At 41.2% G+C, this 72,089-nt stretch overlaps 2 protein-coding genes across 3 annotated transcripts; both read left to right on the top strand.

Moving 5' to 3' along the window:
- Positions 1-17,774: 17,774 nt before the first annotated feature.
- Positions 17,775-30,159, top strand: LOC134571658 (growth/differentiation factor 8-like). 2 transcript variants are annotated; one of them, XM_063430145.1, is made up of 3 exons: positions 17,775-18,552; positions 28,172-28,536; positions 28,925-30,159. In XM_063430145.1, the coding sequence occupies exons 1-3, from the start codon at positions 18,192-18,194 to the stop codon at positions 29,303-29,305; spliced, it is 1,107 nt and encodes a 368-aa protein (XP_063286215.1). In that variant the 5' UTR covers positions 17,775-18,191; the 3' UTR covers positions 29,306-30,159. The 2 variants fall into 2 exon arrangements, with proteins under 2 accessions (XP_063286215.1, XP_063286213.1); XM_063430143.1 differs by having other exon boundaries at positions 17,776-18,552; positions 28,169-28,536; positions 28,925-30,158.
- Positions 30,160-39,640: 9,481 nt separating this feature from the next.
- LOC134571657 (growth/differentiation factor 8-like) lies at positions 39,641-61,002 on the top strand. Its single transcript, XM_063430142.1, has 3 exons — positions 39,641-40,119; positions 44,273-44,637; positions 57,410-61,002. The coding sequence occupies exons 1-3, from the start codon at positions 39,756-39,758 to the stop codon at positions 57,788-57,790; spliced, it is 1,110 nt and encodes a 369-aa protein (XP_063286212.1). The 5' UTR covers positions 39,641-39,755; the 3' UTR covers positions 57,791-61,002.
- Positions 61,003-72,089: the final 11,087 nt, after the last annotated feature.

Raw genomic sequence — 72,089 nt, 5'->3', positions numbered from 1 at the left:
AATCAAGCAGCCATTAAAGCATTAGAGGATAGAGCCCGTGCTTTGAACCAAGCTAACCCAGCAGCATGGGCCGCAACACATTATCCCAACACTGATCCCGATTGGAACGTAAATGGTGCTGATATGGTTCAACTCAGAGCCTATAGAGACGCTATAATTGCTGGCATGAAAGCCGGAGGAAAGAAAGCCATTAACATGTCGAAGACAGTTGAGGTGATCCAGAAAAGCGATGAAGCGCCCAGTGTCTTTTATGACCGATTATTGGAGGCGTACCGCTTGTACACCCCCTTTAATCCGGAAGACGCAGACAATTCCCGAATGGTTAACTCCGCCTTTGTCAGCCAAGCTTACGGAGATATTAAGCGCAAGCTACAAAAGTTAGAAGGGTTTGCAGGTATGTCAATCACCCAACTAATGGAGGTAGCTAATAAGGTTTATATGAATAGGGAAACAGAAAGCAAGAAAGAGGAGGAGCGCAAGATGCGTAAAAAGGCTGATATGCTAGCGGTAGCGATCGCAGGCGTAGATAAACGGGGCCCAGATAGAGGCAATAGTAGATGGAGTAGGGAGCCTTTGAGTAGGGATCAGTGTGCGTATTGCAAGGAAGAAGGGCATTGGAGGAACGAATGTCTGCAAAGAGAGCAGTACGAGAGGGTCCTACCCAGGGCAGGCTACGGAAACTTTAGAGGCAGAGCGAGAGGTAGAGGAGGCCCCGGAGGGAGTAATGGTTATAGAGGGAGTAATGGGAACAGAGGAAGTGTTAGGGAAGACAGATATATTCCAGCAGCGCAAAGGTCCCGCGATAGAGAAGGTAGGGACTTCGTAGGATTGGCTGACACGGTCATGGAGGACTATTGATACCGACCGGGCTCCATCCCCCTTGGTCGAGCGGAGCCTATGGTCGATGTATCAATAGGGGGGAAAAGGAGTGCGTTCATGATCGACACTGGTGCTGAACATTCAGTGGTGACTAATCTAGTTGCTCCTCCATCTGGAAGGACTATTACTGTGATAGGAGCAACTGGAAGAAGTGCTGAAAAACCGGTTCTTAAAAGTCGACTCTGTACATTGGGAGGCCACGTAGTAAAACACCAATTCCTTTATATGCCTGAATGTCCAGTCCAATTGCTGGGACGTGATATGCTATCCAAATTACAAGCGCAGATTACGTTCCTACCAGATGGAACAACATCTTTAAAGTTTAATGGACCTTCAGGTATTATGACTTTATCCGTACCAAAGGAAGAAGAGTGGCGACTTTATACAGTGTTGACTAGCCAAAACCCTAGGAGTGATGAGATATTATTTAACATACCAGGAGTTTGGGCAGAGAACAACCCACCAGGACTGGCCCGCAATATTCCACCTATAAAAATTGAACTTAAACATGGGGTTTATCCAGTGAGCCTGAGACAATATCACATCCCGCAGAAGGCTAAGAAGAACATACAATCCTACCTGGATAAGTTCATACGGTATGGTATCCTAAAATTCTGTACTTCCCCCTGGAACACCCCATTGCTGCCTGTTCAAAAGCCCGGCACAGATGAGTATCGACCTGTGCAGGACTTAAGAGCAGTCAATGATGCGGTTGTTAGTATACATCCAGTTGTACCCAATCCATATAACCTGCTTGCTTTAATTCCGGGCGGGGCTACTTACTTCACAGTTTTAGACCTCAAAGATGCCTTCTTTTGCCTCCGAATTGCCGCAGAAAGTCAATGTATTTTTGCTTTCCAATGGGAGAACGCTGTAACGGGCTCAAAACGCCAAATGACTTGGACAAGACTGCCCCAAGGGTTTAAAAATTCACCTACCCTATTTGGTTCAGCCCTAAGTCAAGATCTATTGGATTTCGAGTCCATCCCAGGAGAGTGTGTATTGTTACAATATGTAGATGACTTGTTGATAGCAGCAGTTACAAAAGAAATCTGTCAGCAAGCAACGCACGATCTACTACACATTCTCTGGAAGGCAGGATACAAGGTGTCTAGAAAGAAGGCTCAGTTGTGTTTGCCAACTGTCAAGTATCTGGGGTTCCATATCTCTGAAGGTCAAAGAATTATGGGGCCAGAGAGAAAAGAGGCTGTCTGCCAAATACCAATACCCAAGAATAGAAGACAAGTGCGAGAATTCTTGGGGGCAGCAGGCTTCTGTAGGATATGGATTCCCAGCTATGCGATACTGGCAAAACCTCTGTACGCAGCTATCAAAGGTACAGAGCACGACCCCTTCCTATGGACCCAAGAACAGCAAACGGCATTTGAAGATGTGAAGAAGGCTTTGATGAGTGCCCCAGCATTAGGTCTACCTGATCACACACGACCATTCTACCTGTATGTACACGAGCAAAGAAGAATGGCTGTGGGAGTATTGACACAGTACTTGGGATCATGGCAAAGACCTGTTGCCTACATGTCTAAACAATTGGATGCAGTGGCCAGCGGACTTCCACCTTGTCTAAGAGCCGTAGCTGCAGCCGCCCTGCTAGTAGCTGAAGCCGATAAACTCACTCTGGGTCAAGAACTTTATGTACGAGTCCCACATGCAGTACAGACGTTGTTGGATTACAAAGGAAATCATTGGTTTAGTAATAGCCGTATGACCAAGTATCAAGCAATGTTGTGTGAAAACCCAAGAGTGCATTTAGAGACTGTAAACACCTTAAATCCAGCTACCCTTTTGCCACAACCTACTGAAAGTCAACATGATTGTTTGGAAGTAATGGATGAAGTATTCTCAAGTAGACCAGATCTTCGTGATTTTCCCATCCAGAACCCCGATGTTCAATATTACACCGACGGCAGTAGTTATGTGAAAGAAGGGATCCGCTATGCAGGATATGCAGTGACAACAATAGACAAGGTGATAGAAGCTCGGCCACTGGCGAAAGGAACATCAGCACAAAAGGCAGAATTAATAGCACTAACACGAGCGTTACAATTGGCTGAAGGTTTAAGAGTAAATATCTATACGGACTCTAAGTATGCGTTTTTAACCACTCATGCCCACGGAGCTTTGTATAAAGAAAGAGGACTACTGAATTCAGAAGGCAAAGAAATCAAGTACGCAGCTGAAATCCTACAACTATTGGAAGCAGTGTGGGAGCCGAAAGAAGTCGGTATCATACATTGTCGAGCGCATCTGAGAGGAGATGGTGATGTAACCAAGGGAAATCGGATGGCAGATAGTGCAGCTAAGCGTGCTGCTGAATCAGGAAGACAGGAGTATGTAGGGCATATAGCTGCTCTTATACCAACTCCACTGTCCCAATGGACTCCAGTTTATACAGCTCAAGAAGAGGAGTGGTTAAAGACTGAACCGGGAAAGTATCTGGAGAACAAGTGGTATCAGCTAGAAGATGGAAGAATAGTTATACCAGCATCGCTAGCGGTAGAAATTGTCCAAAATTATCACAACGGGACACATTCTGGGAGAGACAGTACTGAAGAATCTCTTAGAAAACATTTCTACATACCAAGATTGTCCAACTTGACTCAGGCCATTGTACGCAGATGTGTAACGTGTGCTAAGAATAATGCAAGACAAGGACCAGTAAAGCCACCAGGAGTCCAGTTTATGGGGGGACTCCCCATGTCCGATCTACAAATAGACTTTACAGTGATGCCTAAATCGGGTGGACATCGTTACCTGCTGGTAATTGTGTGCACCTATTCAGGCTGGGTAGAAGCATGTCCTACTCGTACAGAGAAAGCAGGAGAAGTTGTGAGATTCCTGCTACGAGAAATAATACCCCGATATGGACTACCCTGTTCTATAGGATCGGACAATGGTCCAGCTTTTGTTCACCAGTGCCTACAACAACTGACTCATATGCTTGGTATAAAGTGGAGGCTTCATACTGCATATAGACCCCAGAGTTCTGGTAAGGTAGAGAGAATGAATAGAACTATTAAGAACCAGTTGGCTAAAATGTGTCAGGAAACCCAACTTAAGTGGAACGTTCTCTTACCTATAGCTCTATTGCGAATCCGCAGTACCCCTACCAGAAGGATGGGCCTCTCTCCTTTTGAAATTATGTATGGACGACCACCTCCCGTACTTGGTAACTTAAGGGGGGATTTGAGTCAGTTGGGAGAAGGAATTACTCGGCAGCAGGTTGTAGAGTTGGGTAAGACTATGGAGGAGGTACAGAAATGGGTACAAGATAGATTACCTGTGAATATTTATCCCCCTGTTCATAGTTATCATCCAGGAGATCAAGTGTGGATTAAAGAGTGGAATAATGTACCGTTAGGGCCCAAGTGGAGAGGTCCTTATGTTGTTCTCTTGTCTACCCCTACAGCAATAAAAGTAGCAGAAGTGACTCCGTGGATACATCACTCCAGGGTTAAACCAGCAGCAGTCGATTCTTGGCAAGTTACAGCAGATCCAGAGAATCCCTGCAAGATCCGGTTAAAACGTACTACTCAGTCGGAGTAACGAGGAATTATTGTGGATTACAAATTTTATTGTTACAGGTGTGAGTGAGAAGGCCATAATAAAGCCTGTCCGCTTACCATCACATAGTGTATAAGCCAGGAAAGTCTCGAAGGGACACCTGTGAAGATGAGCAGAACTCCATTCCCTGCAGCCCCTCACATCCTGGAAGCTGAGGCGCCATCGCACGGACGAAGACTGAGGATGACGGCGAAAGATGTGCTTTTGATAGTGTTTATTTATATGTGTTTTTATATTCAGGAAGGTAGAGGTACCGACACTCCTAGCTGTGAGGTATGCATTAAGACTACGAGAACAGGTAACCATATTTCCCAAACCCTAATTTGGCATTCACAATACGAGTGTAAAGGAGATGTATCGAGATGTAGATACTTAAATATAGATTATAGTGTGTGCCATTTAGGAGTAGGAGAACCTAAGTGCTTCAGTCCGGAGTATCAACCTCGTACAATTTGGTTGACTCTCAGGAATGGAGATCCTCAGGGGACCCTAATTAATAAAACGGTGTTAGAATCCGTACATTCTTCGGGTGTTCTGCTATTTGATGCGTGTAAAGCGATATCGAGTGGTAGAAAGCCGTGGAATGTATGTGGGGATCTTAGATGGGAGAGGACGTATGGGTCTAACGATAAATATATTTGTCCCAGTAGCAAAAATAAATATGTGAGTCCTAGATGCCCAAATAAAGACTATAACTTTTGTCCATATTGGTCTTGTGTGGGGTGGGCGACTTGGGGACAGACAGTAGACAAAGACATGATTGTTACTAAGTTGCCTACCAATCCATACTGTAAGTCTATGGAATGCAATCCAGTCCATATTCTTATAAATAACCCCGACAAGTTCTTAGATAAATATGGTAATTTATTTGTGTTTCAAATATACGGGACGGGTTTAGACCCTGGGACAATATTATTTATAGGGATAGAGACTGATACGGTATCCTCCCAGACTCATCAAGTATACCATTCCTTTTACGAAGAGATGAGTATAGATAATAAGATCCCCCATAATGCTAAAAACCTGTTCATTGATCTAGCTGAAAGTATTGCCGGTAGTCTTAATGTTACCAACTGCTATGTGTGTGGAGGTACTAACATGGGAGACCAATGGCCTTAGGAAGCAAAGGAGGTAATGTCCGGTTCTGAGGCAGTTCAACAATTAATATCTTCACAAGCCGATTATCAGATGAGTGTTAGAGGTAAATCTGAGTGGAGATTAAAGACCTCCATCATAGGTTATGTTTGCATAGCAAGGAAAGGAATAATGTATAATACTTCTGTAGGAGAATTAACTTGTCTAGGGCAAAAAGCTTATGATGATGATACAAAGAATACAACTTGGTGGTCGGCTTCAAATGTCTCAGAACCATCTAACCCGTTTGCTAGATACGCCAATTTAAAGGATGTGTGGTTTGATCTATCCATCACATCTACCTGGAGAGCCCCAGCAAATTTGTACTGGATCTGTGGTAAGAAAGCCTATTCGGAGCTGCCACAGGACTGGGAAGGGGCATGTGTGTTGGGTATGCTCAAACCATCCTTCTTCTTGTTACCGATTGAAACAGGTGAGACTTTAGGTGTTAAAGTGTATGATGTGAATCATAGGAAGAAAAGGGGACCCATAGAGATAGGTACCTGGGAAGATAACGAATGGCCTCCCCAGCGTATCATAGATTATTATGGGCCAGCCACGTGGGCTGAGGATGGTACCTTTGGTTATAGAACCCCTATTTATATGCTCAACCGTATTATAAGGTTACAGGCGGTGGTTGAGATTATCACTAATGAAACATCACAAGCGCTCAATCTTCTAGCGAAGCATAACACCAGGATGAGGACCGCAGTCTACCAAAATAGATTAGCCTTGGATTACCTTTTGGCAGTAGAGGGAGGTGTATGTGGGAAGTTTAACCTGAGCAATTGCTGTCTTCAAATAGATGACGAAGGGCAAGCAATAGCTGAGCTTACTAGCCATATGATTAAACTAGCGCATGTGCCTACTCAGGTATGGAAAGGGTATAATCCAAGTAGTTGGTTTGGTAGCTGGTATGAGTGGTTTGGAGGGCTTAAGGCAGTGGTAGGTGGAGTCCTACTAATTTTAATGTTGTGTCTACTCCTGCCGTGTCTTATACCCTTAGTAGTTAGGTCTGTGCAAAGCCTGATAGGAACTATAGCAGAGAGGAAGGCTGCTGCACAGATAATGGCCATATATAAGTATAAGGCTTTAGATCAGGGAGAAACTATGCAGGAAGATGAGTGTTGAAAAGATTCACATCATAAGATAAGTCTGGTTTGGTTCAAGGTAACTTGCGGTGTAAGCAAACCAAGGTTAAGTGATGCCTCAAGTAATTGTGAAATATCAGAGGCATCAAAGGGGGGAATGTGATGTAATTCCAGTAAAATACAAGTTTAGCAGGCTAAGATTGCCACAAGGCATATGTATGTATATGTGTTTGTAGTATCAGTTGGTTAATTACACGTAGCTAAGATACTGTCATCACTGTACTGACCAGGTGCAGGAATGTAAGAACTGGAATTACGCGTCCCTCTCCTTTGTATCAGATGAGCCACGTGGTTAGACCGGATGGATGAGTTTAGACTCTATTCATTAAATAGGTTAAGGGTATGTGTGGGTGTAGTTAATTGTGGGAGGAGCTACAGTGCTATATAAGGAATGTACTCTATGTATTCAGTACTCAGACTTTGCTGTATTTTGGTGACGCTAGTCCCTCTGAGTCCCGATCGGTGATCCAATAAAGAATCTCTTCCTTCCTGAAGAAACCTGTGTCCATCTCTCTGTGCTTGGCTTCCGTCAGTTTCTCCGGTATCAATATCTCTTGCCAATAATAACCAATTAATCAACCACCAAATTGGTGTGCAATATCAAATAAAACAGTGCACAATTATCTTACAATATCATTCAAATAAAAACCAATTAAAGTGCAGATGTGACCAGGGCCGGTGCAAGGATTTTTGCTGCCCTAGGCAAAAGAAAGATTTGCCGCCACCCACCTCCCAGTGACATCGCAATGCCCCACCCATATGATCTGCCATATGAACTAATGCCAGTGCTGCACACAGTGTGTGTTTATATTTAAAAGCCTGCAGGAACAAACTGTAGACACCAGAACCACTTTATTAAGCTGCAGTGGTTCTGGGGACTATAGTGTCCCTTTAATGTGAGGTAAATTAGAGATTAGTGTCACTAATAATATACTAGATTGCCTACTTCCAATCAGATGAGGATGGTGATGGGCTCTGGCTGCAGTCTGGCTCCACTGGTCTGGTGTAGAACAGGATCTCTGGAGGCCGTTTGTAACTGTGGTCACAAAATTCAATGTTCTGGAAGAACGGGAAGCAGCTCCATTTTTTTGGGCCCCTTACACAGCTCCAGGTCTGGGCCCCAGGGCCTGACGGTGAGTGTGCCCATAAGGCCCACCCAGGGCCGGATTAAGAGCCCAGTGGGCCTGGTGCTGACAATTATGATGGGCCTAATTACGGAATCTTATCGACCAAAAACACAAAAACAGTCATACCTCCCAATCGTCATGTATCTGATGGAGATGGTGTTGGAGGGAAACTCATAGGATGCAGCTATAAGAAAACACATACTCTATGCTAATCTCTCTCTAATTTATGCTTTCATCTTTCAAGTAAATCCATACCCCCTAACAGCAGTGTCCAGTGAAGCAGGAAGTCAATGGGTGGGGTAAAAGGGTGGGCCACTGGTGCGAATCACGTAACCAGACCTGCCAAAAGGGCATGAATGCATGTCAGGCTGCCCGCCAATCATGCAGGCTGTCCAACTAAGGGCATACTATGCAGGCAGCACCCTGAGCTTGACATAAATGTGTCTGCGCTCACTCCATGCTTTCTAAGGACTGTCCCCTAGCACTCGCTGGTCCACTTGTCTCCTTACCTTCTTACTAGCAGGCAGAAATTCCTGAGACAGAGAAAAGGTGTATGTAGTGAGTGTAGAAGAAAGGGGACATGCCACAGTGTTAGAGAGACCAACGTCTGCATTACCTAAACTAATTTTGTCAGCCAGTCCACACAAGTTTTGTTCCCATACATCCCTCTTAAGCTTCCAAACTTAAAGGGACACTATAGTCACCAGAACAACTACAGTTTATTGTATTTTTTTCTGCTAAGAAGAATAATTCCATTCAGGCTTTTTGCAGTAAACACTGTCTTTTCAGAGAAAATAACTCCACTGGCCACTCCTTAGATGGCTGCTGGAGGTGCTTCCTGGGGCAGTACTGCCTATTGTGCAGCACTGCCATTCAGTGTCTCCACCCTCTGCATGCAGACACTGAACTTTCCTCATAGAGATGCATTGATTCAATTTATCTTTATGAGGAGATGCTAATTGGCCAGGGCTATGATGGACTTGTGATGGCTCTGCCCCTGATCTGCCAAGGGGCCAGGGTGGTGGTTTTAACATAATAGGGTCAGAAATACAGGATTGTGTTCCTGACCCTCTAGTGCTCCTTTAAGCAAGAGTATGTGAAGAGTAGTTAGGGTTGACACCTTTCTTGGGAAAAAATACCAGCCTTAATAATTTGTATAATCACAAGGAGTGACATCAGAGAAAATTCTGTAAAATCACCAACAAACTACTCACAGTTTGATTCTGCTGTATAGATGGATTGCTCCCAATGTCTCCCTGTCTCCCAGTGTCTCAGTCTCGCAAGTCACCCAGTGTCTCAGTATCCCTATGTATCACAGTTTCAGTGTCCCCATGTCGCCCAGTCCCCTAGTCTCCCAGTGTCTCAGTGTCCCCATTTCTCCCAGTGTCCCAATGTCTCAGTGTCCCCCCATGTCACTAGGATACTGGGGACACAGTGAGATCCGGGGACACAGAGACCCTGGGACACTGAGAGACCCTGGGACACTGAGAGACACGGGGACACTGAGAGACATGGGGACACTGAGAGACCCGGGAACACACAGACATGGGGATACTGGGAGACATGGGGACACTGAGACATTTAGGTAAACTGGGAGAAATGGGGACACTGAGACACTAGGGACACAGACACTGAGAGACATGGGGACACTGAAACATTTGGGGACACTGAGAGACATGGGAACACACAGACATGGGGACACTGGGAGACATGGGGACACTGAGACATTTAGGGAAACTGGGAGAAATGGGGACACTGAGACACTAGGGACACAGACACATTTGGGGACACTAATACACTAGGGACACAGAGACATGGGAACACAGACACTGGGAGACTAGGGGACACTGGGAGACTAGGGGACACTGGGAGACAGACACTTGGGGACACTGGGAGACATGGGGACAGTTGTGGACATAGACATGGGGACACTGGGATATATAGGGACACTGGGAGACATGGGGACACTAGGCACACTGAGACACTAGGGGACACAAAGATACTAGGGACACAGAGACATGGGAACACAGACACTGGGAGACTAGGGGACACTGGCTGGGAGACAGACACTGGGGGACACTGGAAGACATGGGGACACTGGGACATATAGGGACACTGGGAGACATGGGGACACTAGGCACACTGAGACACTAGGAACACATACACTGGGACACATGGGGACACTGAAACATTTGGGGACACTAAGACACTAGGGACACAGAGACATGGGAACACAGACACTGGGAAACTAGGGGACACTGGGAGACAGACACTTGGGGACTCTGGGAGACATGGGGCAGTTGTGGACATAGACATGGGGGACACTGGGACATATAGGGACACATGGGGACACTAGGCACACTGAGAGAAATGGGGACATAGTGTCTCCGTGTCCCAATGTCTCAGTGTCTCCCAATGTCCCTATGTCTCACAGCATCCCCATGTGTCTCAGCATCCCCATGTGTCCCAGTGTCCCCTAGTGTCTCAGTGTCCCCTAGTGTCTCAGTGTCCCTATGTTTTCCAGTGTCCCCAAGTGTCTCAGTGTTCCTTTGTGTACTAGTGCCTGTGTCCCCATGTGTCCTAGTGTCTGTGTCCCCTAGTGTCTCAGTGTCCCCATATGTCCCTTAGTGTCCCCTAGTGCCTCAGTGTCCCCATGTGTCCCCTAGTGTCTCAGTGTCTCCATGTGTCCCTGCTGCCTTTCCCCCCATCCCTCACTTACTGTAGAGCTGCTGTCTGGACTGTGCTGTGTAGCTGCTCCCCCACGGATCAGTGAGTAGTAGAGAGAGGCAGGGATATGCTGTAACTTCCTATTCCTGCCTCTCTCCACACACAGTGACCCCTACTGGCCGGTGCTGGTATTGCAGAGTAATCTCCATTTATTCTGAGAAAAATACCTGCATTTGTATTGCCGGTATTACTGCAATACCGGCACGGTCAGGCAGCCTCAAATACCGGCTGTGCCAGTAAAATACCAGTCAGGTGGCAAACCTAAGAGTAGTGTGTAAAAAAAATCAAATGGGCCTATTCCATGGGCCTGGGTCTGGAGCTGCAGCTCCATCAGCCCCTATGTTAATCCGGCCCTGGGCCCACCCATAAGTCCACCTACATGTTCCACCGATGAGTTCGCTCACAGGGAGTGGAGTGTGTAGGGGATGTGTTATGTGTTACGGTAGAGGGTATAATGTGTGTGTTCATGGAATGTAGTGTATAGGGATACCAGTTTGTGTAGGTGATGCAGTGTGTTTGTTTGTAGTGGAAGCAGTGTGTTTTTGTGTAAGGGATAGAAAGCAGCGTGTGTTTGTGTACAAGGGATGTATTGTGTGTTTCTTGTTGTGTGTAAGGGATGCATTGTGTGAATCTGTGTTTGTATGCATAAGGGATGCAAAGTGTGTTTCTGTCTACACTGCGTGCAGAATTATTAGGCAAATGAGTATTTTGACCACATCATCCTCTTTATGCATGTTGTCTTACTCCAAGCTCTATAGGCTTGAAAGCCTACTACCAATTAAGCATATTAGGTGATGTGCATCTCTGTAATGAGAAGGGGTGTGGTCTAATGACATCAACACCCTATATCAGGTGTGCATAATTATTAGGCAACCTCCTTTCCTTTGGCAAAATGGGTCAAAAGAAGGACTTGACAGGCTCAGAAAAGTTAAAAATAGTGAGATATCTTGCAGAGGGATGCAGCACTCTTAAAATTGCAAAGCTTCTGAAGCGTGATCATCGAACAATCAAGCGTTTCATTCAAAATAGTCAACAGGGTCGCAAGAAGCGTGTGGAAAAACCAAGGCGCAAAATAACTGCCCATGAACTGAGAAAAGTCAAGCGTGCAGCTGCCAAGATGCCATTTGCCACCAGTTTGGCCATATTTCAGAGCTGCAACATCACTGGAGTGCCCGAAAGCACAAGGTGTGCAATACTCAGAGACATGGCCAAGGTAAGAAAGGCTGAAAGACGACCACCACTGAACAAGACACACAAGCGGAAACGTCAAGACTGGGCCAAGAAATATCTCAAGACTGATTTTTCTAAGGTTTTATGGACTGATGAAATGAGAGTGAGTCTTGATGGGCCAGATGGATGGATTGGTAAAGGGCAGAGAGCTCCAGTCCGACTCAGACGCCAGGAAGGTGGAGGTGGAGTACTGGTTTGGGCTGGTATCATCAAAGATGAGCTTGTGGGGCCTTTTCGGGTTGAGGATGGAGTCAAGCTCAACTCCCAATTTCTGGAAGACACCTTCTTCAAGCAGTAGTACAGGAAGAAGTCTGCATCCTTCAAGAAAAACATGATTTTCATGCAGGACAATGCTCCATCACATGCGTCCAAGTACTCCACAGCGTGGCTGGCAAGAAAGGGTATAAAAGAAGTAAATCTAATGACATGGCCTCCTTGTTCACCTGATCTGAACCCCATTGAGAACCTGTGGTTCATCATCAAATGTGAGATTTACAAGGAGGGAAAACAGTACACCTCTCTGAACAGTGTCTGGGAGGCTGTGGTTGCTGCTGCACGCAATGTTGATGGTGAACAGATCAAAACACTGACAGAATCCATGGATGGCAGGCTTTTGAGTGTCCTTGCAAAGAAAGGTGGCTATATTGGTCACTGATTTGTTTTTGTTATGTTTTTGAATGTCAGAAATGTATATTTGTGAATGTTGAGATGTTATATTGGTTTCACTGGTAAAAATAAATAATTGAAATGGGTATATATTTGTTTTTTGTTAAGTTGCCTAATAATTATGCACAGTAATAGTCACCTGCACACACAGATATCCCCCTAAAATAGCTATAACTAAAAACAAACTAAAAACTACTTCCAAAAATATTCAGCTTTGATATTAATGAGTTTTTTGGGTTCATTGAGAACATGGTTGTTGTTCAATAATAAAATTAATCCTCAAAAATACCACTTGCCTAATAATTCTGCACTCCCTGTATGTAAGGGATGCGTTGAGTGTGTGTAAGAAATGCATTGTGTTTCTGTGTGTGTGTAAGAGAAGCAGTGTGTGTTTGCATGTGTATGTAAGGGATGCATTATGTGTTTCTGTGTATATGTGCAAAGGATGCATTGTCTTTATGTGTAAGGGTTGCATTGTGTGTGTGTGTGTGTAATGGATGTATTGTGTGTTTCTCTGTGTGTAAGGGAAGCATGTTGTGTTTCTGTGTGTATAGGGATGCATTGTGTGTGTGTGTGTAGTGTGAAAGATTTCCCTGTCCTGTCCCCTGTCCTATAGAGCTCTCCCTTCCATCCCTTAGAGATCTCCCCTGCCCCTTAGTGGTCTCTCCTCTCCCACCCACCTCCCTTAATGGTCTCCTTTTCTCCCCGACTTTCCATTAGTGGTCTCTCGTCTCCCCCTTAGTGGTCTATGCTCTCCTCTGCCCCCCCCTTCCCATTAGTCTCCTCTCCCCCCTCCCTTAGCGGTCTCTCCTCACCCCCCTCCCCTAGTGGTCTCTCCACCACGTTCTCCTCAACCCCCCCTCCCTGTGTTCTCATCTCCCCCCGTGTTCTCCTCTTCTTCTCCCTCGTGTTCTCCTCTTCTTCTCCCCGTGTTCTCCACGTCTTCCCCCTCCCTGTGTTCTCCTCTTCTTCTCCCTCCATCCCTGTAATCTCTTCTTCTCCCCCCCTGTAATCTTCATTTCTTCTCCCCCTCCCTGTTATCTTCTCCCCTCCCCCCCTGTAATTTTCTCTTCTCCCCCCTTCCCTCCCTGTAATCTTCTCTCCCCCCCCATCCCGGTAATCTTCTCTTCTTCTCCCACCCCCTGTCATCTTCTCCACTCCCCCTCCCTCCCTGTAATCTTCTCCCCGCTCCCTCCCTGTAATCTTCTCTCCATCCTCCCTCACTGTAATCTTCCCCCCTCCAATCTTCTCTCCCCCCTCCCTCACTGTAATCTTCTCCCCCTCCCTCCAATCTTCCTTCCCCCTCCCTCCTTGTAATCCTCTCCCCCTCCCTCACTGTAATCTTCTCCCCCCCTCCCTCCCTGTAATCTTCTCCCCCCTCCCTCCCTGTAATCTTCTCTCCATCCTCCCTCACTGTACTCTTCCCCCCTCCAATCTTCTCTCCCCCTCCCTCACTGTAATCTTCTCCCCCCTCCCTCCAATCTTCCTTCCCCCTCCCTACTTGTAATCTTCACTCCCCCCTCCCTCACTGTAATCTTCTCCCCCCTCCCTCACTGTAATCTTCTCCCCCCTCCCACCCTGTAATCTTCTCTCCCCCCTCCCTCACTGTAATCTTCTCCCTCCAATCTTCTCTCCCCCTCCCTCACTATAATCTTCTCTCCCCCTCCCTCCCTGTAATCTTCTCCCCCCTCCCTCACTGTAATCTTCTCCCCCTCCCTCCCTGTAATCTTCTCCCCCCTCCCACCCTGTAATCTTCTCTCCCCCCTCCCTCACTGTAATCTTCTCCCCCTCCCTCCAATCTCCCCCCTCCCTCACTGTAATCTTCTCTCCCCCTCCATCCCTGTAATCTTCTCCCCCCTCCCACCCTGTAATCTCCTCTCCCCCCTCCCTCACTGTAATCTTCTCCCCCTCCCTCCAATCCCCCCTCCCTCACTGTAATCTTCTCTCCCCTCTCCCTCACTGTAATCTTCTCCCCCCTCCCTCACTGTAATCTTCTCCCCCTCCCTCCAATCTTCTCTTCCCCCCCTCCAATCTTCTCCACTCCCCCTACCTCCCTGTAATCGTCTTCTCCTCACCTCCTCTTCCCTGTAGCGTGGCCGAGCTCCTCTCTGGTCCGCGACCCAGTCGGCCTGACAGGAAGTGCACACTCAGTGTGCACTTCCTGTCAGTCTGGCCGGGTTGCGGACCGGAGAGGAGCTCGGCCACGCTACAGGGAAGGAAAGGTGAGGCAGTGCGGCAGCCGTCTGACCGTTCTCTATAGAGCACTCAGGCGGCTGCAGCATTTAAAGGGCTGACGATGGGGGCGCAGGGCGCCCCCTCCTATATGGCGCCCTAGGCGGCTGCCTAGTTCGCCTTATAGGAAGCGCAGGCCCTGGATGTGACCACTAATTATTAATACAATAATGGTAGATTAACTAAGTGGAAAAAGCAGGTAACAAACATAACTAATATACTTGCACATTATCCATTCGATGATATCAAGGGAAAGCATGGAGTGGTTGTAGCACCACTCCAAACTGAAGGGCTCAGGGTGGATCAACCTCTTGTGAATGCAGGATCTAATAGTAGATTTACAACCAGTTGGTTTAAATTCTTTATTAAACTTCAGGAAAACAAAGTTGTGCAACACTGAAGGCAGATTCCAAGATGCAAAGCTACCTGCCCTCACATGAAACCGTCCAGGGGGTGATTTTTTTGTACTTATTTAATTTACGTACCGTTATTGTATGAATAATTAACTGTCTTTTATGCACTTTATTTGTTGTTGGTTTTTTGTTTTTTTGCATGATATATATTGTTAGGTAATTGTGCACGAATTTAATTAATATTGCATACCAATTTTATTTATTTTATTATTTATTTATTATATTATTTATTTATTTATAATATTGCATACCAATTTTATTGGTTTATTGTTTGGCTAAATTAATACCCCCATCCCGCCTTTAGGTGGTATCGAGAGCATGTTATGATGAGCATTCACTTACCTGGGCGTTAAGTATATGTGTTTTCTATACATGGCCATTTAAGTGTTAGCTCACATGCCATGTTAAATCCTACACTAACTTCTTTCAGCTTCAGGTAAAAAACCTCTAATGAGACCGAGAGTGGTATTTTTCTAAACCCCTACATACTTACTAACCCTTAATAGGGGAACACATGGAGTGGGCGGTAGCACTGTAACATTGCTGTGTAATGCAAAAGCAAATGCAAATATACAGAATTAAGTCCTGCGCTCAAACTCCCACTACTCTTGGACGGCAGTCAGTGGGACTGTGACTGCGACTGTGGGCTGCCTTGATAACTTATAGGCTTGTGCACAGCCACACCGGCCCGGGTCCCCAGTTCCCGATGCTGGCAGGAGGGGATAGCTGTGCTGTGCTGCTCCTCTCCTGCCTGTGTGTAGCCAGGCCGAGCGGTCTGACAGAAGTGCTCACTGACAAAGCACTTTCTGTCAGGCCAGGAACCACGGCAGAGAAATGCTGGTCCTGGAAGGGAGAGAGAGAGGTAGGAATGGGACACAGGGAGGGGAGAGGAAACAATGGGTCACATGGAGGGGAGGGGGGGAAAAGGTAACAATGGGACACAGGGAGGGGAGGGGGGAGAGGGAACAATGGACACGTGGAGGGGAGGGAGGGAAGAGGTAACAATGGAACACATGGAGGGGAGGGGAGAGAGAGGTAACAGTGGGACAATGGAGGGGAGAGGGAGAGGTAAGAATAGGACACAGGGAGGAGAGGGGGACAGAGGGAGAAATGGGACACCTGGAGACTCCCCTCCAGGTGTACCATTTCTCCCCCTTATTTGGACACAATGAGGAGGGAGAGACAGGGAACAATGGGACACATTGGGCGGGGGGGGGGGGGGGTGGGGGGGGAGGGAGGGTATGGGACACGAGGGGAGGAGAGAATTAGGAATGGGACAGAGGGAGGGGGGAGAGAGATAGAGATATGGGACACAGGCAGGGAAGGGGAGAGGGAGAAATTGGACAGCTGGAGGGGAAGGGGTGGGAGAGGTAGGAATGGGACACACTGAGTGGGAGAGGGAGACATGGGACACATGGAGGGGGCTGGGAGGGAGGAGAGTATGGGAAACATTGAGTGGTGGAGGGGAGGGGGAATGGGACACATGGAGGGGTAGAGGGAATAAGACACATGGAGGGGCTTTGGGGTCAAGGGAATGAGATAAATGAGGGGGGGGGCTGGGCGTGGGAATGAGACACGGTGGAGGGATGGTGAGTGAATGAGATCTCAAGGAGGAGGGGCCCCAGGGCCTGGTGGATTCTAGTTACGCCTCTGACGGCAGCAGTGAAAATAGTACAGCCCCAATATACACAATAAAACCAAAGAAAAAGTTACTTGCGCACTGTTCCAAATCCCTATGCACATTAAATAACTGAAAGAACAGGTCAAGGGCGGGAGCTTTGGTGGCTGCTGCAAGCTGCTCTCCTCCAGTGTGTATTCTCCTCCACAAGCATGGGAGGACGTGATCTGGGATTACTTCCTCCAAGCGTTGCAATGAGTGAAATAAAAACGGTTCCTCACCATCTGCTGTCAAATTGAATTTTACATTTTAGACAAAAAGAGCTGTATTGGAAGCATTGCTGACCAGGAGAATGTTTCCAAACATATATTTTGGACTTAAATACAAAAGTCTCTTTGAATTGTCTTTGAATCCCCAATTATCACTTTAGTAAATATCTCTGTGAGTGGCACACATTACTCTACAATAGACAAGCTGTGACTATAGCTGTTGATAGTGTTTATTTCCCCCAAACTTACTTAAAATTCTGCAATTCAGTTTTCCATCCACTGTTCATTTTTTGTTTAGTTGATAAACCCCTATACAATGTAGATCCCCCTAGACCAGCTATGTTTGCCATTTGATTTTCATTTTGCTACAGTTCAATATTTAGTGAATAACCCTTCAAATAATAGTGTTGTGAAAAAAGTGTGAAAACATTTACTCCAACATTTGCTTTAACTATAGCTGACTTGGAGAATCTTTCCAGCTTTTATTTATTTATATATGTATATATATATATCTAGGGTGCCCAAAAGGTAGATTCCCAGATGGTGTAGAACTACAACTCCCATGCTGCTTTGCATGCCTTTGGAATGTTTTTAGAATGACAAAGAAACCTAATGGAAGCTGTAGTTCTAAAACATCTGGAGTTCTACTTTTTGGGCACCCCTGATAGATTTTTTTTTTTTCTTTCTAAGGTTTTTTTTTCAATTAAGTTTTCAATTCCCTAGCACTGCTTGTTGAGTAAATAAGTCCCTATAATATCTGTTACCCTAGATCCCCTGCAGATTGTGCTTTGCATGTAAGGTCAGTACAATGGAATTGTCCTGAGCAGCAGAGTGCAGTTGTGTTTATGTGTTCAGAATGATGAAGTCCCAGTGGGCTGTATTAAATACTCTTCTTTCACCGTGACCATCTCGCTGCCAGTGAGATTCATTGTGTGAGTGTGTGTGGCAGCCAATCGCTGGTTCTGAGGACACAAGCGTAACTTAAGTTGCAGTATAAAAGTACACATGTAGAATACATGATTTAACATTGCATTTGCTAGCTGCTCTCTTCTTAACATATTTCTTCTAGAACTCATTGGGGGCTGAAAGAGATTCTGCTGCAAAAAAAACTCCAAATCTCCAAATCCCAATATAAAATAATTACATAGTCACTGAATGAGAACATGATAAAATTAAGTCTGTGCACTTTTTGCCTCTGTGCCTTGCTAGTACTCAGCCCTGTGGATTTGAATGACAGCAATCCAGCTCCTGACAAAGATACCTTGTGCAGTGCCTGCACCTGGAGACAGAACAACAAGTCTTCTAGACTAGAAGCCATAAAACTACAGATCCTGAGTAAACTACGTCTGGAGCAGCCTCCCAGCATCAGCAAGGCTACTATAAAGCATCGCCTGCCCAAAGCTCCACCGTTAGAAGAGCTGATTGACCATTATGATGTGCAAGGTGATGACAGCAGTGAAGGATCTCTGGAAGAAGATGATTATCATGCAACCACTGAGACTATCATCACAATGCCCACAGAGGGTAAGTAGAATGCAAAAACGTGTTCTGTGCCTTTAAGCACCCATCGGGCACCCATGCTTTATTTACATTAGTAAATATTTGTGATTCTCCTGCACACCAACAGCATGATGCCCATGTATATTAGGACTGCATTTCAGGATTTTGTACTTTTCAAGAATGAAGTAGATACAGTGTGTTCTGCAGAACTTTCTATTCCTGTGAATATATTAAACGATACATTGTATCCCTTGGGTAAGTGCTAAGACAGTGATTGAGGTTGGAGACTTTTACTGAGCACTATTTTTAGACAGCCCAGCAGTTGGTGTCTGTGGTGACAGGACAGACAGAAACTCTATTGCTTTGCAGTATGTTCATACCTATACATCTATAAGTATGCCTAGTTAGGTGACAGATAACTATACAAAACCACCACTGCTTGGGATTGCATGTCCTTCTAGTATAACAGTGCTAATGGGATTCAGTGCTAGAGAGCTTCAATCCAGGTGCATCAATCAGTCTTACACTACACGATTTACTTTGAAGTCCTGTGTTTATTAGGGTAGATGGTTTTCAAAATGTATCTTAATTGGTATAAAACTGAATTATTTGCCATACTCATTTAACATTCTTATTGATAACATACTTGTCCAGCTCACTATTTACTTATTAACTTTGATATCTAACTATAAAATCTCATATCTCCTGTTATGTTTTATATTAAATCTTTATAAACATACATTTTGATAGATGCCATGAACTGAAATATAAGAAAAGCATTTTAATTAGAAGTGTGTCTAAACGTGTGTCTGTGTTATTATCAATGAATTGTTGCTTTGTATATAGTTGCCAGTTGCAAAAGGAGATCTAACCTTTTGGTTTCCTAAGCAACCAATACGCTTAACAAATACATCAATACACACACACACACACACATATATATATATATATATCTATGATCCTGATGAAAGTCCTTATGTGGGACTGAAACGTTGATCCTGATTTGAATTACTATGGAATAAAAGTAAATTTTTATTGAAAGACTGAGAGTGCAGTCATCTACATATAGATTGGATGTTGGAGCCCTGGTATTGAACCCGGCAACATTGTTTATTTGCAGCCTGAGAGCAAGGAATTTCAGTGTATATATATATATATATATAAACACACACGCACGGGCGCGCGCACGTGTGTGTGTGTTACAATGTAAATTAAGAGGTGCTGTTCTGTTCTTCTAACATAAAAATAGTACACTCCATATCACAGCATGACTTGCTATAGTGGTTAAGGTGTTGAAAGCGGTATTTTGGACTGGTTTCCCACAGCGGATACAATTATGACCTTTGCCATCTGTCTTTTCCCTCCTGTGCAATAATTCTAAGCTGCATCGTAAAGCGGAATGTTTCAAATATGTATATAGCATTCTTCTGAAATACAGCTGTAATGGCAACATGATCATGAATGGTGTGACACTGGAACATTTAATTAGCTGGTTGGTAGGAGTTAGGTGTTGTATGATTAGAGGTAGATATAGTTACATTTTTGTGAAGAAAAAAAAAGTGTATATTAGAGACAGAGGGTTATTCACTAAATTCAGATTCTGTGACTATTAGGGTCATTTATTAAATTTAGTAAAAATTGTTTGGAAATCAAAGAGAGTTAATTTCAAATTTAAGACCAAAATAGCTGACCTGGAGGAATGCTCAAGTCACATATGCTTTTTGTTAGGCTAGTTCTGTCTTAAATTTGAAATTTGCTTTAAAATCACTATGAATTCCAGACAATTCTCACTGTAGTGAATAACCCTGTATAACTGAAACAGCTACTTTAACCTCAGTTACGCCATTCGGATTCAATTTGTTAGATTCCAAGTTTAGTGAATACATTTGCAAAAGATAGTTGGAGAAATAATGTAGATTGAAAACGGAATATTAAAACGTTAGGTCGAAATAGCCACACATTGGAAATGTTCTCTAACAAAAAAATTAGAATTCTCATGTGTATTCTCCATTACTCTCCTGGTTTAATGAATAACCCTTACACGGAATGATGTACTTACTAAAGTGTGGATTGTCAGCAAAGTGAATTTATTCATTACAGGCCAAAATAGCAGAATAATTAACCAGATCAGTTATGATTTTAGTTTGCCTAATTTGAACTGTTGTTCAATTAGTATTTCAGATAATCCACACTTTAATCTACAAACCTGATTTTCTTTTGAGTTTATTCACTAAACAGTGAATTTAAAACCGAATTGTGAAATGTAAGCTATAGTAGCAAAGCTGTGGTTATAGGTGAGCTATTTTTTTTTTAAAATCTGCTATTTTTGCCAAAATTAGTTTTTCAATGGTGTGTGTGTGTGTGTGAATGTGTGTGTGTGTGTGTGTGTGCGCGCGCGCGCGCCCATATGTACGTAGTAGCATTTTCCAGTGTGGATGATATATGAACCGTGTCGGGTAAAACATGTCTAAGCCCAAGAGAATTTTGGCACTAGGTTCCCTGCACCTAATTATTTTCCCTTATGTTTTTGATTCAAATAGGCTGTATCTGAAAAAAATAAATGCTCTTGTGTTTTGCCCTCGACAGTACAGCAGAGTTGCTATTTAGTTCAGGGATATAAAATAAATATCAGTGCATATCTAGTCAGCTATGCTCAAGGAATTGTTTAATTAGTTTTTTCTCTAAGGAATATAGGTGATGATTTGAAAACCGAACTGCTAAATTAAGACTAAAATAGCCAAGCTATAACTCTATGTGAAATGGTGTCAATAACAGCTATTTTTAGCTACATTTTTAATTTTGCCGTTTAGTTTACTACAATCTTGTATTTAGGGAATATGCCCCTATGTGTTTAAGTCACAATAAGATAACTCAACAACAAATGTAATGAGTAGGACTGAGGATGTAAGAATTCTAAATACAAGAGAGAACAATTTCATTTTCTTTCAGGAATGCTGTATTTAAAGCTATACACAATGCAAGGTTTTATTTGCTATTGACTGTAGGCCTACAAATTTGAGGCCAGTCTTGCCAAGCTGGAAAAATCACAGAATCAATTTTTTTTTTCCACTTCATAATATATTGTTTTAAAAATATTTTCCTGTTTAGTGAAAGCCAAACTCCCCAATATTAATTTCAACAGACTGGGGTATAGTCGCTGAACAGTGAATCATAGGGCAGTGGAAACAGACTTGCAAAATGTAGAACTAAAATAGCTGATCTGGAAATAAAATTCTCCAAGTCAACTATAGTCACAGTTGGACCATTTTAAACTTAATTTTGCGATTTGGTTTTCAATTCACGCCAATTCACTGTTTTGTGACTGAACCCAAGTATTTAAATGTACTTCATACTAATATATAAACTGCTGATTTATAAAACCTGTGCATATTATATATTACAAGTAGATATATAGAAAATGTTATCAATCTGTGTTTTGGTACTCAGAGCTATTTTGTTAGGTGTCACACCTCATATTCCAGTTACTGCTCACTCTGTACCTTTTCCAAACAGTCTACCATATTGTAAAAAGGACCAATACATCACTGGGTGGCAGTATGTCATTAGAAACATAGAATGTGACTGCAGATAAGAACCATTCAGCCCATCTAGTCTGCCCAATTTTCTAAATACTTTCATTAGTCCCTGGCCTTATCTTATATCTAGGAAAGCCTTATGCCTATCCGACGCATGCTTAAACTCCTTTACTGTGTTAACCTCTACCACTTCAGCTGGAAGGCTATTCCATGCATCCACTACCCTCTCAGTAAAGTAATACTTCCTGATATTATTTTTAAACCTTTGCCCCTCTAATTTAAAACTATGTCCTCTTGTTGTGGTAGTTTTTCTTCTTTTAAATAGTCTTCTCCTTTACTGTGTTGATTCCCTTTATGTCTCGTCTTTCTTCCAAGTTTTACATGTTAAGTTCCTTTAACCTTTCCTGGTAAGTTTTTTCCTGCAATCCATGAACCAGTTTAGTAGCCCTTCTCTGAACTCTCTCTAAAGTATCAATATCCTTCTGAAGATACAATCTCCAGTACTGCGTACAATACTCCAAGTGAGGTCTCACCAGTGTTCTGTACGATGGCATGAGCACTTCCATCTTTCTACTGCTAATACCTCTCCCTATACAACTGAGTATTCTGCTAGCATTTCCTGTTACTCTATTACATTGTCTGCCTACCTTTAACCCCTTAAGGACCAAACTTCTGGAATAAAAGGGAATCATGACGTGTCAGACACGTCATGTGTCCTTAAGGGGTTAAAGGACCACTCTAGGCACCCAGACCACTTCAGCTTAATGAGGTGGTCTGGGTGCCAGGTCCTTCTAGGGTTAACCCATTTTTTCATAAACATAGCAGTTTCAGAGAAACTGCTATGTTTATGAATGGGTTAAGCCTTCCCCCTATGTCCTCTAGTGGCTGTCTCATTGACAGCCGCTAGAGGCGCTTGCGTGCTTCTCACTGTGATTTTCACAGTGAGAGCACGCCAGCGTCCATAGGAAAGCATTATGAATGCTTTCCTATGTGACCGGCTGAATGCGCGCGCAGCTCTTGCCGCGCGTGCGCATTCAGCCGACGGGGAGGAGAAGAGGAGGATCGGAGGAGGAGAGCAGGAGGAGATCTCTCCGCCCAGCGCTGGAAAAAGGTAAGATTTAACCCCTTTCCCCTTTCCAGAGCCGGGCGGGAGGGGGTCCCTGAGGGTGGGGGCACCCTCAGGGCACTCTAGTGCCAGGAAAACGAGTATGCTTTCCTGGCACTAGAGTGGTCCTTTAAGTCATCAGAAATAATCACCCCTAAATCCCTTTCCTCAGATGTTGAGGTTAGGACTCTATCAAATATTCTGTACTCTGCCCTTGGGTTTTTACGTCCAAGATGCATTATCTTGCATTTATCCACATTAAATGTCAGTTGCCACAACTCTGACCATTTTTCTAGTTTACCTAAATCATTAGCCATTTGGCTTATCCCTCCTGGAACATCAACCCTGTTACATATCTTAGTATCATCAGCAAAAAGACAATCCTTACCATCAGTAGTTTGAAGAACGGTATATATATTTGGACTTATATACCATAATGTTCTCACCATGCCATATAAAGGAATTAGCATTTAGTCTCTTACCTGGCAGACTTCACACTTCACTCAATTATGAAACTAAATACATGTTATGCCTTCTTAGTGTTCAGTATGTCTTTATTAAATACACCTGTAGAATAGGCTTTGCAAAGATCCAAAATGCTCCTTTGTGGTCGAAATAATAGACCAGAGGTATACAACCTACGTCACTCATGATGATGTGGACTACATTTCCCCTGATGCCTTTCCAGCATTTTGGCTCTAAGAGCATTATGGGAGATGTAGTCCGCAACATCTGGAGTGCTGATGGTCACCTATCCCTGTAATAGGGGCATATTCAACACTATTAGTAAATGAAAAATATTGCAAAATGTGGGCTATAATAGCAAATCTGTACCTACACTGAAGCTGAAATGTAATTTGACTATATAAACTATTTGCCTAAATTTGTAATTCTATCATGGTATCAGTTCCTTAAAGAGTTGTGGTAAGTTGACAGTCGATTTGCAAAATTTGTGTTAAAACAGCTGAGTGGCAAAAATGACCCAACTACCCTGAGTTGTAGTTATTTACCCCAGTTCGGCTATTTGAATCTAACTCATGTTATGAGAATATGAAATTAACCTGAAAATTGCTTGTATTGGAATAAATACAATATTCATACATTACGAAACTGATTATGGAAATAAAATAAACATTTTGTGATAACTGATAACCCCTTAAGGACACATGACATGTGTTACATGTCATGATTCCCTTTTATTCCAGAAGTTTGGTCCTTAAGGGGTTAAAGTACCACTAAAGTCCCCCAAAACACTTCATCTCAATAAAGTGGTCATGTTATTTTAACCCTGCAATGTAAAACATATGTTAAACACACCTCTAGTGTAACTTATTGTAGATGAGCTTCCTCTGCAGTGACTAAGTAAAACTCGGTCGTGTGACCAAATGCAGCTTATAGGAAAGCATTCATTTCAATACTTTCCTATGAGAAGCATTACGATACGTGTATTGAGCCCACTGTGCATGTGCATCAGTCCCCAATGCTGCTCTGTGGATTATTGGATTGGACCGTCAGATTACATAGCGGGAGGCAGAACGTTCGCCAGAGCCAGAGGACTCACAGTGCTGTAGAAAATATAAGTAAACCGCTCCTCCTTTTTTCCCCTCTGTTGGTCACTTCTCATTTGATCTATGAATAAAATTAACCTTTAGTGGCTGTCCACTGTATTTAATCACTTTTTTTCCCCATCAATCATTGGTTCCATCGGAGGATCTCTGAATCACCAAACAAAACGGCTCATTCTTTCCTTGTTCCATTTGTTTCATGATTAGGTCATATTGACAGAATTTTAATGAATTGCTGTTCCCTTAAAATTCTGACGTATCGCAATTCATTTGAAACCAAATGCTCAAATTTACTGATTTGTACATATTGTGATCAGGAGGCAGACAAAGGTGAGTTCTACTTAACTGAACCTGTGCCTGCTTGGCACCACTATGCTTTTTCCGGCCAGTCCTCTTCTGAGCCTGGTGCTTCTGCTGCCAAGAGTCAGCTTCACTCCTGTAGAATTGACACTTCTTGGCGGCAGTAGTTCCACCAAGTGTCAAAAAGTATGGTGGTATGAAGTAGAAAAATTAGCCCCTACTTGTTCCTTTTTGTAGATCTTTGGACTTGGTTGGAATTACAGTGGAATTCCAACACAGTCAATATGAGTATTTCATAAAGATGTGATCTTGATGAAATACTCATTTTGTAGGGGGTGACAGTGCTGCTTTAACCCCTTAAGGACACATGACGTGTGTGACCTGTCATGATTCCCTTTTATTCCAGAAGTTTGGTCCTTAAGGGGTTAAGCCACATAATAATAAAACTGATTCACTAAACAAAATTCATAGGTAGGTGTAGCCAGAGGTCCAAATTTACTTCCAATGGTCATTAGACTGCTTTATCATTATAATGTATCAATATAAATATTATTCATCCACAAAGCTATCAAATTTAGCACTTTTATTTTTTATATGCATGCACATTACCTTAAATTGAGAACTGTACATGCTGAAAAGCTAAATTCTGAGTAGAGCTGAGATTTGTAAACCTATATCAAACATGCTGGTTCCTAAATTATTCTATAATTCAGTATTTTGAAGGCTTGTCTTGTGTTTTGTATGAGTTGAAGAGTAGATTTTATTATATATTGGGGAAACCTCATCATTACATCGATGTAATTAATTCATTTACCACAAGGTGTAACAACACCAAGTAGAATGTAATGCTTGTAATATATGCTTTTTATTTAAATCATATGTATTATTAATGCTCGAGTTATACTATTTGGATTCTTGCTGCCTCTCCTCCTCATGCTGAGATCATTATAAATGATCTTAGCCAATCCAATTTTTCACCGAAGGGAAGTACTGGGAGGCTAGGCACATGTGCGGCAATCGCTATGCCAATCAGCATCTCCTCATAGAGAATAATTGACTCGATTTATCTCTATGGGCAGTGTCCAGCATCTCCATGCAGAGTGTGGAGATGTCAAACGTACTGCAATCTTTGAAGGACCGCATTCAGGAAACCTTTTAGTGGCTGTCCAAGTGATAGCCACTAGAGTTGGGATTAGGCAGCAATATAAATATTGGATAGTGTTTACACAGCTGAGCCTGAAGTTACATCATCTCTGACCCAGAATCACTACATTAAGCTGTAGAAGTTCTGGTGCCTACAGTGTCCTTCTAATAGATGTGTTAGGATACATGAAACTAGAATATTCTTGAGCTCTTCCGCAAACACTATAGCTTGTCATAATGTTGTGCACTTGTTGCTGTTTGCAATTACATCTTGCCTTTCCTAAAATAATCTTAATATAATATACTCTATAGCAGATGTTAATCTTGAGCCAGTGGAATCCTGAGCCAATAATAACACTCTTGTTGACCTTTATCACAAGTGTTACTGCAAGTGCTAACTATATACTATTTGGTCCTCTTCTGCATTTTCAAAAATGAAATAAGAATCATTTTTCAGTCTTCGGCGATGCACTTCAAGAAGTACCCAAGACTGAATTTTACTGATATTTTTTAATTTCTTTAGAATTAATTATAAATTCTCAGTTTAATACATAATGAAGATCCCTAAATATCAATTTGAAGCCAATAAGAAGAACACTCAATGATGCTAATTCTCATGTTTATGATTTTCTCACGTGAGTGTCAATGTACAAATTGCAACACACCTTCCTAATGCATGTGCAAACTATAGAATAAAGTTAATTAGGTAACTAGAAGTTGCGTGTGCTGGTGCTCTCTATTTGTTGATGTTTGATTCACCCTTTTGCTGAATTGATAATGTTAACAATTGGCATCTCATAAACATTTGGTAACCTTAGAGTAATTCACACATCAAGAATAAAGTCATTTGATACCCAACATTCACAGTTTTGGTAAAAGACAACTTACTGTATCATTTATTGTTTCAATTATTATTATTAGCATTTATGTAATGCCAATATATTTCATGGCGCTTTGCAATTATAGAATGGTGGTATTTGACAACAAGTGATTGACACAGAATATTAATAATAGCTAGAGATGAAGCTAGCCCTGCTAAAAAGAGCTTTCAATCTATGAGTTAACTTATACCTAGCATGTTTCCAGTCAATTGATAAAGTATAACATAATGTTCAATTTATGTAGGTAATGCAAACAAAAGTTTAAAAATGTTTTTAAATCCATGGAGATGTTTCTCAAAAATCCTTAGTATGGATATAGTATAAATGGCTCCCCAGTGGTACACTTACACTTACTTCCTGGAGAGGCCATCTATGGTTGGACAGATAATTTGAATGGTGACTTCTACATTATAAGAGTAGCAAGCAAAGGGCGAGGTTTTAGGTACAAGGAAAGCAACGGTGTGCCTAAGATTCTTGGCACCAAGCTGTAGAGTTGCTATTTTATTATGTTTTTTTGTGTGATGCTTTGCATTGCCCATAACTCCCATTGTTAGGGAAACATGACAAAAACATATTCACACACAGATTCTACTTCAGACACTCACATTCATATGCAGAAGCATACACACACATTCTTATATACAGACGCATTCATATACACACACATACTTACAGTCATACATAAATACACGCTCACACACACTTAATGTTTATTAATTATAAATCATTAATCATAAATCATTATAATGTCTAGTACATTGACTGCACAGCTCCACGCAACTGGGGCTGGAGTGTTGTCACATTCCAGCTTCTGACAGAGCAGGCCCGTACTGTCTCTGCTCTGGCAAGAGGGTTGTATTCTGTCCATGGCGGTTTAACAAAAACCCAGGGAAACAGCTCCTAAACACTATTGGCACCATAACCACTATAAGTATCTGCAATGGTTATGGTGCTTAGATTGTCCGTTTACGTACTGGTACATTTATCATTTGGCATTGCTTGATTGAATTTACCCTTAAAAAAAAGCATAATTTTGCAAAAACCTTCATCCATATGTTTTCATTTATGATACATCTTTTGCTTTCTTTCTCTCTCTCTCTTTTTATACAGCAGATCCCTTAGCTACAGACAAACCAAAATGTTGCTACTTTAAGTTCAGCTCAATAATGCAATACAACAAAATTGCAAAGGCTCAACTGTGGATATATTTAAAACCAGTACAGAGGCGTACCACAGTATTTGTGCAGACCTTTAGACTTGCTAAGGGATTGAATGATGGCACCAGGTCTACCGGAATTAGAGCACTGAAGCTTGAACTAAGTCCAGGTCCTGGAACTTGGAAAAGCCTGGACGTAAAAACAGCTCTGCAAAACTGGCTAAAACAACCAGAATCCAACCTAGGCATCGAGATTAAAGCCACTGATGAAAATGGAAAAGATGTTCCAGTAGCCCACCGTGGATCGAATGATGATGGACTGGTAGGTGAAGTATGAAGACAGAATTAGATAAACCCAATAATTTATTGAATAGGTGACATCCAAGTTATGTCAAACACTAACAATATGATTTCAGTTATATTATAAAAAGAAACATACGTTTTTCACCTGTGAGACGTAGCGTAACAAAACTTTTAATATTTTAGAATTTACTTTTATTAATTTAAGTGGATTAAGTGAATTTTGGTAATTTAACATCATCTCAACTCTTTTTTTATTGTTATATGGGAATGTGAACATGCGCTATGTATTTTCTGTTAAACTGCTTACATAACAAAATAGAAATATTGTAATAGAAAGAGTATGTGAAAACTAGCATATATATTCTGATACATTTGTCTGCTTTTTTTTATTATTTTTTTATTATCAGAGTCCTTTTATAGAGGTAAAAGTTATGGATACGCCAAAAAGGTCCCGTCGCGACTTTGGTCTTGACTGTGATGAGCATTCTACTGAATCTCGGTGCTGCCGCTATCCACTGACAGTGGACTTTGAAGCATTTGGGTGGGACTGGATCATAGCACCAAAACGATACAAAGCCAACTACTGCATTGGAGAATGTGGAATTGTGTTTCTTCAAAAATATGCCCATACTCACATAATTCAACATGCCAACCCAAGAGGCTCCGCAGGCCCATGCTGCACCCCAACAAGAATGTCTCCGATAAATATGCTATATTTCAATGAAAATGAACAAATCATTTATGGAAAAATACCGGCAATGGTGGTAGAACGCTGTGGGTGCTCTTGAATATACAAGAAAAAATGTGTATAAATCTTCCTCCCTTCATATACTGAAACCATCTGTACACTAAGCTAAAGAAAGCAACCCTAAATACAGGGTTAATGTAGTAGCACGATGTGTTATATAAACTACAGGAAGACAATATTATACATGTTACTGAAATTGGTAATGTGTATATGTACAAAGAAAATATTTCTGTTCTGTTTCAACTTTTTCCAACCCGAAGGACAATTAAATCTATTCAATATATTTTATATGAAGTAGAATACAATAAAATACATTTTTTACATTTAATGCTTAAAAGCAATTTGCTACATCCGTATTGATTTCTTACAGCAAAAACAGACTTTTTTTTTAATGTGTCCTTTTTGAATATGATTGTGGACAATTTCAGAAAATGGCAAACTATTGTGCCTAGTTACAAATTAATGTAGATAATATATAAAGTCAGTTTTCTTTATCAGAACACTAGGCTATTGTGACAAAGGGAGATGTTTTATTTACTAACTATCTACATAATTTCCCATAATTTTTAGCCAGCAAGTGGTTTGCATGAAACATGGTATACCTAGTCAAGCAAATGACAAGGTTTGACTTCTGAATTGTAAAATTAAATGTGAAGATGGGTCAATATGTGCCCCTAATGACCATAGCATACTGGGTAACATGATATTCAGATATTTACATATGTGTCGCGATATATATCGTCCTAGCCCTGCGAGAAGAAATTCATCCCTGATGAATATGCCATGGATCTTCAGGCTCGGAGTGGCAAGTAAGTTATAATGCCTGGCTAGCAGCCTAGAGCGTGACATTTTAAGCCCTGGGATATATGTGTGTGTGTATATATATATATATATATATATATATATATATATATATACATACATACAACATACAAGATCCAGTGCACTCACTCACTAAACAGTAATTCTCACAAGTCTCACAAAATGTAATAGTTTAATTTAAAAACACTCATCTCCCTCACCAAGGGAAATATAATGGGGGGTTAGTTAAAGTATATGATCATACATTGCATACACTCTGTATATTGGGAGACAGAGAGACCCAGGCATTGATTATGTATATAAATATACCCTGACAATCTCCTCTATGTCTTCATCCAAATTAATATGTAAAAAAAAAATCGAGAGTTCTTGTTTCAGGATTTTTTAACAAAACCAATAGGCTGCTTTATTATGACAGCATGACAGTTATAAACGATAAACTTTTTATTCCTTGACACCGGAACTTGGCTTTTTTTTGTTTTTGATTTTTTTTGATCAGAGAAAACATGTTATAATTGTCAAAAGTGAATGCAAGTTAAGATAGTTCAATTGTTAGTTAATATTTGTAGTTTTACCTCTACAGGAAATGTTTGTTCCAGATATTAGGCGTCCATATTTTTGTGTATTAAAATTAATTTTGTTTACGTCTCTAAAAATGACCATCATTTCCCCAGTATAAAGTCTGTTGTTGAAATAATGTACAAAAAAAAACCCTTACTACTTGGTCCATGTGTCTGCAATGCATTAAAATAGTAAATATGCTTGCAACGTGATTTCAAATGTTGTTTTTATGGACACATTTTTTTTTCATGCTTTTTTTGTTCTGTAGTAAACATGGGAGTAGGTAAAATGATGTAAGACAAAAAGGAAAAAAAAATGCTATTTGAATTATACAAAACACATGCAAAACTTCTCATAATCTTTGTGAAATAAATATTTCTTACATTAACATGATATCTGTAGGTTATATTTTGTAAATATGCAGAACTGTAAAAAATGTATGTTATATACCTGACACTTCTGTATTGTTTCAGAAAAAAGAATATATCAAGTAAATAAATGCATATGCTTCAAATTAAAAAAATTGCAATCTGTTACATATTTCATCTAGGGTTATACAAAACAGAATATTATGGAAATAAGTCTAAAATTCATACAGCATCTGGACTGTGTAATATTTGAAACACCCAGAACCCCAAAGAAAAGATGCTTGAGGTATTAATATCTATAAATTAATTAAAGTGGACTGGATATAGTTAGTCTAAAGCAATGTTAATTTTGGCGGCAAATTTAAATTTAGTTTTAGTCATAGTCTTTTGACTAAAAAGACATTTTAGTTTTAGTTGTATTTTAGCCATCTGAATTGATTAGTTTTAGTCTAGTTTTAGTTGACTGGGCAGCCAATATAAATTAGTCGACACAACTGAAATCGAATTGGTTTAGTTAAAGCCTCCATCTCTCTCTTCCCCAGCCTCCCTGTGTCTCTGTGAGTCTTCCCAGCCCCTCAAGGTGTCTTTCTAGCAAGCCCTGGTCTGTCTCTTCTGCCCCTTTCACAGTCCCTCTGTGCAGTGTTAATATTGGCGGAAAATTTCAATTTAGTTTTAGTCATAATCTTTTGACTAAAAAGCCATTTTAGTTTTAGTCGTATTTCATCCATCTGAATTGTTTTAGTTTTAGTCTAGATTTAGTCGACTAGATCGCCAGTAGATTTTAGTCGACTAAAATTTGACTAAAATTGTTAGTTGACAAAATTAACACTGGTCTAAAGCATATTATATGAAAGTTATATAATACAAACTTTATTTTGTCTTTTATTTTTTTGTGACGCTTGAGTTGAGTTGACGTTTGAGTTTCATATTGCATTTTTGTTGGATTTTAACAGCACCTATTCCTCAAAGATCAATAAGAGTCCAGATTTACTTCCTGGCGATAAAAGACGGTAAGTTGTTTTTGTTTCTCCTTTACCCACCATTCATTATCTATTGTTGCAGAGCCATTAACTCCTGTATGCCCAGAAAGGTTGCCACAGATGTTAAAAATCACATAAAACCTACGTGTGATAATTGCATTTTCTACAGACAATGATTCAACTAGAAGATCGGTTTTGCCTGCTAGAACCAACATCAATGTATAAGTAGTTACAAACAAATGGAAAACCAACTGGACTCTGAAAATCTAAGCCATTAGTACCCAAAGGCCTCATTATGCAAAAAAAAAGAAGAAAAAAAAGGAAATGATCAGGGATCCTGAAAACTAATGAGAACCTTTTTTTTTTTTCAACATCTTTGCAGTGAGGGTCCCCCTAGCCATTACTTCAGCTGGCGGTCTGTGTGTTGGTGGTTCATGAATAATGATGAGTGAGGGGTCCCCAAACTCCCTAGTACAAGAACACTAGGCATGCATAGTCCTCTGGTTCTAAAAATAACATGGTCTCCAGGAGTCCCCAAGCCCTCTGGCTCTAATACTTAAAACAAACTGATCCTATACAGATTCATTAGTGGAGCATGGGATGACCAGTCCCCTGGTTACATGGGAACGATAACACCATCCAAGACTTGCCGGGGGAGCTATTCTGGTTTAGATTAGAAAAACTCTTACACCGTTTTCATTAGTGTCCACCATGCTGCACATGAGATAGAGGAAAATGGAGGATATGTGTCAAACCACCAATAAATTGGAGTTTAGTAAAACAGTGATACTATTGTTAAACATGAAGTAGGTGCTTAAAGTAGGGGACTTTACAGGAGACTCACAGCGGTGCATTTTCTGGTCACTGACTATGTGTAGAATTCTATCAGTGCAGCAAAGGGACCTTTAATGTGTAAGCTTTAAATTCAACCCTCCAAGCAACATATCAACCTTTGCTCATTGCTTAGGATATGGTGCAAATAGGTCCACTATCACTGTCTTCCAAGAACACAATTGGCAAGGATCTCCAGAGATATTGAATTTTTGCTGCTTTCAGGAGCTAAATAGTTATTTTTTTTATTTATTTTGGGGAATCTACACAATGTAGAAGCAATTTACCAAAGATTGGGATGTGGACTATTTCTAGTATGCATGGTATTATGTTGCTTGCAATCCCACCACATGTGTAATAATGTTCCCCTTGACTCTCCTCAACGCCAACATTGATTCTCTAAGCTTAGACCACAGTTTCCTGTGTTACTATTGATGGTGATCACCTATGTGTGAACTTTAATATTTCTCCCAGAGTATATATGTTGTGTTTGAGAAAGTTATAGAAAGACAAGATAAAATATCCACTGTGGCTACTTGTGTGCAAAAGTGTTTGAAGGCAGTAGGTTGTGTGATAAACAAAGATGTCTTGGGAGAGAACCTATACAGTGCAATAGGTGGTAAAAGAAAAATAGGTCAAAGGATAAAGATGACCAGTCTATAGTGATCCATGACAGTTTCTATTCTCTTAGGACATCTTGAATTTGTTCGGTGTAACAGACAATATTCAGTAAAAATTACAACATTTTTGCAGAATGACATATTTACTTAGGCTAATTTGGTCAGTCAGATAGAATTTGCATCAATAGGTCGGATACGTTTGGTGTCTGGTTAATAATCAGTGCTATTCACAGCAGAACACTATACAAGGTAAAAGATTCAGAATATGTACATAGCACCAATGTTAGAATGAACATAGGCAGGATGGATGTACGCAAATTACCTTTCACTTGCCTTTTGCGCTTACTAGCCATCTGCCACATTAAAAAAAAGAATTAAATAAAAAAATAAGCATATGCAGAGTAGGCTTGTTAGGAGTCTCATCTGCAAACTCCCGACATTATTGAATATTGTGAACTATGCCTGGAAATACATTCCAAATGATTTTGCCCTATTCAGTACAGGGCCATTTTAACTTTAGGCTGTGTAACGGCACCCCCAGACATAAAAGGGTTAAAATGCCGTTTAGAGGATATTCCCCTTCCAGATATGCAGGCAGCTACTGCAGACACCAATCTCCCGAACAGGAAACCATACGAATTCTCCAAACTCCCGAACTGGAACCATACGAATGCTTCAAACAGCCGAACAGGAAAAACCATACGAACGGCTTACACTCCTAGCAGTCGAACTGGAACGGCATACAATAAACCCCCCCAAGAACGAAACAAGGCTCCGTGTTGAGGGTCAAGCAGTGATCTGTTTTAATGGGGTTACCTGCCTGTTATTTATGCAGGTCTTCCACCTGGTGGACACTTTCCTTGAGGACCAGATGGAAGACTGGGGCACCAATGGTACACTGACCAATCATAGGCATACACAGTGAAACACTCCCACAATTACAGAATAATCCCTCCTCTCTATTCTGGAGATAATGGGGAAGTAATCCAATTATCTCCCAGGACAGAGGCAAAACTCCATTAACCACATGGCAGTAAAAAGACAAAAATATATAACTGTGCAGCCATTGCATAAAACAGGTACATTCAACCTATCCCCAGATAGCTTAGATTTGAGCACACATTATTATCGAATGGTGCTCAGATCACATCCATCCAGTTCAAGTCTTTCACATAGTCTTTCGGTATACGAATAGGCTCCATGGCATAGCTATCTGGGGTTACACCGTTCACACATTAAAATACCAAATGGATCGGCATTCGGCTAAACGACTGAAGGCAGGAGAAGGAAGGTTGGCGGCTCAGCGGTGTTCGTGAGTTTAACTGTCATTTTTGAGTTCCATAGTTTTGTAGCTGAACACTGCTGGCCGTTCGGCAGTTTAAAATGGGCGCTGCCACGTGTTCGGCTATACGAACAACGGCCACCCAGCATTCGTCAATTAAGCTGCGGTTAACCGCAGCTTCTGGGAGGTCAATTGACGGCACACTCCATACCCTGGTGGTCCGGTCGTTCGTCTGTTTGTTCGGTAGATTCAATCTACCGAACACCCGGGCAGAAAGGCACGAACAAGCATTTCTGCAGGGGAAAATCAAATGTTTCAATACGGGGCCATAATCCAAAGGGAGCAGGTGAGCAACCAGGCTTCTCCAATGCCCAATGGTGAGGTTGGTTTCGCCACATCTCCTGTAGGTCAGTGCCTGGGTTAGTCCAGCCACCCACCCACAAAATATAATCAGCAGTGCAGCCCACCCACAATAAATGGCTACTGCACCTGGGGTAATGTGTAGCTTGCCCATGTCCAGGAGGTCCATCACGGCGGTGTGAGGTACTGGTACTCCAGATCGGTGGGTTGCTGAGTGGGAAGAGACCAGCGGTACTCTGCCCTGGTGCCAGTGCGTCAGCTGGAGTAGCCTGGTTGGAGCCCAGCTGGGAAGAGGGGGTATAAGGCTCCTCTCCCTGGACCTTGTGCTGCTGCTGGAGGGTGAGACAGACTGTCTTCCCTTTGGATAAACAGCCCTGCTGCTGGGAGACAGGACCGACCCCCCTGTAGTTTGGGCACAGAGACCACGGTCCCTTCTGCACCGATGTGGAGCTTTTTGTCTCCCCTTTGTGGGCTGAGCTGCCGCTGGGGAGGGAGACCGACTGTCTCTACTCCCAATACATTGTCCTGCTGCTGGGGAAGGGAGACATAGAAACATAGAAACATAGAATGTGACGGCAGATAAGAACCATTCGGCCCATCTAGTCTGCCCAATTTTCTAAATACTTTCATTAGTCTCTGGCCTTATCTTATAGTTAGGATAGCCTTATGCCTATCCTACGCATGCTTAAACTCCTTTACTGTGTTAACATCTACCACTTCAGCTGGAAGGCAATTCCATGCATCCACTACCCTCTCAGTAAAGTAATACTTCCTGATATTATTTTTAAACCTTTGTCCCTCTAATTTAAGACTATGTCCTCTTGTTGTGATACTTTTTCTTCTTTTAAATATAGTCTCCTCCTTTACTGTGTTGATTCCCTTTATGTATTTAAATGTTTCTATCATATCACCCCGTCTCGTCTTTCCTCCAAGCTATATATGTCTCTGGGGTGGGGGTCAAGGGGGAAGGACATTAGGTCCCCCCCCCTATTCTAATTTAGGGCCCCCACCCACCGCTCAGGGGTGGGGGACAGGGGGGAAGACATTAGGTCCCCCCCTTATTGGTATATAGGGCCCCCACCCACCGCTATAGGTCCCCCCTATTGTAATTTAGGGCCCCCACCCACCGCTGAGGGGTAGGGGCCGGGGGGGAAGACAATAGGTCCCCCCCTTAATTTACTTTAGGGCCCCTAGTTTTTTTTGTGTGTTTTTTTACAGTGAGCAGCCACAGGCTATTTACTAGACATGCCCCTACTTGCGGTATAGCGAGTAGGGGCATAATTTACTAATACTATGTAATCTTTACTTAGTATTAGTAAATGTGGCTGAAAGACCAATTCAGGTCTTTCAGCCTTTTAGTAGATAGCTCCCTAATACCGTGGGAATTCGGGAGTTATCTACTTATTCATTCCTGTCATTCCATTGACTGGCTAAGTAACTTACATTTTATATGAATGTGTGTTACTTGATTGTTGTAAGTGTTGCAAATAAATTCCCTCTTGACCCCAAAATGGCGATCAGATTTATTCTTGGATCAAGAAGTTATTACCGTACAGTTTAAAAATTATATCATTTTATGTTTTTGTGCAAACATCTGTACAGATTCTGATAAAACTTCTTCTTCAGGAAGAGAATTCCACATCCTTATTGTTCTTATGGTAAAAAAAAACACACCTTAGACTAAATCTTCTTTATTCCAGTCTAAATGCATGACCTTGTGTCCTATGTATAGTCATGTTGGTCATTAGATTTCCACACAATGGTTTACATGGGCCCTGGATATATTTGTATAATGTTATCATATCCCCCCTGAGGCAAAGTTTTTCCAAACTAAAGAGGTTTACATTTGTTAACCATTCTTCATAGCTAAAATGTTCCATTCCTTTTATTAATTTTGTAGCCCGCCTCTGTACTTTTTCCAGTGCCATAATATCCTTCTTCAGAACAGGTACCCACAATTGTACAGCATATTCAAGATGTGGTCTTACCAGTGATTTATAAAGAGGCAAAATTATATGCTCATCCCAAGAATTAATGCATTTTTTTCTGCATGACAATACGTTGCTGGCCTTAGCCACTGATTGGCATTGCACATTGTTGCATAGATTGTTGTCTATAGCAATTCCCAAATCCTACTTGTGTGTTGTTATCCCTAATTCACTTCCATTTAGGGTATAAGTTGCTTGTGAATTCTTTATGCCAAAGTGCATAACTTTGTATTTTTCTACATTAAATTTCACCTGCCATTTGAGTGCCAAATGTACAAAAAAGAAAAAGAAAAAAGAAGAAAAATAGACAAAAAAATTAAAAAATCCAATGTGCAAAGATGCTTTGTATTAGACATGTGCAATTTGTTTCAGAACGAATTTAAATTCGGACAAATTTCGTCAATTCGGACATTCAGATGCTTACGAATGTCCGAATTGCCGAAGTGCCAAATTGCCAAATTTCTGAAGTGCCAAATTTCTGAAGTGCCGAACCGAACCAAATTGCAGAAGTCCCGAATTGCTGAAGTCCCCAATTTCGGAAGTTCCGAACCAAATTGCCGAAGTGCCGAATTTCGGAAGTGCCGAAGTGCTTCGGATTTCTGAAAAGTGGCAAAACAGGAGAGGGAGGTAAAATTAAGGGAATGATGACAGGAATCTAACCCTCCTCCTAACCCTAGCCCTAACCCTATCTCTAACACTAACCCTTACCCCAACTTTCCTGTAACCCTAACCCTATCCCTACTGTAACGTTCACTAGGGAATCCTAACACGAGACAGGACAGAGTAGAGAGAATTGCAATACCGATCCTTATAATGGTCGGGTTATGCAAAAAGGGATAGTCAAAACACGAGTCGAGGCCAAAGGCAACAGAGAGATGGAATAACGAGAGACAAAGCCAAATATCGGTAACCAGGAAACATGGAAACATAGAAACATAGAATATGACGGCAGATAAGAACCATTCGGCCCATCTAGTCTGCCCAATTTTCTAAATACTTTCATTAGTCCCTGGCTTTATCTTATAGTTAGGATAACCTTATGCCTATCCGATGAATGCTTAGAAATCCAAATAACGTAAGTGCAACGCTCAATGGTAATCCAAAGACCACAACAGGGCACTGAGGCAAGAGAGAGGTTAGCTTATATATACACAGGGTGTGTTTGATTGGCTATGGCCTATCTCCAATTATGTTAACCACAACACGTGGGAGGAGTTTCTTCCCTCCCTTGTGGTCTCTGAGGTCATCACTGTGTGTGTTATGAATTCCCAAAGTGCCGAAGTCTCGAATTCCTGAATTTCTGAAGAACCAAATTTTTTGCCCATGCACATCCCTACTTTGTATAATACACTGAATAGTTTATGAATTTTTTTTGAAAAAAAAAGCAAAAAGAAAAGGAAAAAAAGAGTCCAAAGAAAATAATGGTTGGATCTCACCAAGTTGTAAATAGTCTTTCCTTGGCAAAGAAGTCTCTTAAAACTTGTATAGTAAGTATTACACCATATACTGCTGAAGCATGGGTAGAGGAATGGTAATCTCCTGGGCTGCGCGCTCAGGACCCCAATGTCTTATTTTGCTTGAATGTTGCTTAAATGATCAACATTGCTTGTTAGAACCAGGTCCAGGCAAGCGTCCTTTCTAGTTGGTGCTTGTACAAGTTGTGACATGAAGGTGTCATTTAGCAAGTTCAAAAACCGTATTTCCTTTGCTGAACTACTAGTCCTTCTGTCCCAATTCATGTCCAGGTAATTAAAATCTCCAGTAATGAATGTGTTATCCAGACTTGCAGCTTTCTCAATTGGTTCAAACAGTTGTTCCTCATCAATATTAACGTTAGATGGTTTATAGAGTATCCCAACCAATAATTGATTTCCCTTCTTTTGCCCCAAGCAGATATTTACCCATAAAGCTTCCACAATTTCCTCATCGAATTCCACTTGCTTGAGATTTGCTTTAACTAATGGTCGACATAAAAAAAACATACCCTACCACCTTTCCTGTTTTATCTATAATTCTTAAATAGTGTGTACCCATTTAAGTTAACTGTCCAGTCACTTGTCTCATCCCACCATGTTTCAGTTATGTCTATAATGTCATATTGTCTAGTGAATGATATTGCCTCTAGTTCCTCCATTTTGTTATTTAGACTCCTGCATTAGTAAGCATAAATTTAATACTATCATGAGTCACTTACATAATACATAATATTACATACATCCTTTGTTTACATACATTTTTACAAATCTGTTTTGCTGGTTTATTTTTTTTTCCAATAATTGAAATTAAGATTGACACTTTAATTGTTCATATCCTTAACTACATCTTCAGTTCTGATTATGATACAACACTCTGCTCCAGGAAGTTATTTTCATATGTGAAAGATGAACGTACTTTTGGCTTCAAACAAAATGTACTCCTAATGACAGCGAATATCTGAACTCTGCCAGTTAAATTCATTGTCTGTGTGTCAGCCAATCATTGGTTCTGATGACCCAAGTGTAACTTAAGTTGGAGTATAAAAGTGCACATGAACTATACATGATTTATTACAGTGACAGGCTTCTCTGCTTCCTTCAACGTTACACTTTCGTTAGGAGTCTGTTTGACTTTATAAGATTACTCTTGGCATAAAAAAAGAAAAAGATAGGGAAAAAAAAAGCAAAGTTAAATTTAAAAAAATGCTAAAATTAAGAATATATAGTTTTATTTTTGTTTGTATATTTATTGTACTTAGTCCAGTGGATTTAAACGACAGCAATCAAGCAACAGATAAGGATACTTTATGTAGTGCATGCATCTGGAGACAGAACAGCACGTCTTTGAGATTAGAAGCTATAAAAGTCCAGATTCTTAGCAAATTGCGACTGGAGCAGCCACCTAGCATTAGCAAGGATGCTATAACACTAATTCTCCCAAAAGCTCCACCACTACAAGATATAATTGATCGATATGATGTCCAAGGAGATGAAGGCAGTGAAGAGGCCCTTGAAGATGATGATTACCATGCTATCACGGAAACTGTCATAATAATACCTACAGAACGTAAGTAAATTATATAAGTTAACTCAGCCTACATTGAGATGACGTTCCATTTTAAGAAAAAATTACATGCTTTTCAAGGATCCAAAATATTTTTGGATACTTGTTTGCATTATTGTAATTTAAAGGGCATAGTCAGTTATCCCATTTTATTCTGGGCACCAGGAAGTCAAGTACATAAGCTGAACTAATAATTGTTTCATGTTAAGCGATTTCTATTGTTTTGTGCGTGCTATAAATGTACTAAATATTTTTTGTTGTATGAGGATGATAAAACACATTAAACAAATAAACATGTCTACGAGTGATACTTAGACACAAGTATTCTTGATTATAAACATTATATTTTAATTGTTAAAGACAAAATCCTCACTGTCACAGTTATTGACTAAAATCAGAGCCGTAGCAATTTGAAATCCCAATTGTCAAATTTAGGCAAAAAATAGCAAATTGTGCCCTAGGAGAATTTTAAAAACAACCTATTTTTGTGATTTTTAGATTTTAGCTTTCTTCAATTCAAAGCTTTGTGAAAACCCACAAGTGTTTTGTTTTGTCTGCATAGTTTATGCATCAAATAAACATTTCTGATAGAGCTGAGAAATTACCTCAACACATCAAAGTCCAAAATTGCTCCAAAATAGTTTTAGGTGATGTTCAGCAAAGTAACATTTTTACACACTTCCTGATAAACTTGAGTCCAAAGTAGTAACCCTATTTATGCACTAGAATATGTTATTTTAAATTGGTAACAACAGCTAAATCTGATATGTACATGTTTACTTTGATCTAATAAATATTATTTATTCTCTCATTGACAAACATTCCAACATATTGTGCGATTAAAATACAATTTACAGATATAATATTTACTGAAAGAAGTAATAAGGTCAGGATGAAGACTAACCCCTTTTCATCCGCTCAGTGTTAACGACTGTTCCAAAAAATCTTTACTGTATGTGAAGTAGGTAAATCACAGGTAGAGTTAAAGTCAACCATTTTGTTTCATATGAATTCCTTTACAATCTTTGAAGGAGCACTATAGGGTCAGGAACACAAACAAGTATTCCTGACCCTATAGGGTTAAAACCACCATCTAGCCCCCCTCCCTAAAAATAGTAAAATCTTACTTGTATTCAAGTCTGAAGGTAATGATTCTACTCACCAGAACAAATTCAATACGCTGTAGTTGTTCTGGTGACTATAGTGTCCCTTTAAGATAAATTAGGTAGTAATATATAGGGTATTATTGAGATATGACTGTATAAAACAAAACTCAAAATGTACTAAATGGTCTTGTATTCTTGTACTGGTCTTGTATATGTTTTTAAAGGGATAGTAATATCTAACAATTTATAAGTACCAGATTACGTTAGCAATACACTTTATGGAATTCTAGTACCAACATAAGCAGCAGTAGTAGACACCCTCTTAATGTGTGTTAAATGAACACTCCAAGAGCCATACACACTACAGCATGCTGTAGTGGTTATGGTGCCAGCAAGGACCTGCCATCCCCCAATGTAAGTAGACAAACATTTGATAATGGTTTGACAACTTACCAGGATCCACTGGGTAAGCCAGTAAGTGCAAGACTTAACTAATTGGCTAATAGTGATCAGTTGCCTCTCTCAGCCAGTGAGCTGGCTGTGGATGTCAAGGCTTAGCTCAGGAAAACTAATGGAAGCTTGTAGCATGAGCTTCCAGCTTTCAGTGGAGGATATGAACAATGCCCTATGGGGCTCCAGGTGAGTTGTCAAACAGTTAGCAAATGGTTTGACTAGCTATATTTGGGGGCTCCAGGGCACACCTAGCACCATAACCACTACAACATGCTGTATTCGTTCTGGTGCATAGATTGTTCCTGGTTTTTAAAGTGTGGCATGCACGCTTCATCACTATTAATTAGAAAAAAATATTATACTTACAGTGAAATTCAAATCTTATGACAAGTGAACTATCACATTGCAATGGTAATTTTTTTTATAGCAATTTGTATGTTAACTGATACTTTGTAACAAAAACAAATAGCTGTAGTTGTAAGAAGGGATATTCACTAACATGAGAATTCAACCGAATTGGAAACATTCTCTAAGTCACCATTGCTTCCAGTTCAACTACTTTGGCCCAAAATTGGAAAATCACTTCTCGCTGAATTCTCAATTCTCATTAACCCTGATTGAAAAATATTCATCCTCAGGCCCTATGCAGAAGACAAAGACTATCACGGTTATTCACTAAACTGTGACTTTCCAGGATTTGAAAGTGAAGTTTAAATTTGAATAGGAAAATGCAAAACATAGCCGACTATCTCCCAGTTTTCCTGTTTTGTTCTACAATTTTTGATTAGTAAAATTATTTACTAAAGTGTTAAATCTCACACTTTCACACAGATTCCAAGGAAGCCGTGACATCCAAACATGTTAGAGGTGCATGAGCAGGTTGTGCCAAATAAATTAATTTTATTATGGCATACTCCACATTGGATTTTTTAAAATTAAAACATTTGAATATTTATTTGATGTTACATCTTAAATCAAGTTTTACACTCCTCAGACAAATATTAAAACGTATTTGTATTTAATTACAATAGACAATCATTACCTAAATACTAACTATAAACAAGTGATGTATACATATATATGGTGTCAACTAGCTGTATACAAATATACTTGTTTTTTGTCATCAGCCAGATAATATGCTAACCAGGATGGTATGAATCATAATAGGAAAGAGAGAACATAATTTGGCCTTGCACATGCAAACCTCTTGCATGGGTCTGTGATGACCCAGTAAAAACTGCACCTGGAGGTTCCACTGATAGAGATCGCATGCTGGTTTCCTCTACATTATGATTGTTTGTGAGATCCTGAATAAGATACTCAGTTGGTACTTAATACTATGTATTATTTTATGGCAATGAAACCGTTTCTGATGCAGAAATTTGAAGTGATGATTCATTTATTTCATTTTCTTACAACCAATAAGTGTCATGTTTAGAAAAAAAAAGTTTAAAAAAGTTAAAATAATAGCTGAAATAAGATGCAGAAAGATCATTGATTAATTGCATAACAACTATAAAATTCAAAAAACCTGCTAGGCTGGAGATTTATACACCCTGGAAAAAACTTTAATGATTGGCTAGATCTCAAACCAGGAATACTTCATCATTCATTACATGGAAGAACTACACATAGTAAATCAAAGTGTGATTTGATCATCAAAATAAAAAATAATTAATATTCTAAGGCAGGCCTGAAAGCACAAGTCTTCAACTTAAAAACAAACATTACATTGTTATGACGGCACTTTCTAAAAATAAGCAAAATATTAACATAATTAACGGTGCCACTATAGCTTTAAGAAAAGTTAAAAGGGAAGCAGCTTTAAATCATATCTTGTTGAGTAGCACATAGTATTAGAAATGGAATGTAGCTCTTATCTTGGCTAGAGATCTAGCTACTTATATATAATACAAGCTCAAGTGATAATGCTTTTCTATCCAAAGCATCTAAAACATAGTGATCCCTTACCAGAATATGCCTCAGCAATTTTTCATTTACATAACTTAATGACCATCATTCTTGTATGATTTTAGAGAGGAGATGGGCAGCACCAGCTGCGTCTCTGAGCCGTGCTACTGCAACACTGTTACCTTAAAGGCAGAACTAGTTATGGTTACTTAGAAACAGGTAACTCGATGTACAAGATAGTACTGGAAAACATCCAGTGCCCCTTCTCTTCTCAATTTCACTACCAATTATAGGCAGGGCAGAAGTAATTTATTGGTAGATGTTCAGAAAGACCGTTTCAACTTCAGAGTCTCTCTTTTTTGTATTTTTAATTTTTTTTTATGTTCAGGGTTATTCACTTAAGTGAAACTTGCGGGTAATTCAATGTGAATTTAAATGTCAAGGCTGTAACAGCTGAACTGAAAACAATTCTCTAAGTGAGTTCGGCCACTCTGGCCTTAAATGTGATATTCACCTTGAATTCCCACTAATTCTCACTTTAGTAAATAACCCTGCAAGAAATATCACACTGAAAGTGGGGTCGATAAGTTCAGTGCTGCTAATCTGTGAAACAGATGCTAGAGTTGTATACGTACAATTATGTTTTAAATATGTTTTAACTCTGTTTTTTTATGTGAATTTTTCAGCTGATTTTCCCAGTGAAGTGACGGAAAAACCAAAATGTTGCTTTTTCAAATTCAGCTCAAAAATTCATCTGAATAAAATAATGAAGGCTCAACTCTGGGTACATCTAAGACCAGTCCAAAAACCTACGACAGTTGTTGTACAGATCTTGAGACTGATTAAGCCTTTGAAAGATGGTACAAGGTACACGGGAATCCGAGCTCTAAAACTTGAGATGTATCCAGGTTCTGGAACTTGGCAAAGCATTGATGTGAAAACTGTGCTGCAAAACTGGCTGAGACAACCCGAATCTAATCTAGGCATTGAAATCAAAGCTACTGATGGAAACGGACAGGATCTTGCAGTAACTAATAATGAAGATGGACTGGTAGGTTTTATATTGTGAAGAACCATGCCGTTAGTCAGTCTACTTCAAGCTTTTAGTATGAGGGTCATATTGTGCATTTACTGTTTCCACAGAATTTTCTCAGATGGCACACACACACACACATAAAGAAATTATATCTTTCAATGAAGGGACATTTCAGATCCCTAAAGCACTGAAGCTTGCAAAAATTTTTATGTGTGAGGTGTGTGTACTTTTTCTTTCATTTTGGAAAAAGTGCAGGTTTCAATAGAAATTGACACTGTTATAAATTATGGATTTTTAAGCACATACTTCCTGGTTTAGTTAGCTTATTTGCACTTAAAGGACCACTATAGGCACTATGGTGCCCTGAGGGTGCCCCCACCCTCATGGCCCCCCTCCCGCCGGGCTGAAGGGGGAGGAAGGGGTTAATCCCTTACCTTTCTCCAGCGCCGGGCTCCCTCGGCGCTGGGGACTCTCCTCCTCCTTCCAACATCATCAGCTGAATGCGCAAATCATTCTCAATGCTTTCCTATGGACGCTGGCATCTTCTCACTGTGAAAATCACAGTGAGAAGCGCGGAAGCGCCTCTAGCGGCTGCCAATGAGACAGCCACTAGAGGCTGGATTAACCCATAGGTAAACATAGCAGTTTCTCTGAAACTGCTATGTTTACAGCAGGCAGGGTTAACCCTAGATGGACCTGGCACCCAGACCACTTCATTGAGCTGAGTGGTCCTTTAACTCATGGGCCAACATTTGCACCGAGCACCTGCTTTGCAAGGACTAGAAGTAGCGCATTGGGAAGTCTGTGATTGCACAGCCACAGAAAGTCTGGGTGTGGTTACAAGGGGAGGATTTGCACAGGCTTCAGACAAGATATCTGCAGGTTTTGTTTTAAATACAACTCCAATCAAAAAAACTCATTATTAAATGCATGCAAGTTTTTTTCTGGGGTATATCTACTAAACAGTGATTCTATTTTATCGTGTACTTAGTCAGTGGAGTATCTCTTTAAGGGCAGTCGTAAAAGACACTAAGTAAATCCACAGATTTCTTAGCAGACAACATATAGAGTATATCTGCCCTCCTTGTCAGCTTTCACTTGCACACAGGTTTCTCATTTTAAATACTGACAGACAAAAAGGACCAGAAGTTCAGGAGAGTCAAATGAATTAGGAGAATCAACAAGGGAATCTGATTCAATATGGACCAGTAATTTCACTATACATCTCCACGGGACTCACAGATCTAACCCCTTGTACTATCTGTACTAAAACTGAACAGCATACACAAACAAATTATTAAATAATTCAAACAGAAACAACAACAAAACATTTTTGTGCCTTATATTTTACATCAATCTATCAAGTGCAGCAACTTTTCATGCTTTAATCCAAATTAAGGCTTTTAAAATCAGGTTTAACACCCACATGGTTATTTGCTAAAGTAAGAACTCAAAGTGAATTTAAACTTTAAGGACAGCTTAACAGAACTGAAAAAATAGCCACATTTGTGAATGTTTCCATTTTGGCTATATTGATCTTAAAGGGACACTCCACTGCCCAAATACAAAATAAACAAAAAATGTGCATGCATTTAATTATCCTTTTTTTTCATTGATATATCTAAAAACCACTTTTAAAGCCTGCAGTTTCTTGTCTGCAGCCTTTTAAAGCCCCCACCTTCTAACCTCACCAGACTTTCTTTGACTTTCCAAACACAGGCTTCCCAATGCAGTTCAATGAGAAGTATTTGCAAGGCATGTGCTCTGGGCTATTGCTGCCGCTTGAGTTTAGTTCCACTGAGCAAACAGGAAGTAACAGGACCTGTTGTCTGCTTGAAAGTCAGGGGGTGTAACCAGATTTATTTGTAAAAGTGTTAATTTCTATTGAAATCTGCACGTTTTACAAATTGAAAAAACAGGACACACTTCACATGTAAAGATTTTCAGCAAGCTAAAGTGTTTTAGGGGTCTGGAGTGTACCTTTAAATTTAACTCACTCACTTTAGTAAATAACGTTGCCGGTCTTCACCCATCACTCACTCTTACCCATATGATATACAGCACCTAGCCCACATTAACATACATCATCAAAGTGAAACCCATACTACATACAGTATGCTCAGCACACCGCTAGTGCATATTGCAGACACATAAACATATGACACATATACCTATAAAGAACTGGTACTTATCATGCAATATATATTCAAAGTGGCTCTTCCACAAAATGTAAAATTAATATAATCTGCTTCTACATAGCTCCCTGAATCTGAATCTCTTTTTATTTTTTTTCTGATCCCTCTACTTTTCAAAAGTAAAAGTAGGGACTATGTTTCTGTATGTATAAAAGTCTACTTGACAAAAGTTGACAATGGGGCATCTGAAAGCAAGGTTCTGTTTGTTACCAATCACATTTAACAACAGTCCATCAGTAAAAAGATCCCGCAAGGGTAGACCACAGACATCAAGGGCAGCGGAGAACAAAATGGCTGCCCCCAGCTATTGAGATATAGCACATGGAAGAAAATATACTAAATATAAGTTAAGGCAAGTGACAAGGGAGGGTGTAAAATCAATTATATACTGTGGACATAAGCCAAAAGTGACAGTGACACTTTAATAATCAAGGGATTTAATGAGGCCTAAAAAACAAAACAAACAAAAAAATGTAAAAAAATATCTAACATGCCAGCATTGCAAGCAGACATTATGTCTGCGTTGTTCACTGCTGAAAATCAATTTTACATCTGGTGGATGTAAATGCATAAAGGGGGATTTACAAATTGATTCAAGAAACCGGTCCATCTATCTGCCTGCGTAATACATAAACATTTGTAAACATATTTAATGAACTGTCGTATCAGTGTGAAGCTTTGACCAGCTTGAAACCTGTACAGGGATGGGTAGAGCCCAATACACTCTATGCCAGTGACAAACTGTATATACGCTGGCCAATTAGGGATGTTCTCATCTCTCACGTGACCAATTATAAGTTGTATTAGTCTTTTGCACAGATTCAATTTAAGACTGTACTTTTTGGGGAGTTTTCTCTGGTCTCCAGGGAAGGGGGATTCCTTAGAAAGAATTCCAGAGTGGAAGAATAGGGGTTTCAAATGAGGACTGTTCCACCAGATCCCAGACAGTTGGAAGGTAGCACAACATTGAATAAACCCGAGGATATGCTAAGGTTATTGCTTCTTTTTTAATGAAAATGTGCTCACTGATAAAGCAATATTGTATAATTGCCAACTGCCAGGGTGTGAATGGGATATTACAGGAAATTAATTTCTGTATGAGTGAAGACCACATTCACTAACTGCTGTTCTGTGACATATACCAGAGGTCTATATCATAAAATGTATTGTAAGTATCTATTGCAACTAGAAAACATATGTTCATACAATATTACAAGAGCCCTCCCTCTTTGCTGCTAGTCAGATGCACTGTATTATCTGAGCCCTGTAGAGTACTCTAGTTTTCAATTATAGGTCCTCTATAGGGCAGAGAAAGACAGAGGGACTTATCAGAGTTAAAACTCAAAAATCAATTCTCCAACTGGTGTTAACAAGACCTAGAGTGGTGGTGTGGCAGGTAGGTGAGTGTAATACACTTACCGTTCACATCTTCCAAGATGCCTTGTGTGAGTAGCTCAAAGGTCTCCAAATACTGAACACATTAAAACATCAGAATACAATTATTAGATGCCATGGCAACCTATGGTCTGTCATAAGCGCCATTAAAGGGACACTAAAGCAACATAATCACTACAGATCGGCAGTTAAGTGCAGTGGTTTTATACTCTTTGGGTAACAATCCTCAAATGTGTCGAATTATTTGTAAACATTTTGAAAACAACCAACTCTTCTCAGTCACATTGATTATACAAAATTTACACTTCCGCATTATCTATGTAAATTCTTTTTTTTTTTCGACAATCTTTATTTTTATTTTGTTTTGGATAGCATAGCAAGAGGTATTACAACCATAGCAAGTAAAAACATGACATGAGTACAGTTCACCAAACTTATAACGGGTGTACATCAGAAAGTCCAGGGTAGGAAGATTTAGTTAATGGGAGACTTCATAAGATATTACGTGTGCCATATACGCATTGCTGCTTATACATAACTTGTTAACCCCTAGTACAGTCAAGGTGGTAGGGCTTTCGTAGAGCTTTTGCCGGAGTCCCCTGCGAGATATTCCAGGCTATTAGGGTGTCTGCGCAATGTTAATGATACAAAGTTATAACAAGCAAGAACAGAACATGAGTACACTTCACCAGTCTTAGAACAGGGGTATGTCGGAAATTCCAAGGGTAGTAAGTTTTAGTTAATAGGGGACAGCTTAAGATATTGAGTGCGCGATATATTCACGGCTGTTTATACATAGCTTGCTAACCCCTAGTATAGTCAAGATGGTTGGGTTTTTGTAGAGCTCTTGCCGGAATTCCCTGCGAAGTATTTCAGGCTATCTGGGTTTCTATGCAAGGTTTATGATACAATGTTATACCGTTATGAAGCCGCATGCGGCTCTCAGCCTATTTCAATTTGATTCAGTGTCACAATTCACACCAGTAGTTCCCCCCAATAACATGTGGGACTATCCGTGTATCTGTAGTCAATCTACGTGCCAGCTTCACAGTGACATGGGGCCATCATGAAGATGAGCGTCAGAAGGGTATCTTTATCCGGTCCATGGGGGCTGAAACATGACAGTAAGTGGTAGTAAGTCAAGTCGGTGGGGGTGTGAATGTCTACATATTGACGTGTCTGTGAGTCCGTCCCTCGGGACGGTCGAGAGCGCTTATAGTTCGTACCAAGTATGGTGCAATATGGTGCGGCAATCAAGGGGGTAGTCTCTACGGGGGAGTTAAGGAGTCTGACTGTCGGGGCTAAGGGGATGGGAGGATGGAGAGAGGGAGGGTGAGGGTAGGGAGGGTCGGGATGCCTGTCTCCCGCTCCCCGCACCGGCGGCCGATAAATGCCACAGCCATGGCGTCCAGACTTGAGTACATTTTTCTTGTCTCTCCTGTAGGGCCGCCGTAAGGGACTCCATCGTATATATATCCCCCACCCTGTCCATCCACTGCCGGAGTGTAGGCGCATCCCGCTGCTTCCACATTGTGGGGATCAGTGACGTGGCTGCCGTTAGCAAGTGTTTTATCAGGGATTTTTTATAGGCAGCAAGCGTCATGTCTGTGTGGTGAAGGAGCATGGAGAGGGGTTGGAGCGGTAGTGTAATATCCGTGATCTGTTGAATGGAATCCCTGACCGCTGACCAGAAGGGTATTATCTCGGGGCAGCTCCACCAAATGTGCAGGTAGGAGCCGTCTGAGGCTCCGCACCTCCAACAGTCTCCGGGAATCTCTGCGTCCATGCGGTGCAGAGTGTCCGGCGTCCTGTACCAGTGTGTAAGGATCTTAAAGTTCGTCTCTTGGAATTTGGAGCTGATGGAGCACTTATGTGACAGTATGAAAATCTTTTCCCACTCCTGGTCAGTGAGTGTGGTCCCCGTGTCCCTTTCCCACCTGGTGACATATCTCGGGTGTGACTGGTGTTCGCTAGCTAGAAGATGGGCGTAGAGCCTAGATACCCCCTTAACTGGGTGTGTCCTGGCTGAGCAGAGAGTTTCAAATTGTGTGAGGGCTCTGTGTAGGCATTGTTTGACTGGGAAAGTCTTGTAATATGCTCGAATTTGCATGTAATGGAAGGTGTCTAGTCCCGTGGGTACCTTGTCCCCTAAAATGTCAGCCAAGGGTTTAAGTCGGTTCCCTAGTGTGAGATGCTGAAAGCTGAGCCAGTCGGTGTCGGTGTATGTGCTAAGGTCTGCGGGCGTTAGTCCCCCCCCTACTCCCGGGTTGTGCGTTATGGGCGTGTGAGGACTGTCCGTGGTCGTAAGTTGGTGTGAGTATCGCAATGTGCACCAGATTTGCAGTGTGGCGTCAATCAGGGGGTTGCCAGTTCGCAAGGCTCCCAGAGTTAGGGTGCTTAACCATAGGCGTGAAGGAAGAACGCCACCCGTCTGCTCGAGTTCCATGGGGACCCACAGCTTGGTGGTTGGGCGGGCATGCCAGTCCACTAGCCTGAGTAGATGGGCTGCTTGATAGTATCTTAGGAATGACGGGAGCCCTGCGCCTCCTCTCGTTTTTGGGCGTTCTAATATAGCCTTGCTGACCCTACTCTTTCTCCCGTTCCAAACAAATTCTCTCACCGCCGCTGAGATCGTTTGAAAAAAGGATCTTGGCAGCGAAACGGGGATGGCTTGGAACAAAAATAGCAGGCGGGGCAGCACATTCATTTTAATCACGTTGATCCGGCCGAACCAAGAGACATAGAGGCCCCTCCAGCGGCGGAGGTCGTTCAGTAAAGCCGTAAGGATGGGGAGGAAGTTTAACTGGTACAATAGGGTCAAATCAGTAGGTAGCCAGATCCCTAGGTATTTGAGCTTGTCGGGACACCATGAAAAGCGGAATTGTGAGTGCAGGTGAGCGATCCCCGCCGCTGGGAGTGAGATTGGCAGGGCCTCCGATTTAGTCATGTTTAGTTTGAGATTGGAGATGCCCCCAAACTCCCTGAAGGCCCGAAGCAAGTTGGGGAATGACACTATGGGGTTGTCTATGAAAAACAGCATGTCGTCGGCGTATGCCGCCACCTTATGCTCCACTCGATGCATGCTGTACCCCGTAATACCCCCGTCCCGTCTGACCGCCTCCAGGAAGGGCTCCAGGGTGAGGGCGAACAGGAGGGGGGACAGGGGACAGCCTTGCCTGGTGCCGTTGCGTATGTTGAATGGGGCCGAGAGCGCTCCGTTAATCCGGATTCGAGCCGTGGGGTTAGTGTACAAAGCTAAGACCCATGCGCGGATATTGGGCCCGAACTGCATATGGCGCAGGGTGGCTTCCAGGTACTTCCAATCCACCCGGTCAAAGGCCTTCTCTGCGTCCGTGGAGACCAGTACCAAATTTTTGCCGGTCGACCGGGCGGAGTGGATCAGATTGAGGGCTCGGATGGTATTGTCCCGCGCCTCCCTACCGGGGACAAAGCCCACCTGGTCCGGGTGTATCAGCGCGGGGAGTATGCGGGAGAGTCTCAGGGCCATGGTCTTGGCAAATAATTTTAGATCCGCGTTGAGTAGCGATATTGGTCTATAACTCCCGCAGTCAGAGGGGTCCTTACCGTCCTTGGGTATTACCGTCACCGTCGCGTGTAATGTGTCAACAGGGAACCTGCCACCATCTATCAGGGAGTTGAGACCCTGTAGCAAATGAGGCAGCAGTATATTTTTGAATTTGCGTAGGTACGAGGTCGGTAGGCCATCAGGGCCTGGCGCTTTGTTGGACTTAGATTGTTTAAGGGCTGCGGCTAGTTCCTCCTCAGTTATCGGGCGGTCCAAGTCCTCGGCTACATCCGCCGGGACCTTGCACCCCACGTACTCAGAGAGGAACGTCTCTATCCTATGTTGATGTAGGGAGGTGTCCGCGCGGTGTGAGGATGCGTCGATATTGTACAGATCTGCGTAAAAATGCCTAAATGCTTGTAGGATGTCCGGGGGTGCCCGTTTCACCGTCCCATCCCTGCCCCTTATCTGGTGCACATGCTGCTGTCTATGCCTCTGTGTCAGGGTGCGGGCCAACATTTTCCCGCATTTGTTGGAGAATTCGTAAAAGTGTCTATTAGACTTCCGTATTGTATGTAACAGATTCTGTGAGAGCAAGTCCCTGAGTTGTCTACGTTGGTCGGTGAGAAGGCGGTAGGCATCGTCCGTGTGGTCTTGTTTGTGTTGCGTCTCCAAGTCCGCTATTGTACGTGTCAGTGTCTGTATCCGTGTGGCATGGTCTTTCTTGCGTTGGGTGCAAAGTTTGATAAGCTGTCCCCTTATCACACATTTATGTGCTTCCCACACCATGAGGGGGGCCACGTCGGTGTCGTCGTTGTCAGTAAAATAATGTGTCAAGGTCTGTGCTATTTGAGTGGTGAAGGTAGTGTCTCCCAGTACACTTTCATTGAGTTTCCAACAGCGTTCCCTGGGTTTGAAGAGTGGGGATTTAAGTGTAGTGAGAACTGGGGCATGGTCCGAGTCTCGTTGTATTCCGATGTCAGATGCGAGGAGGAAGGGGAGGTATTCTTGGGCAAGGAAGACATAGTCTATCCGGCTATATCTATTGTGTACTGCGGAGTAGCATGTGTAATCTTTAGCGTCGGGATGCGCCACCCTCCAACAGTCGACTAGGCCCGATTTACCCAGAGCTTGTTTGGCTTGCCTTAAGCAGTGTGCGGGAATGGTACTGGTGCCCACGGACGTGTCCATCCGGGGGTCCAGCGGAATATTAAGATCGCCGGCTAGTATCAGGGTTCCCTCTCGGAACCTCTCCAGTTGTGCCAATGTTTTCATCAGAAATCGATGCTGTCCCTTATTGGGGCAATAGATCGTGGCGAATGTGTACCTATGTGCTGCAATTGCCCCCTTCACAAATAAAAACCTCCCCTGGGGGTCAGCTTGTGAGGTAGTGTCCTCGATCGGGACATTATTAGCGAAAACAATGGCCACGCCTGCGCGTTTGGCGTCTGGGTTGTTAGCGTAAAATCCCAGCGGGTACCGTCTATCCCGTATCTGGGGGGCCTCGTTGCCTTTAAGGTGCGTTTCCTGCAGAAACGCTATCGAGGCCCTATGTGACCACAAAGTTCTCAGTAATTGTCGCCGTTTTTCGGGGGCATTAAGACCTCGAATATTATGTGAGAACAGTGTCAGGGAGGCGGGGGTGAAAGTGGTCGCCATGGCTGTTCGGGGCGGGGTGGGGAGAAGGAAGGGAGTAGGGGAGGGAAAGGTAGGGGTACTGTCCTTGTCCGTGGGTTCGGGCCCGTCTAGGGCTACGGGGGGTTAGGCAACTAAGACCCTAGGTCGTGTAAGGGTGACCTGATCTACAGGTGGGTCGGTTGCAGGGGGGTGAGAAAGTCCGGTAGGATAAGTCCGTTCAGAGAGAGCGGTGTCCGCTCTCCCTCGACCCACGTTGTGGGGCGTATGTCTCGGCTATTAGTCGTCGGGGGAGTGTGAAGCACGTGGCGGAGCGCCAGGGCCAACCCGGGAACCGGGCAGGGGGTGTGGTACCGTCCTGGTGGGGAGTCTGGGTACCCGTTGTGAAAGCGGTGTCACCTCGCGTCATCAGCATACCCCGAAAACCCTATGCAGGTTGCTTACATCAAGGTTATCTATAACGTAATAAAACTACAAGGAACCAAACATAACTGTTGGAATACATCATAACTGTCGACAGCCATTAACCGCTAAGGGCCCTGTGAGTCGGGGGGGAGCGACCCCGGGGCCGCACCCCAAACCGCCCGCCACGGCGTGGTAGGGAGACCACATATAGTTTAATTGTGGGGAAAGCACGTGGTGCGAGCGATTCAGCGCAGCCCCCGGGCCGCACCAGCCGTAATAAACACAAGACCAATCCAGGTTGTCGTTCCGTACCGCCAGACTGCAGGCGCCGGCCTAGCGGCCTACCGCCCGCCGTGGGGCGGCACGAGCTACTAAGTCAGATAAGGCGACACATCATGGTACAGTACCAGCCCCCCGCCCTCCAACAATATACATAAATTGCCCAAATACATTTACAGCAAGACTCTTCTGCCCCGTGGGTGCCCCTTTGCCAAATATGTGCCAATAATTCAGGCTGGCCGGCCCCCGTAGGCAGCGCATAGGGGTGGTTCTCAAACTGGTCCTGCAACTGCTGCCATAGGGTAAATTGGCCGCTCCCCAGGCAGAGTAGTATTATCAGTCGTGCTGGGCCGGCCCGCATAGGGTGTCAGGGTGTATGGAGTCCCAAATGTCCCAAAAAACAAGAAGGAGATGGCATTTACCCATACCCCACCCAAATTCGGCAAGGGCCTAAATGTGGCTTTGGGGAAACCGCCACTGTTCACATCGCAACAAGTGTGTAGGGGGGCCCTGCCGGCGGTTAGTCCCGGTTCCCACCCATATTACAAGCTAAGTGTGCAAGTGTAAAAATAGTCAAGTCAACTTATCTGTTAGCGAAGTCGCCTGGGGAGGTCTCCTCAGGCCGTCTCCTGCTGCCACGGGACCAAGACGACAATAGGCTTATCTAGGGACCGAGTGTTATTCTTCGGGGCCTTCCGGGCCCCCCCAGCGGGCGGGTTGCGCATCTCTCCTAGGTTGGTTACGGAGAGCCTCAGGGACCTCGGGGTGAGCTGGTCGCGGTGGCGGCTGGTCCAGGATCCAGTTGCGGACCGTGACTGGCGGTAGATCGAGGGCCCTCAGAAAGCCGGGTATATCGTTAGGCCAACGTAGGGAGCACCACGTGTTGCCCTTCTTAGCCTGCAGGCTAAAGGGGAAGCCCCACTTGTATGGGATGCGCTTTTCCTGTAGGATGCCTGTCAAGGGTCGTAGGGCTCTTCGTGCATCTAAAGTGAGGGCAGAGAGGTCTTGGTATAAGGAAATCGGGGCGTCCAGATAGGTGACTGTCTGTGTGCGGGCTGCCCTCATAATGGCTTCTTTGAGCTGAAAGGAGAGGAGGCAGCAGATCACATCTCGGGGCAGGCCATCCCTTCTCGGGGGCCGCAGGGCCCTGTGCGCGCGTTCAATGTGGTAGTCATCTTGAGCACCGTCGCCCAGTATACGGGTGAAAAGCTGTGCGAGGGCAGTACCCAGGTCCTCAGATTCAGCCTCGGGCATGCCCCTGATCCTGATATTATTCCGCCTGCCCCTGTTGTCCAGATCCTCCACCTGTCTGCGGAGGTCTAGGAGTACTGAGCCCTGCCTGGCCGTGGCATGGTCAGCTGCCTGGGAGTGTTGAATCGCCTGCACGTTTTCATGCTCTAGCTCTGTGACACGCTCTTCCAAGGCCGAGAGGTCCCTGCGCACCTCCAGAATCTCCTCACGGATCGCCGCCCTCAGTTCCGCTACCATGGCAGTCTTATCTTGCTTGGTGAGCATATTAGCAGATATGGCTGTCAGTTCCGCCGTGATTTGTGTCAAAGTTTCCCCTCTGGCTGGGCTTGGCTCCGAGCCCGCTCCGCTCTCAGTACTCGGGGATGCAGCCGCCATTTTGTCTGCCTGCCTCGTGGCACGGTAAGCGTCTGGCGTGGAGAGAAAATCATCCATCGGGCCGGCCTGTTTTCTCGATGGGCTAGTGCCCGATGGTCCAGGGGTGCCCTGGCGCTTAGTTCTCCCCATTTCGCCTGCGTGGTTCTGCTAATAATAGGGGCTATGTGGGTCGAGTTCGCGGAGCTCCGAAAAACACGTCTCACTCCATGCACCGGCAAGCCACGCCCCCCATCTATGTAAATTCTAACCAACGTAAACCACAATAGTAAACTGTGAGTACTGGGCTAACCCACCACCAACCCTTACCACACCTACACCCATACAAAAGAATATAGGGTGGAGAGAACTATATAAAGGTGAATACAGGCTTACTTAAAGGACCACTATAGTGCCAGGAAAACATACTCGTTTTCCTGGCACTATAGGGTCTCTAGGTCCTCCCACCCTTAGGGCCCATCTCCAGCCTGGATCTAGGGTGTGGAAGGGGTTAAATCTTACCTGTTTTCCCCCGCTGGGCTCCCTCGGCGCGGGGAACTCTCCTCTTCCTTTTCGCCGTCATCCGCGGCTGACTTCCTGACAATTCTCAAGTTGGTAAATAACCATGAAAGACTAAAATAAAAAAAAAAAAAACAGGTCTCATAGAAATGGATAAATATCATAAATTAAAAATGGAAAAATAAACTTCTGCAATAATATGTATAAACAAGGCTCTTGGGTACCATGGATATGTTTTGTCTCCCTTTTAATAAAAAGTAATTTAATAAATAAAGCAAAATGAAAGAAATATTAAAAATAAAGAAAAATATGGTTAAAGTATAATATACCATATGTTTTTTATTCAGCTCTTTTTTTCATACTAATTTTACGTTCAAGTGTTTTCCTTTGCTGAGTGCTTTGAAATTCCACATGCATCTCGGTTTTGAAAAGTGATCAGTGGGGGTCACATAGTATCCATCAGAGCAGCAGATGTTTAGTTCATTATGCTGTTTAATTTAATATCTGCGTACAATCTTTCTTAATTGCACTGTTTGGCAGCCTTTACAAATTTAACACCTCCATTTAAATGCTTTAGATTGTATCATGTATACTTCATTTGAAAAAGTATGTGAACTTGAGAATTCAATGTTTTATGTCTTGTTGTCACTGGCTATAGTGTCATTTTGTACATGTTCATGAGATTTACTTTATATTTTGAAACATAAATTAGCTTACTTTTTAGTATTAGTGATTTTGGTGTTGAACTTTTGCGTTCACCCTGACCTGTAAGCTTAACTGAAAGTTATAAGTAATTTTGAACTTAAAAGTAAGAAGATGCTTTGTGAAAATGTGTTTGTAATAATGAATTGTCAGACAATAAAAAAAAAGGCATTACACCGTAGTCTTTTCAACAAGGTAAAGTGCTTTAGGGATCCGAAGTGTCCCTTTAAGACAATAAAAAGCAGGCGATTTATCAACATGTTCTATCTAAAAAGTGGTGCAAAAAATGTAAATTGGGATGAGTCATCAATGGAAGGTGCTTTCTGGTTCCAATGGTTTACATGGTGAATGCTCCACATTTAGTATTTTAGACCATATTTTAGATATTTATTCAAATCATGTGATAAATATTATTTTATATAATTGTTTTGTTACTTTTCTACTTTATGTTCTAAATTTCGACATGACAATGCTCTAATGGTATATATTGTTATTATGTGATTATACCTAATTTTTGTTTCTCTATCAGATTCCATTCATGGAGGTCAAGATTATAGACACACCTAAAAGGTTAAGAAGAGACTCCTGCCTCAATTGTGATGAGTTTTCCACCGAAACAATATGTTGTCGCTACCCATTAACAGTAGATTTTGAAGCTTTTGGTTGGGACTGGGTTATAGCACCAAAGAAATACAAAGCTAACCATTGCTTAGGAGAATGCCCATATGGACGTCTGCAAAAATATGCTCACACTCATATTGTTCAACAAGCCAACCCTAAAGGTACACCAGGCCCATGTTGTTCTCCAACTAAATTATCTCCTCTTAATATGTTGTATTTTAATGATGAATCAGAAATCATACAAGGTAAAATTCCTGGCATGGTGGTAGATCGCTGTGGATGCATTTGATCATTCCGTTTACCCATCCTCTAATACATTTTGCTACCACAACACATGCAACTACTTCAAAATTCAGATTCTTTACCATAAGCTAACAAATGGTCAAGACTATTTAATCGAGTCTTAGCATAAAACCTTACAACTTAGAAACCAGATTGTATATAAATAAGCACTATTCCGTTGCAGATGTTAAAAAGTCTATTACCAGGATGTTTATTTGGTCTCTCCCGGCTTAGAGCATCACCCTTTAGATAAGTCAATTGACTTATAAAATAATAATATCATTAAAATAGCTTCCACTTGAAATGCTAAGAAATAAATGTAAGATTATAAAGCGACATTGTTGGAGCCAAAAGCTAATTTATTTTGCAATTAATCTCTGGAATGTATTTAAAATAAACTTGAATATGTAAAATAGGGTGCAAATTCAAGCTTAATGCAATAATTTATGCACATGGTGCTTTAACAAAACAGTAAAATTACTATAGTGATTGTTGTAGAATATCAAAAATATTTTTTTCTTATGTTGGCATACACCTTCCAGAACAACCCCTTGCTTTGTTTTACTATACAATTCTAGATTTTGCACTGCATAACATCCACATTCTACTCCCTTAAAATGTATTTGTTTTGTAGTTTTTAATTTTGTGCTTTTTCTATTATGCAATTTTTGATGATTATTTAATTGCTTTATACAAGTCCAAGACATACTTGAAAACAAGAATCATTTTACTTCGTTCTAACAGGTTATAAACAAATACATCAAATGGTATGAACACAATTAGAACCATGGTACTAGAGCCGATTAACAGATTAAAAAAATAATCTACTAATACGAACACTAGCAAGTTTATTCACTAAAGTGAGAATTGTCTAGGTAAAAATCGCTGAACTGAAAACAATGTCAAATTGGTGAATTTTTCCCAATTCAACTTTGTTCTACAATTTGAAAATTACCATCAATTTACACTTCGGTAAGTAACCTGCTTGTGTAAAAAAACAAATAGTAAATAACTGTGAAAGAAGTTAATCAGACAAAAAATAACTTGACCTAGTTATATATAGCTGTGAAAAAAATAAATAGCTGCTCATTACTATGAATGTAGAGATCATATATTTTAGTTATACTTTCCATTCAGTCTATTTTCTAGTGACACACCATAATAAACTCAGCCTATCACTAAAAAACTTTAGAAAATAAGTTAAAATATGAAATATATTAAAAATAACATGGATGTGACAAACAACAAATATGTTTGAAACAAGAGAGCCGTATGCACTATTTCAAATATATGTAAAATGAACTGCTGAGCTGTTGAAAAGAAATCTTCATGTGGACTTTATGATTTTTAATCTCTTAAGGATGGAGGCAAGTGTCCAAGTTCTGGACAAAAACAAAACCTTGAATTTGAGCAATAGGTTTGTTCCATCGTAATTTAAGGGTTTTTCTTCAGGTGCCCCCATACATGTTACATAACATCTGTTAAAGGACAGAAAGGGCTTTAATTTGATGTGACATATACATACACAACGTCTGATTATAATACAAAAAATACAAATAAATGCAAAAATATATTAAAAGAAATATGACAACACATTCATTTATATGTCCGGATTTACAGAGTACACAATACGACTAGAATGTCAGTTTATTTTTGATAGTTAAGGGTTACAAAATACAAGGAGTAAAATTATATTTCGATGTGAAGCAATTTTAGAGTTTGGTATGTTTGTCTTGTAAGCCATAACAGAAAATACAAAAGTATATATTTATATAAAGTAGACATCACAGGCTATTTATCTAAGGGTTTTTAACACTTACTATGTAGCCGTTTAACTACCAATCTCTGCTAAATATTGGAGTAAAATTGTGTTATGATTTTTTTTAACATTTACAAATAGAACAAGATTTTTTTCAAATGTGTATTTCGTAAACCTGATGTCTACTACTACTGTGCAAAACCCCATAATGTGTACAGCTACAATACCCTCAATGTGTGCCTTTGCCAATACCCTGTGAAGTTACAGTGCCATGTAAGACACCTGACTATTTCAGTTTTTACAATTAGAATTTTGATAAATGAAATTGATGGGCCTATTCCGCATTTTGGGGCATTGTAACAGAATGGCAGTTGAAATTACCCCATAAATGCATACCATTTGTGAAAGTAGACATCACAAGGTATGTTATATCGTATATTTTAAACCTTACTATACAGCTATTGTAGCACCAATATCTTTCAAAGTTTATGGCATTTTCAAAAATGTTTACAAGCACATTGCAATGTAGCAGTATATTTTCTAAATTTAAAAAGTTCTGGTGCAATAAAAAATCCCTAAATTGAGTTCAACTATATCTCCTGAATACAGAATGACCCTCTTGGCATACCTTTGTCAAGTTTTGTGAGAATACAGAGCTGGATTTATAACCTACCCATTGCAATTTTTTGTTTTTAAATGGCAAACTAAAGATGGGTTTATGGTGCATTTTGGGGAATTTTAGTATCTCACATATTTAAAAATACTCCATAAATGCATACCATTTGCAAAAGTGGACACCATGGTAATTAACACATGATATATTTTGCGCTATATATTTTGTGGTATTAATTTTTATCTTTTTGTACATACACATTGTATTTGTTTCTGCTTATTTTTTAATATCATGTGTCCACTGTATAAAATGATCTTAACGATACTTAGCAACACCTTCTGACTACAGTACCCGATTTGTATACATTTTCAAAGTAACAATCTTAATCCCAGTCTAAATCCCTAGACCAAACCCTCATTCTAAACTAATTCTAAATCTAATCCTAAATCTAATAAACCTCACCTTAATCCAAACCCATACCCTAATTCTATGCCTAACCCTAATTATAACCTTAACCCTAATCTCAATTTTAACTCTATAAATAGTGTTAGAAGGTTTACCTCTGTTGAGGTCAGCAGAAGAAATCCATTGGTGATATGAGCAAATATATTCCCTTGCTAGCCCTAATGCAAACCCTAATGTGAAACATAATCCCAATCCTAACATTAATTCTATAGCCATTTTTTTTAAATATAAACCTAATACTAAACCTAATGTGTAGAAAATGGGTATAGGATCAGCGCTGAGTGATCTAAAGGGAAAGAAACAAATAAAAAGCTGCAACCTACGGGTATGAGGTTCCCTCTAATGTCCTCAAAGAAGAAATGACAAAAACCACAAAAATAGGTTGCGCTATACAGAAAAAGGTATATAGTACTCACATATACTAAAAGTATCAACAAAGAATAAAAATAAATATAATTATGAACATAATAGTCCTGATATGTAGTAGGCTTCTTGTGGGTTCCAATAGGCTAGTAGAGACTTGAGTTTGTGAATAATGAGTTTATGAATGTTTATGAATAATGAATACATTATAAACTCAAGTCTCTACTAGCCTATTGGAACCCACAAGAAGCCTACTACATATCATAATAATGTTCATAATTATATTTATTTTTATTCTTTGTTGATACTTTTAGTATATGTGAGTACTATATACCTTTTTCTGTATAGCGCAACCTATTTTTGTGTTTTTTTAAACCTAATGTGTATTCTAAACCGAATCTTAATCCCTAATTCAATCTTAATCGAAAAGGTTTACCTTTGATAATACCAGAATTGATATTAGCAAAGGGAAATTTAAGCTAAAACAGAGTGGTATGTTGCTGTCATCTACTGGCTATTTTCAGTATGACAGATTCATATGTTTACATTATTACTGTATGCCTAATGCATTGCGATCTATGCTGGGCAACTGATAAAGCCCAGGACTGCTCAAAATGCCATTGGGGCATAGAGGAAGATTTTTTAGGGTCTGTTCAGACATTGGGGTCTCCCAATCACCAGATCTAGTAAGAGAATCACTGCGGCTAAGCTTGATAGTTTAGCTACAGTTTTCTCTATGGATTTAAAGTGCTCCGTCTGTCTTTCAGCACTGCATACAGCTGATAAAGTCTTGGGATACTAAAAAGTTCCCCAGCTGACAGAGATCAGCCCCAGGTATCTAGTGATATATATGTTTCATCGTGTGAGCATTGTCTATTTTTCCTTTTTGTATGCCATGATGGATTATTTCCTATTCTTGGGCTGCCGTATGGCCTCAAAGGCAACATAAGCAATCTGGCAAGTTTAAATGTGTAAAAACTAAAATAGGCAAGCCTTATATTTGTCCCTGTCACTTTCAAAAACACCATAAAACCTGGACATGGGGGGGTTCTGTTGTACCCGTGAGACATCGCTGAACACAAATATGAGTGTTTTGGAACAGTAAAATGTATAATGCTGATAATATCATTGGTGAAAAGGCAGCTTTTTTTGTGAAAAATGCAACAACAAAAATGCTAACTTTGGCCAGGATTTGAGACTAAGTGGCCACTAAAAAAGACTAGACATATCCCATTTCGAATACCCTGGGTTATCTACTTTTTCAAATGGTATGCCATGATAGGGTTAATTTCTGGGCTGGTATACAGTCTGAAAGGCAGCATACCAAGCTGACAAATTTCAAAGTGCAAAAATGTAAAAGCAGAAAGCCCTATATTTGATCCTGTGAGTTTATAAAACCCCATAAAACATGTACAGGGGGTACTGTTGTACTTTTAAGACATTGCTGAATACAAATATGTGCATTTTATTGTAGTACACTATTATGACATTCGGGGTTAAAATGTCATGCAGAACTTGAAAACTAACATTTATTTCTCTTAATTTTTTGATTTTTTTTTTCCAAATAAAATTATGATTCATTTATAAATTGAGGTGACATAAAAGCCCTGTTTCTCCTGAGCATATGATATATAATAAGTGTGGGTGCACTTAATATTCAAGAGGTAAATTATGGTTGAACAGACATATAGTCAAATTACAGGTTTTGTTTTGACTTTGTTTTGATCAGAACTTGTACAATTGCTTCCGTCCTAAAAGGGTTAAATGTTTTAAATATAGAAGTCATTTAAAGTGACAGAGTGTAATATTTAATGTGGACACATCACCATATTATTTGTTGTTCAATGTAATCACTGTTAGTTTGCTGTGGTGTATTGAGGATACGAGGTGGAGTGTTTGGCATTAGAAGATCTGTAGAGTTCAAGATCATTTTTGCTGTTTCAAAATGAAACATTGCACATACTGAATGCAAGCATCATGACTTAATTTCAGTAACATATTCATGGTACTTGGAGTAACCCTTTAAGCTCATAAATACATTTATCTATTCACTACATTTTGATTACATAAGCAATACAAGTATATACAATTAAAAAATACAATATCATTTTAATAAATTATATGTTTTTTTTTAATGCTGGTTTTACATTAGGAATCTTGCAATAATGTTAAAGGCAGGTCATAAAATGGTAACAAATACAAAAAAATATTGTGTATAAACTGTGCATATAACCTACTAAATTCAGGATTGCTGAGGCTGAGTTCATTTTATGGGTATTCTTGACGTCGCTCCCAGCCTGAATGTTTCTGTCTGAGCTGAGCCAGAGGGTGCAGAGTTTAGTTTACTGGCTGAGAGTGATCAGCCGATGATAAACAATCAATGTGTTTAACCCCTTAAGGACCAAACCTCGGGAATAAAAGGGAATCATGACATGTCAGACATGTCATGTGTCCTTAAGGGGTTAACCTGCATTGCCTTAACAGAAGCTCCTTACATTAGGCACCAAGGCACTCCTGGAACCATAAACCTTACAGTGTGCTGCAGTAGTTATGGTGCTTGGAGTGTTCTTTTAAAGTGGTGTTTTTAAATGTCCTATCCTTCATTTATGATTTGTCTCTACTACTGTATACTTCCACTTCTATTTGCACTATGCATTACCTATGCACATTACTGGTACCTTTTTATTTTGTAAGATTTAATAAACCTGAGCTTATATAACTAGTAGACTGAATAACTTTACATAATGTTTGTAAATAACTGTTCTGATTTTGCTGCTATTAAAATGTGAACACAGATCTCTGACCAATGTTTTTTTTTTCCAATTTATTTTTAATTGAGATGATAACAGAAAAATCACAATAAGGTAGAGAACAATCTCACCAGGATCATAAAATCAGGAGATTAAAAGAGTTATTCACTAAACAAAGGTTCACTAGAGGTGAATTTAAAGTGAATTTCCAATTTAAGGACCAGACAGACAAACTGGAAAAATTCTCTATGTCAGCTATGCCTGCAGTTCAGCTACTCTGACCCTAAATTTGAAATTCACTTTGAATTTTTCTAGAGATTTCGATTTAGTAAATAACCCTGTAAAACAATCATGTCGAACTCAAAGTCTAGCACGGGCCAAATAAACAAGGTTTAAGTTTATCTGGGCCGCAAAAAAAACAAAAAAACATAAATTTTCTTAGAAACATAGGTTTATTTTAAAAGCACAGTATAAAAAAAAAACAGCATCTCCCTCTACTAAACTACAGCACCCCCCTCTTCTAAATCCCAGTCCACCCCCTATACTAAATCCTAGCACCCCTCTAGCCAATAAGCAGATTCCACTCACATTGCTGCTGCCAGTATGTGACTCCGGAGTCCAGCCTCTGGTATACCCCAAATGGCGCCAGCCGCACCGTGTGCCAAAGCGAAACCTCCTGCTACTTCTTGAAACCCTGTGAAGGTGGAGCACATTAACATCACGTTGGAATTGAACGTGGCGTTGCATGCCTCCGTGCACCTCCAGGTACTCCACTGTCCAGCCGCGGCCATCACAACACTGACAGACAGACACACACACACACACACACTGACAGACACAGACACACTCACTGACACAAACATGCACTGACAGACACACACTCACTGACACACACACACACACACTCACTGACGTACACACACTGACAGACACAGACAGACATACTCACTGACAAACACACAGACACACACACACACACACACTCACTGACAGACATACAGATAGACACTCACTGACATACACACACACTGACAGACACACACACATTTACACATTCTTGCACACACTCACATCATTCCCTGGGGTCCAGTGGGGATCTTCTATCTGGAGAATACAATATATAAAGGAAACAATAACATTTGGAACATAAAGGAAAGAACCAACATAATACATAAACAATTTCAAGTGCTATAAAGAATATGTTCCAAAGTTTAAAAAAAGATTTGTTGTCATCTTAAATTTTTCTTTAAGTTTAGGTATCCTTTTAAATTCTAGAGAGATGCAGAGAAAAGGGGGGTGGGGGGGGAAGGGGGAGAAAAAGAAAGAAGAAGCAGCAAGAAACAGAAGGAAAAAAGATAGAGAGAGAAAAGGGGGAAACCCAAAACTGAAGGAGACCCTTATCGACAAATGGAACTGTTGAAGTGAGTCTGCCATTGGATAGGCCAAATAGCCCACAACTGTTACATCCTAATTCTATCATGTACGCTGTAGGTGGTAATAGATAAATAGAGACAATGACACAATAGGTTGGAGAAAGGCTGTGGTAGTTTATTTACTAAATTTAAATAACCAAACAACTTTTCTTTCAAATATAGACATATACCAAAATATTTTCTATTCCACAAGTTATTATTATTAAGTAACAAACTGATGGCATAACCATAATCCAGAATATTAAACCATTACTTATCCCAGTACAGCCCTGACAGCCTGAAATGTCTACTTTTCTAAATATTCTTCCGAATTGCCGAATTTCGGAAGTGCCAAACCGAACTGCCGAAGTGCAGAATTTTGGAAGTACCGAAGTGCTTCTTATTTCTGAAAAGTGGCAAAACAGGAGAGGGAGGGGAAATTATGGGAATGATGACCGGAATCTACCCCTACCTCTAACCTAGATGTGTTAGTGGTTGTGGTGGTTAGGGGTAGGGTTAGGATTAGGGGTAGGGTTAGGTGTTGGGGTAGGGTAGGGTAGGGTTAGGGGTTAGGGTTGGGGTTAGGGTTAAGGTTTAGGGTAGGGGTAAGGTTAGGGTTCCGGTTAAGGGTTAGGGGTTGGTGTAGGGTTAGGTTAGGGGTATGAACATCTTTGCGGCCCGGTGAGAAGCAAGTACATGCTTAGTAGACATGTGCAATTTGTTTTGCTCCAAATGCAAATTTGGATGAATTTTGGCAATTCAGACATTCAGATGCTTCCGAATGTCAGAATTGCCAAATTCCAGAAGTGCCGAACCAAACCGAATTGCCAAAGTGCAGAATTTTGAGTGAGGGGTAGGGTTAGGGTTGAGTTAGGGTAGGGTTAGGGGTTGCGTTAGGGATTAGGGTAAGGGTAGGGATACGGTTAGGGTAGGGTAGGGTAGGGTTAGGGGTTAGGGGTAAGGTTAGTGGTTAGGGTTAGGGGTTAGGGAATTGGCAAAGTCACAAATTGGCAAAGTCTTGAAGTCCCGAATTGTGAAAGTCCCGAATTTCAGAAGTGCCAAAGTCCCGAATTGCCGAAGTCCCGAATTTCGGAAGTGCCGAACCAAATTTTTTTGCCCATGCACATCTCTAATGCTTAGTGTTAAAGCAGAGTAGGCACCTGCTTTCTCCACATTGCAGGTGCTTACTCTGCTAAAATGTACCCGGCCGGAGAGGAAGCCGGACACTGGCGGCAGCGAGGGAGCTCAGTCTCAACTTCATATTCCGGCACTCGACATCACTGAACTGCGCACGAGGGAGCAGTGAGGAGCAGGAAGGAGAGTGTGCATCTGTCAGTGAGTCTGTGTTTGTCTGTGTGTCTGTCAGTGAACGTGTCTGTCAGTGAGTGTGTGTGTGTGTCTGTCTGTCAGTGTGTGTATCTGTCAGTATGTGTGTGCGTCTGTCAGTGAGTGTGTGTGTGTGTCAGTGAGTGTGTGTGTGTGATTGTGTGTGTGTCTGTGCCAGTGAGTGAGAATGAGAGAAGGAGAGTGTGCATCTGTCAGTGAGTCTGTGTTTGTCTGTGTGTCTGTCAGTGAACGTGTCTGTCAGTGAGTGTGTGTGTGTGTCTGTCTGTCAGTGTGTGTATCTGTCAGTATGTGTGTGTGTATGTCAGTGAGTGTCTGTATTTCACTGAGTGTGTGTGTGTGTGTTTCTGTCTGTGTGTGTGTCTGTCAGTGTGTGTGTGTCGGTCAGGGTTGCGATGTCCGCGGCTGGACAGTGGGGTACCTGGAGGTGCACAGAGGCACACAATGCCACATCACATTCTGACGTGACGCCGACATGCTCCACCTTCACAGGGTTTCATGAAGTAGCGTGAGGATCCACTTTGGCACAGGGTGTGGACGGCGCCATTTGGGGTATACCAGAGACCGGACTCCGGAGTCGCATATTAGCAGCGGCAATGTAAGTGGAGTCTGCTTGTTGGCTAGAGGGGAGTGCTGGGATTTAGTATGGGGGGAGGACTAGGATTTAGTATATGGGGGAGACTGTAGTTTAGTAGAGGGGGATGCTGTTTTTTTTTTATATACTGTACTTTTCAAAATAAACCTACGTTTCTATGAAAATGTAAGTTTTGTTTTTTTTGCGGCCCACATAAACTTAAATCTAGTTTATTTGGCCCGTGCTAGACTTGAGTTTGACATGCTTGCTCTAACCCATTGTAATCTAGGTATAACCTCCGACCAAATTAACACAACTTCAGGGAACCAGGTGTAAATTGAAACAAACAATCTTTTTAACAAAAATAAAAGAAACATATTTCACAGAACCTAAATCATTACCCCCAATGTGAATTATAGTCACATCTGGCTCTGGCAAATGTATGATTCAATGTTTAATAACATCCAATAATTGTTCACATCTCAAACCTCGAACTCCCCACCAACATATCGATACTTTTGAACAATCAAAATTCAGGTTCTCTCTATATGATCTCTCTGCTGCTCTTTTCTGAGCCCAGCTTATAAAAGAATGTCTAGTAATCCAGACCACTTTTGGCCTGCCATCTGGAAATGAGAAAAAACATTAACATTTCAAAATTATAAAAACTGTTGTCTAATATAACTCTTAAATCTACCCGACGCCCATCTTCCAATTTTAAATTTTGTTCTCATCTAAACCTTGTTTAGCAGCTTCTGTAACTGCACCTATTCTAAAAGAATGTGAAGATAACTTAAGATGTCCCAACCTTAGTCCCTTCATGCATAAACTTAAAACTGAAATGTTGTTAAAGGGATGCCAGATATGTGTAAAAGAAAAGGAGTATTTACATTGGGTCTGATTTGTAAAAATCTTTTGATTGACATCACTGGGCAGCATTCAGAGCCAACTTCCTTCTCAATTGACAAACATTTTCCTTTGCCTTCTGTATCCATTTTTGATCCAGAAAACAAAAATTACTATCTTATTCACCTCAACGGTAACATCTCCAATTTGCAACCCTGTAGGGTTATTCTTACTTTGTGAGACTAACTCACTCAGATGAAGAAAGCTAAGAATGCTGCTTTAAATAGAATAACTTCATACCCTTACGTGAAACATTTTAAACAAAAGATCAAAAGACATTGGTCTTCTCTGATCTGGAGTTCTCTTCCTTGTATCATATCCTTTCCAGAATTTGATTGAAAATGAAATCCGTTGTAATGACAGGTCTGCCCAATTTGAAGAAAAAAATAAATACCATGAAAATATCTCTTTATAACATTCCCTGAGAGACCATGAATAAGCTTTGTTAAGAATTCTAGCGTTTCCTGTCTACTCAATCTCTCTGGATCTCTGCCTTTACCCTTGAAAAATAAAAAAAAAAACAGTCACTCCAGGCTCTGACATAGTATGACCATGTAGACTTAGCCAGAGATCTATGGATGTAAATATTAATTTTTTTCAAAATCCAGTCCCAAGGCTGGGGGGAAACTTCACACCCATTTTCTCTGCTGAGGAACGTAACTTCCGGAACCTATGAAACTGTAAGCATGAAAGTGAATCAGCCACATTATTAACCTTTCCTGGCAAATGTATTACTGTTACCCAAATATTGTTAAACAAACATTCAAGCACTAAATGTCTGAGTAAATTCAAAACTGGCTTAGATTTGGCTTTCTGCTTATTTATTACCCAAACTACACCAAGATTATCGCAATGAAAAATAATTATTTTATTAGCCAGATCCTTTCCCCAAACTTTTATTGTAGTTACTATAGGAAATAACTCCAAAAGAACTAAGTTGTTTGACAAACCAATCTCCTGCCAATGAGTAGGCCAGGATTCAGCACCCCATTTGTTATACCAAACCCTGCTGAACTGGCTGCATCTGTAAATATACTCAACTCTTCAACAGACCTGAAATCTTCCTGCCACAATGTTCGGCCATTGAAACCTTTCAAAAAAGATTTCCATAACCAAAAATCATCTTTTATCTCCTTGTTCACATGAATATGGCAATGTGGAGATTTTTTTTCCTGAGAGTGCTAATGCTAGGTTACTACTAAACACTCTTCCCATAGGGATACCTCTTGTACTAAATGCCAATAAACCAAGCAAGGATTGCAATATTTTAACTGTAACTTTTCTTGCTGACATAACTTTATCTAAAATGTTAAACAACTTTGTAACTTTCTTTGAAGGTAAACGGAACTCCATTTATACTGCATTAATCATAATACCAAGAAACTGCAGCTTAGTTGTTGGACCCATTGTTTTTTCATCTGCAAGTGGAACCCAAAAATAGCCTGCCAAACCGATAAAGCAGCCTCTAGCAATCCTGTGTGTTCCTTGGGCCTATAAACAAAAAAATAATCTAAATAATGAAGAACTGAATCAATACCCAATACCTTTCTCAGTGCTGAAAAAGTTTCAAAATCAAAACATGAAAGGGAACAACCCATTGGTAAACATTTATCAAAATAAAAATTTTCATCAAATTGAAAACCTAATGAATTAAAGATAACGGGTTAATTGGCAGTAGTCTGAATGCAGCTTCCACATCTACTTTTGCTAGCAGGGCACCTTTGCCACAAACTCTTACTCAGTTAACAGCATCATCAAAAGAAGCATAACTCACAACTAGTGATGTTGCAAACACGAAATTTTCGGTTCGCGAATGGGGAACGGGAACTTCTGCAAAGGTTCACGAACCGGCGAACCGGGCGAACCGCCATTGACTTCAATGGGCAGGCGAATTTTAAAACCCACAGGGACTCTTTCTGGCCACAAAAGTGATGGAAAAGTTGTTTCAAGGGGACTAACACCTGGACTGTGGCATGCCGGAGGGGGATCCATGGCAAAACTCCCATGGAAAATTACACAGTTGATGCAGAGTCTGGTTTTAATCCATAAAGGACAGAAATCACCTAACATTCCTAAATCACAATGGATATTGATTGACGTGAACTTTATAGGAAAATGAATAGATTGGGTAGCGTCTCCCCCTTAGAAACTAGAAAAAGGGGGAAAGAAGCTCCCAATCAACCTGGTATAGAGTAAAAAAAAGGACAGTTATGGTGCTATACCTATAGATGTGTCCAAATAAGAATAAAGGTATCTAAAAATAAAGCATACTCGTATTGGGAAACTAGTGAGATATGTATCCTGGCAAACACAGTGAAAACACTGTAACTTTATTAAACCAACTAAACAGAGGATACAAAATCTCAATTCCCAGGAGATGCTTAGTTACTGAGAGAATTTCCTGTGGATATATCCTAATGTCCAGCTAAACCATAAGGCATATTGAACACTGGAAACTCCAAGTGTGCCTTTTGGACAATCCACGGAGAAAAAACAAAAAGTCGGGGGTGATACCTTTAAATCTCAACCCCTGACGAAGGAGTCTAGCACTCCGAAACGTGCGTCGGGTTTCCACACTGGATCCCTCACTCACTGAGCACTCACCCGGCACTATGCACGAGGGATTCCTTTTTTGATTCATCACTTGTTATTTATTTATTATTTATTATTTATTTTTTCTTCTTTTCGTTGTTTAGATTTACGTTCATGTACCTATTCAAATAAGCAGTACTAGTGTAGTAACGGCAGTGTTTATGGGACAGAGCTTAGCAACAGAATAAGGATAGAACACCCACGAAGGTGTTGGGGGGAGTGTATAGGAAAGATTAGAAACAGTGTTTACTTGTGGGGATTTTTACCACTTACCCTACTATTAATCTAACCTTTCACTTATTATCAGTATCCTGCTGACCCTCCATATATATATATATATATATATATATTTTATATACTCTATCCTGTCTTTTCCTGATAGTTTAGAGCCTATCCTTCAGATATTTATTTATGGACACTTTTATGTCCCTTTCTATACTGTGCAAACTCTGTCTCTGTCCCACCTGCTGAACCTCTTTAAGATTTAAAGGTATCACCCCCGACTTTTTGTTTTTTCTCCGTGGATTGTCCAAAAGGCACACTTGGAGTTTCCAGTGTTCAATATGCCTTATGGTTTAGCTGGACATTAAGATATATCCACAGGAAATTCTCTCAGTAACTAAGCATCTCCTGGGAATTGAGATTTTGTATCCTCTGTTTAGTTGGTTTAATAAAGTTACAGTGTTTTCACTGTGTTTGCCAGGATACATATCTCACTAGTTTCCCAATACGAGTATGCTTTATTTTTAGATACCTTTATTCTTATTTGGACACATCTATAGGTATAGCACCATAACTGTCCTTTTTTTTACTCTATACCAGGTTGATTGGGAGCTTCTTTCCCCCTTTTTCTAGTTTCTAAGGGGGAGACGCTACCCAATCTATTCATTTTCCTATAAAGTTCACGTTAACACAGGGTTCAAGCCCATACTTAGGTGGACCTGGTACCACCATCCTGACCGCTTATCCCAGTCACTGATTCAATAATTTGTGGATCAGTGACGACAGGATACCACATATAGTCTTTCAATTTGGATATTGATTGACACCTGACATATGACATATTGACACCTTGACATATGGATTGACACCTGTCCTCAGAGACCCTGATACACACTGACACAGAGCAGAATAGGGACTATTCCCCCTATATAGGGTCACTTGGCAGATATGGATTGACACCTGTCCTCAGAGACTATGATACACACTGACACAGAGCAGAATAGAGACTGTTCACCCTACATAGGGTCACTTGGCAGATATGGCGTGGTCGTGGGAGGAGGAGGATGACTTTCACCTCTTCCCCTGTTAGATACCCGTTGTGCTGTGACATCACCCTTATACGCTGTGTAAAGCATACTTTTTAATTCATTTTGCAAATGCTGCATCCTTTCCGACTTGTAATTCGGTAACATTTCCGCCACTGTCTGCTTATACCGGGGGTCTAGTAGCGTGGACACCCAGTACAGGTTGTTCTCCTTCAGCCTTTTTATACAAGGGTCCCTCAACAGGCACGACAGCATGAAAG

This window comes from Pelobates fuscus, chromosome 8 (assembly GCF_036172605.1).
Source record: "Pelobates fuscus isolate aPelFus1 chromosome 8, aPelFus1.pri, whole genome shotgun sequence".
Lineage (NCBI taxonomy): Eukaryota > Metazoa > Chordata > Amphibia > Anura > Pelobatidae > Pelobates > Pelobates fuscus.
Note: the sequence above shows the minus strand (reverse complement) of the source record. Positions and strands in the feature narration are given on the sequence as shown.

Coding starts and splice junctions, on each gene's coding strand:
- LOC134571658 (XM_063430143.1), top strand. CDS start 18,192: ATGATAAAATTAAGTCTGTGCACTTTTTGCCTCTGTGCCTTGCTAGTA. Junction 18,553..28,168: donor CATCACAATGCCCACAGAGG/GTAAGTAGAATG, acceptor CTTTTTATACAG/CAGATCCCTTAGCTACAGAC. Junction 28,537..28,924: donor GATCGAATGATGATGGACTG/GTAGGTGAAGTA, acceptor TTTTATTATCAG/AGTCCTTTTATAGAGGTAAA.
- LOC134571657 (XM_063430142.1), top strand. CDS start 39,756: ATGCTAAAATTAAGAATATATAGTTTTATTTTTGTTTGTATATTTATT. Junction 40,120..44,272: donor CATAATAATACCTACAGAAC/GTAAGTAAATTA, acceptor TGAATTTTTCAG/CTGATTTTCCCAGTGAAGTG. Junction 44,638..57,409: donor CTAATAATGAAGATGGACTG/GTAGGTTTTATA, acceptor TTTCTCTATCAG/ATTCCATTCATGGAGGTCAA.